At 57.4% G+C, this 69,671-nt stretch overlaps 1 protein-coding gene across 12 annotated transcripts; it reads right to left on the reverse strand.

Annotated features, from left to right (window-relative positions):
* Window positions 1–9,272: 9,272 nt before the first annotated feature.
* RAP1GAP2 (RAP1 GTPase activating protein 2) lies at window positions 9,273–53,592 on the reverse strand. Of its 12 annotated transcripts, none has more exons than XM_041425329.1 (25): window positions 52,157–52,260; window positions 49,514–49,549; window positions 29,787–29,871; window positions 26,315–26,350; window positions 26,066–26,110; window positions 25,604–25,636; window positions 25,073–25,282; window positions 24,568–24,671; window positions 24,006–24,084; window positions 23,593–23,646; window positions 23,270–23,353; window positions 22,358–22,458; window positions 21,592–21,721; window positions 21,261–21,416; window positions 20,769–20,840; window positions 20,294–20,380; window positions 19,782–19,916; window positions 17,089–17,226; window positions 16,599–16,717; window positions 16,369–16,482; window positions 15,803–15,920; window positions 15,218–15,338; window positions 14,054–14,133; window positions 13,844–13,879; window positions 9,273–13,180 (listed from the first exon to the last, which is right to left on the reverse strand). In XM_041425329.1, the coding sequence occupies exons 2-24, from the start codon at window positions 49,534–49,536 to the stop codon at window positions 13,871–13,873; spliced, it is 2,133 nt and encodes a 710-aa protein (XP_041281263.1). In that variant the 5' UTR covers window positions 49,537–49,549; window positions 52,157–52,260; the 3' UTR covers window positions 9,273–13,180; window positions 13,844–13,870. The 12 variants fall into 12 exon arrangements, with proteins under 12 accessions (XP_041281263.1, XP_041281262.1, XP_041281264.1 ...); XM_041425328.1 differs by having other exon boundaries at window positions 52,139–52,174; XM_041425330.1 differs by lacking the exon at window positions 52,157–52,260 and adding an exon at window positions 49,635–49,735.
* Between the last annotated feature and the right edge of the window lie 16,079 nt (window positions 53,593–69,671).

A 69,671-nucleotide genomic window follows, 5' to 3' on the forward strand; every position in this document is an offset into this window, starting at 1 on the left:
TGATTTTCCCTTCACGTCCCCTCGCAGCTGCAGGGTTTTCTCTGGTCCATCTCCCCCTCCACTCCAGGCACCACCTCGGGGGATCAGTGGAGCCGGGGGCTCATCTCCTGCCTGGGTTGCTGCAGCAGCAAAAAACAGCCTGGAAGTGCCCATTGCCCCCACCCAGGGACCTCAAGCCCCCCTGGTCCCAGGGCCCCCAGCCTCCTGTCCTCCCCAGCTCAGCCCTTCACCACCAGTCGCTCAGACTGCCGAAAGGAGGATGCTGGGCTTGCAGGGAGCCTCCTCTCAGCACATCCCAGGGCACGGGACAGCGCGAGGGCACTACCTGGCAAGGTGGTGCCATTCGGTGCTGGGCTGATCTGGGGGGATTTTCCCTCACCTCAGTGTTGCTGGGCTGCTGGCACACGGCAGCTCCGCCGCCGGCGTGCTCAGCAGATGAACTGTCGCTCCAGCTCCTTCCAGGGTGAAACACTGTCACTTTTCCCTGTTGCATATGCAGCACGCACTGGGGAGTTCAGGTCTGTGCACAACAGATTTATTCATCAGGAATCGTTTCATTTCTGCAAAGGAAATATGTTCCACTGCTCCCGCAGCTGACAGGCTCTGGCATCAGTTGGAGGCTGAGGCTCCAAAAGGAGGCAGAATATGTTTATGGGATGAACCACAGCTGTTTGCAGTATTCCCCTGCCCTAGCAATTATTTTAATAGGAAGAATTCCTGGAGGGTTATTTGGCTTCACACAGTGCACGTCGTGTTCACAGCCACTAGTTCAGGTATCAGGCGAGAGAACCTCTGAAGACAGCTCTGCTCCTGTAAAGCATTTTTGAAAAAAGGCAGCAGGTTGAATGCTGCAGCCTGCTCACACACCAGAAAATACTTTCTCCCATGGGTAGCACAAGAATGATAGGAAAACTGGTGCATTTACATAATCTGCATTATCATGAAGTTGTTTATCAGCATACTGAGCTGCCCAGCACTCCCGGGGTGTGAGAAGGGATGCTGCCCAGTGCAGCCAAGGCTGCCTAATAGAGACACAGAGAAGGTGAGCAAGACACATTCCTGCAGAAAACGTGAATCACCTGGCTCCACACATTTTTCCCCGAGGGAATAGAGGCAGGACCTCCCCAGCTTGTTCCTGGTGCGCTGGTTTCCGTGGGTGCCTTTTCTGCCCCCGTGGAGCAGTTCCTGCAGGAAGGGTCTCTGGCCAGGCTGGCTGCAGGAGTGCAAAAGGGAGTACTTGCTCCAGTGCTGTATTCCCACAATAAACTGGAGTCCATTTAAAATTCTGTGTTGCTGCTTTGCCTCAGAAATAATCAGTCAAGACAGTCCTCAGACACTGCTGCTCATTAAATAAAACACCCGGAGTCCTCCCTGAAGGGGAAGGTTCCTCAGGGACTGGCAATATTTTAGCCTGCTTGCCATCTGAGGGCTTTAAAATACTTGAGAAGCATTAATTAAGTCTCAGGACATGCCTGTGAGATGGAAGATGAGCAGCACTGGGGCTGCAGGCGGGGGATGCTCCGGGGCTCTGGAAGTTTGGATCCAGGGCTGTGAATAGAGGAGAGGGGAGGAGAGGAGAGGAGAGGAGAGGAGAGGAGAGGAGAGTTCCCAAGCTGCAGCTCCTGCCCTGACCCCCCCGTGGGGCCAGGCTGGTGGCCTTGGAGGGGAGGGGAGCTCCCAGCTGGGGCTGTGCTGCTCCAGCCCCGTGCCAGCTGGGCTGGCTGGCACTGCCAAGCCTGCAGGGTTTTGATGAGCTCTGCCAAGCATCCCTGCCCTTCACTGGGAGCACCTCACACAGACACTGGAGTTTGGTTCAGGTGGCTTAATGAGAAAATCAGTAAATCCCTTCCTGGGCTTTTATGTTCAAACCAGCTGTCCAAAACATGAGATATCTGAATTCCTTATAGCTTTAGGATGTTAGACTCTGCTTTCTCTGCAGAAATGCCCATTTTTCAGTGCACAGGAGAGTTCTAGCTGTTCATCCCACCAAGAGGACTTTAGTCACACACTTCTGAATGTATAAATGGAAGATAAATGCTTTAATACTTCTGTGAACAGAGATATAAGACAGGAAAGCATGAGTAAATAGAATCTGCCAAGTGATGCTTCAGAAAGTTGTCCAGGAAAAAAAAAAAAAAAAAAGAAAAGAAAAACTGAACAAATATCCTGCAACTCAAAGGGGAAACAGGTAAGGGTTTAAGGGTTTGTGTCACCAAACAGTGCTGCTCACATACAGAAATGCCATTTCTTACCTGGAGATTTAGATGAGAATCTCAGTGATTTTTATCACTGCCTTTAGTTTCTCTGCAGACAATATGGGCACGCTGCTACTGACAGAGCATCAATAACGGGGGAGGTAAACACTTCCAAAGCTTTAATTCTCCAGCATTGTGAGATCCAACATGTGCATCATCACTGTACGTCAGCGAGGGATAATGTGAGCAGGCACCACAGCCTAAAACACAGCAGTGCAATCTGCCTGAGATTTCCACGTGGGAACAGACAACGTTTCAGCAGTTTCCCATAACAACACCAGGCCCAGCACATTCCTGGCTGCTGGAATCTGCCTGGCCACAAACAGCTTTGCAGAGATGCACAGGCTGTGGGAGAGCACAGCCCTGTGGGTCAGCGCTCAGTAGCCACGGGAAGGGAAAAGGCAAAGGGGAAAATCAGTCACTGAACTGTCACAAACCATGCAAAGCCACCCTGAGCAGCGCTGGAGGCAGCTGTGCCTGACTTCCCAGGGCAGGCTTGCTTTGACCTGAACTCTGGATGCCCCAGTCATTCAGGCCTCATGAATGCTTAATTCCCCACTTCATTGCTTCAGTGCCAAGTAGCTTTCCCTCAGTGCACTTCCTCCACCCCAGAAGGAGATTAAAGAAGGCAAAATGATCTCCTGGACCATCCTTTGGACACAGAACACAGGCTCCTGTTTGGGATCATACCGTGACCTCTGACTCTCTAACAAGAGCTGGGGAAGAGACTGAGCAATCTCTGTCTCTATCTGCCTTCCATATGCTTGTCCAGGACACTACTACATCTGGGCAAATGATTATGCACAAATATTCCTTAGATTATTTTTTTTTTTTACTCGACCATTTTCTCACTCCTTTTACACGGGGTTTTCACTCCTGTGACTTTATTCTACCAGCTCTGTTTAGTATCAAAGTATTCACTGAAGCAGCAAATTATACATGATTATTGGAGATTACTCACTGAGAGTGAAGTGATAAATGAATAATTAATTCTCATTATTAGCACTGCCTCCCTGTTGCCTGAGGCCTCTGTGGAATCAGCCCCCGTTGTTTTAGGAGCTGTGCTGGCCAGCAGGGCCAGGAGTCCCAAAGGGCTCAGCCTGGGGAGGTGACACAGCTCAGGGGAGGGCACAGGGGAGCTGGGCTGGGGCAGCATTGCAAACCCCACCAGTTCTGCGCTGAAAAAACACCCAGAGGTTCCCTCGTTTCTGTGTGTGCTGGGCTGGGAGGATGCTGCCCTGCCCTGCTGGGCTCACACACACCAAGGACAGCTCCTGGTGTCCTCCCCCTCGCCAGCTCCTCTCACAACACCTCTGCCTCTTGTGTGGCCCTGTTATTTCTTTGGCCTGTTTTGCTCTTTGGCTTAGAGGGTTTTTGAGCCTCAGCTCCACCTTCTAGGTGGGGAAGGTGAAACACAGAGGTGCAGAAGCTGCGAGGGAGAAGGCAGCAGGGAGCAAAAACCCCACGGGGGAAGAGGTTCCTCCCTGCTGCCAGGGCTGCCGTTTGCAGGTGATCATTGTGAGGTACAGCTGTGGAACTCCCCCAAAGCACACACAAACCAAACAGGGAGCAGGCTGTAAAATATGGTGGAGCTGGAAAATGAATGATCTCTGTCAACTATTTAAAAGCAATCCAGTAATGTGAACAATCAGAAGTGAAGAAAAATCAATACACTTTTCATGGCACTGAAATGGAAAATAAGTGGGATTTTACTCTGGTAAAATCCATGCAAACAAAACCCGACAAATTAATTCTGCTTGTCAATGAATGTGGTCATGTCTTCAGCAGCAGCAGCCCCTCCCAGAGTGCTCTCTTCAGCCCCAGCACCGTGCTGGTGATGTAGCAGAAATCCCCACTGGACCCAGTGGTACACGGCAGAGAATTATGAACCATTGTGTGGTATTCCCAACACATTCAATTTGTTTAACAAATAATTCCTCTAGGAAGGCTTCAAGGAAAGCAGACAGACACCAGAGCACGGCAGACACAGCCCAGCCCCTGCTTCTGCACGCCAAATTCAGACAGAGCACCAGATGAAGCAAAGCATCACAGTCCCTGTCAGACAGCTGGAGGCACGGTTAAAGTGGCCTTTTCTGCACCCCAAATTGCAGCCAGCTTCTGACTTGGGTGACAGAGGGCAATGGCCTGGAGGGTGCAGGAAGGAGCTGCTGCAGCAGCCAGGAGCAGTGGGAGCTCCCAGAAGGAGCTTGCTGGAGATTGGGAGGGGGAAGGTGTACCCCGGGGAGGGTCCAAGGGAGAGGGCTCAGAGGGTGGAGTGCAGCCCTGCAGAGCTCCACAGAGCCACACAATTTCTCTGGCAGGTCCCAGTGCCAGGCAAGCACAGAGACAGCTCTATCAGTTTTCCTTTCCTGGCTTTCCTCTCCTCCTGGACACAAAAATAGAGCCAGAAACAGCATGGAGATTAAAGGCCGTGGCGCTGGCTGTAAGAGAGCTGCCAGATGTGCAGCCAGCTCCCGAGCCTCGGCCAGACCCGTGTTTGGCCCCGTTGGAGCTCTCGGCTCTTCACTTCCAGCAAGCCCGGCTCGTTTCTTCTCACTGCGACAAAGTTTCTTTAAACTCGCTGCATTTGGCAAAGTTGTAAAGGAAACATCAGCAGCGCTGTGAACACAAACACGCCTGTTGCAGCTGAGCTTCCCCCGGCAGCAGCTGCTGCATCCCTCAGCCGCGAGTGCAGCGCTCCCGCAGCGCCTCCGCCGCTGCAAAGGAGGAAAGGATTTCCCCATTTAGGCAGGAGTCCAAGCCCCACAGGTACAGGTGTTTATTCCGCTTTTCCCCATTTAGTCAGCAGTGCAGGCTCCAACCCTGCAGGTACAGGTGTTTATTCCGGTTTTCCTCATTTATTTAGTCAAGGGTGCAGGCTCCAAACCCTGCAGGTACAGGTGTTTATTCCGGTTTTCCCCATTTAGTCAGCAGTGCAGGCTGCAAGCCCCACAGGTACAGGTGTTTATTCCGGTTTTCCCCATTTAGGCAGGAGTCCAAGCCCCACAGGTACAGGTGTTTATTCCAGTTTTCCCCATTTAGTCAGGAGTGAGGCTCCAAGCCCCACAGGTACAGGTGTTTATTCCGGTTTTCCCCATTTAGTCAGGAGTCCAAGCCCCACAGGTACGGGTATTTATTCAAGTTTTCCCCATTTAGCCAGGAGTGAGGCTCCAAGCCCCACAGGTACAGGTGTTTATTCCGGTTTTCCCCATTTAGTCAGCAGTGCAGGCTCCAAGCCCCACAGGTACAGGTGTTTATTCCGGTTTTCCCCATTTAGTCAGCAGTGCAGGCTCCAAGCCCCACAGGTACAGGTGTTTATTCCGGTATTCCCCATTTAGTCAGGAGTGCAGGCTCCAAGCCCCACAGGTACAGGTGTTTATTCCGGTTTTCCCCATTTATTTAGTCAGCAGTGCAGGCTCCAAGCCCGACAGGTGCAGGTGTTTATTCCAGTTTTCCCCATTTAGTCAGGAGGGAGGCTCCAAGCCCCACAGGCACAGGTGTTTATTCCGGTTTTCCCGATTTAGCCAGCAGGGCAGGCTCCAAGCCCCACAGGTACAGGTGTTTATTCCGGGTTTCCCGATTTAGTCAGCAGTGCAGGCTCCAAGCCCGACAGGGGCAGGTGTTTATTCCAGTTTTCCCCATTTAGTCAGGAGGGAGGCTCCAAGCCCCACAGGCACAGGTGTTTATTCCGGTTTTCCCGATTTAGCCAGCAGGGCAGGCTCCAAGCCCCACAGGTACAGGTGTTTATTCCGGGTTTCCCGATTTAGTCAGCAGTGCAGGCTCCAAGCCCCACAGGTACAGGTGTTTATTCCGGTTTTCCCCATTTAGTCAGCCCGCGTGTGAAGGCAAGCAGGTGGCGACAATTCATTCCTGTACTTCCAGTGCCACCTTCTGTCCGGAAGGGGAAACCTCCGAGTTCGGCAGCTCCGAGGAATGAAACTGGAAAATTCTTCCCCCACCCACGTGGAAAAATTCAGTCACTACTGAAATTAAATACTGAAGGATTTACATTTTCAGTAGCTCAACAGCAGACTGAGTTGTGTGCTACAGACACCCACAGGTGCCAAAACCTTCTAAATTTACAAAGAAAGTACATCAGCCTCACTTTGTGTTTGTCACAGATTTGTGCAGTTTCTGGGATGGGATGTAATGGGTGAGAGAAATAAACATCCACTATTATATAAAAAAGTAAAGCACAAGTCTGGCTATAAATACCAAAACCTCATGTCACATAAACTCACGGGGCCATGATTAAAGTACGTGATCAGGAATAGTTGTTTTTTCTTCTCTTTGCCATCCGGAGCCTTCCCAGAGGTTTTCAGCCTGGGATTGCTGTGGGCTGCAGTGTCCTGGCTGTGCCAGGGAACACACAGCTCATCCTTGGAGGCTGCATCCAGCCACACAGACAAGGGACCGCGGGAAACATCCAGCTTTTTTATATTGTATCAAGAGTTTGCAGGCATTAAATAAAAAAAAGACCCAAAACCAAATGTTATTTTCTTGTCCCCAGTTTCAATTAAGAACAAACCTGATTTTTGTCGGTTGGTGCCTCGCTTGGCTGAGCTGCACGGGGCCATTGTCCAAGCTGGATCCAGAGCAGCAGCTTTGCAGAGCCACATCCCTGGAAGAGCTCAAGGCCACACTGGATGAGGCTTTGAGCACCTGAGCCTAGTGGATGTCCCTGCCCTTATCAGGGACTCAGTAGGTGATCTTTAAACTTCCCTCCTAACTAAGCATTCTGTGATTTCATTCGTCCTTCTACTTGCCTACAGTGCCTAGAAAATTACTTGATTACGTGATTAATTGCATTCAGGAGGTTTTCCACTAAGCACTGTTCAGCATGATTAGCTCCACACTTTCATTAAAGAGACAGACAAGGTCTTATCATCTTTCCTAACAGCTGCCCCATGCTGCCCTGCCAGATCTGATAAGCTCTCAAGATGATTTGGAACAGCCTTAGAACATCCAACCACTTTTAGTTGGGGTCTTCACGTCTGCTCCTGTCACTGAGTGATCAAATCACCCTCTGTGGCCAGGCCGGGCACAGTGAGCATCCCTGGGAGACAGAGAAGGTGCTCAGGCAGTGAAGTCATCCTCCTGTGGCTGTGCACCTCTGCACACCACCGTGGGCAGCACCACGGAGCTCTGGCTCTGCTCACACCTGCAGCTTGTCACACCTGCAGTTTGCCACACCTGATGCGTGTCACAGCTGCAGTTTGTCACACCTGATGCTTGTCACACCTGCAGTTTGTCACATCTGCAGTTTGCCACAGCTGCAGTTTGTCACACTTGTAGCTTGTCACACCTGCAGCTTGTCACACCTGCGGTTTGTACACCTGCAGTTTGTCACAGCTGCAGTTTGCCACAGCTGCAGTTTGTCACACCTGATGCTTGTCACATCTGCAGTTTGTCACAGCTGCAGTTTGCCACAGCTGCAGTTTGTCACACTTGTAGCTTGTCACACGTGCAGTTTGCCACACCTGATGCGTGTCACAGCTGCAGTTTGTCACACCTGCAGTTTGCCACTCCTGATGCTTGTCACAGCTGCAGTTTGTCACAGCTGCAGTTTGCCACAGCTGCAGTTTGTCACACTTGTAGCTTGTCACAGCTGCAGTTTGCCACATCTGATGCTTGTCACAGCTGCAGTTTGTCACAGCTGCAGTTTGTCACACCTGCAGTTTGTCACACCTGCAGTTTGTCACATCTGCACACATCTGCAGTTTGTACACCTGCAGTTTGTCACAGCTGCAGTTTGTCACACCTGCAGTTTGCTGGCAGAATCACTCCCCTGAAGGCTCTGGAAAGCTGGAGCCCAGTGAATGAAAGACTCTAAGCAAACTCCTCTGAAACCTGGATTTAGGGTCTTGTTTCCACAGCACTCACAGTTTGTTAAACTATAAAAGTGAGTGAAGCAATTCTGGCTGAGCAGCCTGTTTTGAGTGTGTTTTCCAGCTGTCTGCAGTATTTGAGTCTCCCTCCCACCAAACTTAGGAGTTCTGATTCTGTGGGAAACTTTCCACTGGCAGCCCTGAAGGCTCTGGAAAGCTGGAGCCCAGTGAATGAAAGACTCTAAGCAAACTCCTCTGAAACCTGGATTTAGGGTCTTGTTTCCACAGCACTCACAGTTTGTTAAACTATAAAAGTGAGTGAAGCAATTCTGGCTGAGCAGCCTGTTTTGAGTGTGTTTTCCAGCTGTCTGCAGTATTTGAGTCTCCCTCCCACCAAACTTAGGAGTTCTGATTCTGTGGGAAACTTTCCAAATTCTGGCTGGAATACTCAGCCATTATTTCCCAACTTGCCCATCTGCCAGGTCTAGAAAACATTTTTTTAATCCTCTAAAACATATGTCTGAACTGTTTGTTTATCTGTCAACACTGTCTCGCACTATTTAATCTTAAAGCTGAACTTTTTAAACCTCTCAGGGCTGGCCCTGCTCTGGAGGGGAGGAGCTGTCAGTGGGTTTGCACCGTGGAGCCACTGCCTGTGGCACCAGGCAGGCACACACCAAGCTCTCAGACTCTCCCACAGCAGCCTTTTCCCCAACCCTGCTAAAGTATTAAAAGAAAAAAATAAAATAAAATGGGTTTGAAGAGAGGCTGAGGAGCTGGAGAGTGAAAATGCGATTTCCTTGTTAGCTCACCGGGCTGCCCAGAGGGCTGGTGCCCCGAGGGGAGCTGGGCTGGCACAGCTTTGCTGCCACACCGGGTATTTGGAGATTTATGGGACAGCAGCTCCAGCTCAGACAGCTCTCCTGGTCAAATGGCTGAGTGTCTGCAGGAGGGTGGCTGGCTGCTCCTGCGCTGCTCCAGCCCCAGCTGGGAGCACCAGCAGAGATTTCCCCACTCACAGGTCACTGTGCTCCAGGATTCCTCTAATCCCGTGTTTGATGTCACCGGAGCTCCCCCAGCTCCCACTGCCACGGCTCTGCCAGCTCCGTGCCCTCACCTGGTTTGCAAAGGAAAGTTCCCAAAAAGCTCCTCTGAAGCTGTCGCTGCATTGCCACACACACAGAGCACGTATATGGACACAAAATATGTTATTTATTGTGAATTTTGCAAAGACACATTTAAGCAACAAAATATACATTTGTGAACCTTTCGTTTTATACATAACAATCTGCTACCATAGCAATAAATTAAATATACATTATTTACAACAGACATAGGTCACCAGGAACTACAAAGCACTGCCTCTCTACATCAAAAATAAACTTTGTCAGAGACATTTCTTCAAGAATTCTTTTCACCCTATAAACCCTCTTCACATTCTCGGCTGCCGATCCGGCATTCCCTGTGCAGGACAGCCGCAGTGCTACATTCACGGAAGGCATGGGAGCATGCTGGGGCCGGGGTGAGCTGAGCAGGGGAGCAGGGGGGCTCTGCCCGGCCTCGGGGGGCTCTGCCCGGCCTCGGGGGGCACCGAGCGCAGCCGAGAGATGCCGGCCCCAGGCACAGCCCCTCGGCGGCGCAAACACCCCCGGGCCCCTGGCCTGCCCTTCCCGAAAACCCTCCAAACTCTGGGAAGAAAAGGAGTTTGTGCTTAGGATGCCCTGCTTCCCTCAGAAAAAGCAGTTCCGCGCTGTGCTTTGGCTCTGCGGGGCTCCGAGAAGGGGTGCGTGCCAAGAGCTCTCCTGGAGGGAAGCGCAGCCGGGACAGGGGCACGGAGCCCGGGACAGGGCTCTGCCAGCCCGGGACAGGGGCACAGAGCCCAGGACAGGGGCACACAGCCCGGGACAGGGGCACAGAGCCCGGACAGGGGCACACAGAGCCCGGGACAGCGCTCTGCCAGCCCGGGACTGGGCTCTGCCAACCCGGACAGGGGCACCGAGCCCGGGACAGCGCTCTGACAGCCCGGGACAGGGGCACAGAGCCCGGACAGGGGCACACAGAGCCCGGGACAGCGCTCTGCCAGCCCGGGACTGGGCTCTGCCAACCCGGACAGGGGCACCGCGCCCGGGACAGCGCTCTGACAGCCCGGGACAGGGGCACGGAGCCCGGGACAGGGCTCTGCCAGCCCCTGGTGGAGGTGACGCTGCTGGGGAAGGTCCCGCACAAGGACGCGGAGCCAGCGGCACCAGGTGTGCAGCTGCACCTGAGCCGGCTGAGCCAAACCAGGACCCAAATCCCGGCACACGGGAGCACCCCCAGCCACGGAGACCCCTCCACACAGAGGGGGCTTCCCCACCGCCCCCCTAAGGCGTTTCCGAGCCCCTCTGCTCCCTCTGCCATGTCACTTCTGAGGAGGGCAGAAGTTGTGTGCATGGAAACAGAGGAATCAGAAAGGAAAATGCACTGCCCAGTAATTCTAGTGTCAGTTAAGGATCCTTTCCTTTATATATATAAATATATATATTTTATACATATATATATATATATATCCCTTTTATATATGTATAGATGTGTACGTGTCACTAGTAAGCACAAAACATTTTGCAAAATATCTACAGGAACACCTCCACCCGCTGCTGGAAGTGCAGAAGTCCCGGGCTGTAAGAGCAGCCCTGCCGAGCCCGGGCTGCCGGGGCCGAGCACAGCAGCCAGACCCAGCTGCCGGGAGGATGCACAGCGGGTTTTGGCCTCTGGCGAGGGTTTCCTGCTGGAAATGCCCCGCAGGAGCCGCTGGCACAGCTCAGCCAGACCCCGGCCCCGCCGCCGCTCCGGGCTGGCAGGAGGGACCAGCCCAGAGCGCTGCAACCTCCCTGAGGATTCACACTGCCCTGCCTGTTAGTCCCACCCGAATAATTCCCAAATCAATCTAGGTCAAAAAGGAAAGACACAGTTTCAAGTGAAAAAAAAAAAAAAAAAGGCAACAAAACAAGCAAAAATGGCAAACCAGCTGACAGTAGCCACTGCATCATCTGCTGAAAGATCTCACGGAGATCAACACCCACAGGAATGACGACACCTACAGAACCGAGTGACTTCTGAGGAAAAAGCAAACCCAGAGCAGACCCTGGGAGCAAGTGATTGCACCAGTCAGTGTTTCACTGTGCAGCCTCAGGAAATCAGACCAAAGCTTCTAAGAGGAGACTTGGGGGTGGGTTTGAAAGTGCTACTGAAGCATCATCAGACAAGTGCTGAACAGCAAAGTGTGTGATCCTGAGACACCTACAGCTACAGGCTGGACTGAGCACACTGCATGCTCCCCTCCCACAGGAACCTCAAGGCTTAAACTCCATTGGAATGCAACTGCTGGGAGCAGGAGAGAGCATCCCCATGGGAGTTATTGGTATTTACTGGTCCTACGCAGCACCTGGGGCCGGTGAAACTGTTCCCTGCCTTTTCACAACTGTTCTTTAGCCTGGTTCCCCTCCCATCCCAGCTACAGCCTTCCCTCGTGGATGGATTCCAGCAGGAGCAGAGCACCTGGGTAAGGCTCTCGGGGAGCTCTCGGGGAGCACGTGCTGCTGGCCTGGGCTCGTCCCTGGCCGGGGACGTGACACGGAGGAGGGCAGGTGATGGTGAATCCTAGAGCACCTGCCCCAGAGAGAGGGCAGCAGGAGCAGGAGCAGCCACAGCTGCTGCCCAGGGCTGCTCCAGGAGCACAGCTCTGCCCCTGCCTCCTGAAACAGGCGCTCAGGTACCTCGTGCCTCCAGGAGCACCCCCGGGGGCTTTGGCACCCAAAGTCCTGTGCTCAGTAGGAATCACAAACTTGAAGAACTGTGTTCACTTCAGACTGAGAACCTGATTTCATGAGGGGGCACAAGGGTGGCAGGCTGGGGGCACAGGGGGGAATATCTCTGCAGCATCATGGCCTGTCTTCCAGAAAATGGGTAAGGGAAATCTGTGAGCAATGTGAAATTTACGGACAGGCTTCTGGAAACTTCACATGAAGTTCCATAAAAGAGCAAAAGGATTTCTTGGCATGTTGAGAGAGGTATTTTCTGGGAAAGGGCATTATGGGAAGTTACCTTGCAGAATCTATAATCCTTTCAGAATAACAAGAGCTGGCTCAAAAGCAGCAGGAGAGACTCTGTAAGGGCTGGAGCAGCCTAATGCCTCACAAATCACCAGAGTTTTATGCATTTGCCTGCGTGGTGATCCAAGCCATAGGGCAAAGCAGAGCCCACCAGGTAAATCCCCTCTGGTTCCAGTTCTAGTACTTAGAAAAGTTAAGCTGTAATACAGCACAGCTTTAGCTTTGGGTCACCTTTCCCAGGCCTGTGCTCAGTGTCAGGCAGGGACAAAGCAGGGAGGGTGAACCTGCCAAGGAGGATGAGCTGGCTGCTGTCCCCAGCTCCACTCCCTGGGCTGTCACTCACCTGCCTCTTGTGCAAGAAACTGAGCAAGTTTGCAGCGAGGGGCTGCCTCTGCCCCGAGGTTTTGGGGTGTAGGCAGGAGCTGGGGGACAGCTGGAGAGACACTGCAGACCCCACTCCAGGGAGAGCTGCCCAGGACCCCCCCAGGGAGGTTTTGTCCCATTGTCCCCCGAGAAGAACAACAGCAAACAATGGTGGAGGGCAAACTGCCCCAGAGCCACTAACACCCAACTTTGGCCTGACCCCCCCCTTCAAAAAACAAACATAAACCCCACTGATAACTGCAAATAAAGCACGGAGGGACCTAAACTCTGTGGAGGTCTCTCCTGCTGCCCCTCTGCCCAAAAGGAGCTGCCAGGCAACGCAGGGACGGGGGGAATGGGCGGTGCCCACCAGCTGCAGCACATCTGGGCAAGCACAGGTGACCCAGGAGGGGACACGGCCCTGCCAGGCGTGCAGCACAGCCAGGGACACGTCCCCTGCTGCACGCAGGGGTGTGCTGGACGGGGGGACACCGGGTGACAAGGCGGCTGGTCCCTGTCAGGACAGGACTGTGGCAAGGTGAGAGCTCTTTTCTGGTGCAGCAGCGAGGGCACCTGGCCGCCCACGGCCGGGGCGTGCGTGCTCCCGGGGGGTGTTGAAGATTTTTCCCTTTGTTGAAACATTCTGTGCAAAGAAGAAAAGGATAAAAGTCAGGAGCGTGGAAGGAGAATATTCCCAGCCCTGAGGTGCTGGCTATGAAGCACCTGTCCCAGGGAGGGAGCTGAAGCCACGGCTGTGCCCTTCCCCAAAATGCCAGGCCAGCCATCACTCACAGGTTGTGGGAGAGAGAAACCCAGTGATCAGGTGAAAATCCCAGCTTTTTGAGACCCACGCTTTCAGAAATGTAACTTTCTCTCATTTCAAGTTCTGTGGGCTCTTCTGCTCAGTTTGGATCTTCCTAATGACACCCTTAATTTCACAGAACAGAAGGAACCCAGGAAATCCATCTCGTGTATCTTCCATTTCCCCTCGGATTTTTGGAATGGGTAAGGGCCTGCACTGCCTTTCCACCCCAGTGCCCAGAGCACAGCACAGCAAACCTGGAGATGGGCACCAGTGTGTGACAGAGGTTAGCTGGGAAGGTGCAAGCTGCTGGGCTGGGAGCAGGAGCTGCAGAAAGGAGCAGCAGCACTGGAGGGTGCAGAGCTCCATGGATCCCTGCCCTCTCCCTCCCTCACCTACAGCAGCATTTCAGGTGTTCTAAGGCACAGGATGGATCCCATAAGCAATAACACAGCTGGCTCCCAAACAGCCTTTTTGCACAAGACAAAGCACACCAACGCTCACCTGTGACAAGTTCCTGACTCCCTCCTGCTAGTGGCTCTGTGTGAAAGAACAGCACACGGCATGAGTGGCAAACAAAGGGGCAAGAAGTGGCAAAATCCCTTCCCTTTTCCCCCTCACAGGCCCCAGAGCCACCCCCCAGAGCCCAGACCCCCGTGCCAGGCAGGGAGGAGCAGGGCACAGCATCCCCCCAGGGAGAGCCCTGGCACCCACCATGCTGGAGCTGCCATGGCTGAGCTTGTCAAAGCGAAACTTCAGGTTGGACCTCGGAGAATTTCTGTTCTTTAGATCTGCTGGAGGGAGAGGACAAACAAAGAACAAAAATAATAAACTGTGAACAAAAATATTTGCTGTAGTACCGGCTGCACTCGCCCAGCTAGGCACTTTAATAGGCTGTCAGGAGTGCTACCAATATTTAGTCTGCCTTGGCTGAATGTTTGGCAAAAGCTGTACATTAAGTGTTTGCAATGGAACAAATTGAGGCTTAATTACATTTCACAGTCTTTCTCCTGGAAATGCCACTGAAAAGGCTACACGGAATGACTGATCCATATAATGTATGGGTGGATTTTCATGTTCTTGGCAGGAAAAATACAAAATAAACACTTCAAGCATTAAAAGGGGCTGGTTTAAGGGTTCAGAAAACCACTAGTGAAGTAAGGAGGAGGACCTGTGGGGTGCTGAGACACAAAAATCCTGCCTGCCCTCCACGGTCCCATTTTGCCAGTTACAGAGCTGTTTGGGTGTATTTGTGCTTCCCGGCTGTTTCAAAAGCAGCTCCTCAGCTGACAGTGTGGCTCCAGGACCCAGAGCCACGGGGATTTGTGGGCGAGGGGTGAGTGTGGCCATGCCCCCTCTCACTGAGGATGGGGCAGCAAAGAGCTTGGCCCTCTTGAGCTGCACCTCGCTGTGCAAACCGCCCGACCGAAAGGGATGGAGCGGGAGAGCGGGCTGGCAGGGCAGGATGCAGCCAAGACCACGGGAAGCTGAGTGTTGATTAAGTGATTGTGAGTCACGGCTCAGCCTCTGGAGACAGTTTCCACGACTACTGCACATGTCAGGGGAGACAGAGGGAGCAAAGCCGCAGCACGAACAGCACGAGCCACCTGATTGAGAAAGGAAACACGTTCCCCACGGAAGCACAGACCCACAGCCCGTGGGGCCATCTCTGCAGGCCAGCCCTGTGAGGATGGGGCTGCCCCGCAGCCCTGGGTGCCTGTCCTGCCGGGGTGAGCACAGCCGCTGCTCCCGGCACCCGGCAGGGCTGGCAGGGGGCCCCCCATCCCAGCCCACCACCACGGCACCCGGGGCTGTGGCTTTGGGCAGCCCCGGGAGCGAAGGCAGAGCCGGTGTCCCTGCCAGGTGCCTGTCACCCACCTGTGGGGCTCCTGCTCATGATGACCGGGGTGGCCGCGCCGCCGGGGCTCTCGCTGCCGGGCGAAGCGCTGTACACGAACACGTCCTGCTTGAACGGGGAGGCGGTGGAGGGCTGGCTTCCCTGCTCACAGACAGGACAAGGCTTTTCCTGCAGCCGGGTCTTCCCCCACACCCTGCCAATGCCCCACCGCAGCCCCTGGCCTGGGCACTGCAGGGCTCACTGGGGTGCCACGGAATCACAGAGGGGTTTGGGTTCCTGGTTTGGAAGGGACCTTAAAGACCCCCTAATCAGACCCTCCCTGCCGTGGGCAGCAACACCTTCCACTAGACCAGGCTGCTCCCAGCCCTGTCCAGCCCGGCCCTGGACACCTCCAGGGATGGGGCAGCCACAGCCCCCGGTGTCCCAGGCACACCAGCCCTCCTCCTCCTCCTCCTCCCCACACCCCGGGACGGGTTCAGCCTCTCCCCCTCCTCAGCGAGGAGTCCCCCGGGGGCTGGCAGGCACATCCCCCCGAGCCGGGGGTCTGCAGGCAGCAGGGAGCCCAGGGGAGCTCAGGGGTGCCCTCGGGGAGCCTTGGTACCCACCACGCTGTCGTACTCCTCCAGGGTCTCGCTCTCCCCCGCCGTGCTGCTGAAGCTGCTGGTGCTGGAGGAGGAACGGGAGATGTTCGAGCGCCCGTTCTCTTTCAGCTTGATAAAAGGCCTGGAGAGAGGCGGAACGGAAGGAAGGGCGCGTGGCTGTCACCAGGGCAGCGTGTCCCTTGGACTGTGACGGGGGACAGGCCTCCTGCACACCCCCGCAGCAAAGTGCTGCCGTAGGAGTGAACCTTTTGGGGTGCTGCAGCACATAACCACTTCCAAAGGCGTGGGACAGGGCACGGGCTGGGTGCCCAGCAGGAAGCCCCAGGCAGAGCTGACTTCGCCTTGGCAGGGAGGAGCAGGCACAGCAGCCTCCTGTGTCCTGAGGCCAAACGCTGCTCTCTGCTCTTCTTCGTAAGGACCAAAAAGGAGCTGTGCCCAAGAATCACCAGAGCCTTTTCTCCCTTAATATCAAACTTATTTACAGTAAAATTTAGATATGGTTTTGTTTGACAGATTCCTTGGCGTCTGCTGAGCTGTGGTGGAAGGAGGATGGGCTCCTCCGGGCTCACCTGTCTTTGTTGGGGCATATTTCAGGGGAGCTGGGGTTGGATGAGGTTTCAGATTTCATCTCTTGGGAAGAATGTCCCAAATCTGGTGTCTTCTGGGCTCCAGAAACACTGTCGCTGCGGGCACAAAGAGACAGGTTGCACGAGTTATACAAGAGACTTTAAAAGGATGGTCACATTGCACTACCTGACACCAGCTATAAACTGTGAGAGTGGCACCAGCACAAACTTACCACCTCGTCCTGCTCTCCGCCTGGCTCTCCGAAGTCGTGTGCAGGCGAGGGAACAGCCCTGAGCGGCGCTTGATGGGGCTCCTGGACTGGTTCTTGGCAGCAACAGCTGGGACAGGGGGCTGAGAGCACAGAACAAGCTGGGTTTGAGAGCACAGCTCTCTCCTGGGACATCAGAGGCTAAACATCCTGCCAGGAACTGCGCTGCCTGCGCATCTAAAAACCCCACAACGCCAGAACTTCTATCTCCTTTTACTCTGGGGCCAAAACCCCAGGAAGCTTATCTTTGGTTCTTCCACAAAACGAGCCCAACTTGAACAAGGCATCCAAAGGCACAGCCTGCTCAAGCCTCCCCCTCACCCTGACCCTCGCTGCCCTTGCAGGGACTGCCAAGCTGCATCGGCGGCACGCAGCGACCCGTTGGGCTGGGGAGGGGTGGGAAGAGCAAGGCACAGTGGGACAGAGGGACAGAGGGACACGTGGACGTGCTCACCGAGAAGGTGGTCTTGGTCACCTCGCCGCTGTTGTGTGCAATGCCCCCGCTGAGGCTGCCTGGGATGCCACTGCCATGGTGCTTCTTCTGGCTGCCCACCATCGTCTCCATGGAGTGGCTGCGCACCCGGATGGCTCTCTGTGGCACAGGGGACAGCAGGTCATCACCACCCAGAGGGTGCTGGCCCCACAGCTCCTCCCCAGCTGCAGGTCGTCCCCAGGCACAAGGCAGAGCAACCTGTCTGTGCCTCCACGAGAGCAAGCACGCCCCAGCAGCAGCACGACTCCTGACAGCAGCCCTCAGGTGCAGCTCAGCATGGGCTGCCCCGGGAGCCCCACAGCCACCACGGGATCAGATTTTCCCCCCATTGCTCTGTGATACCAAGGACTCCATCTCTGGGACCAGGAGACACAGACAGCAGCCCCGAGCCCTGCCTCCTGCCTGGCCAACCTCCCAGACCCCACGGCAGGAATGGGGACCACAGCCAAGCCATAAGCCATGTCTGTGTGCACGCCCTCCACAATTCTGCCTGGACTCAGGGAGGATAGATCCTCTCCTGCCTTTCTTGCACCTCTCCTGCACCTCTCCAGCCTGTTCCCAAAACAGCCCCTGAGCTGGAGGCTTCACAGCCACATGAAAGTGCTTCTGTTCTTCAACAAGCTACTGCTTGAGAATACATCTAGCCTGAATCGCTGCTGTGGCTCCTGGTTTGGTCTATCCACCTCTGGAAGGGACTGGAGCTGAGTGTGCAGCACTGGCCCCACGGCAGCCAAGGGCTCTCCCTGCTCCTGTGGGCCTTCATTCCCCCACATCCCTTCCCTCACTCTTCACATCAGCAACCCGTTCTCCCCTCAGCTATTCCCACAGCCATGGCTGAATCCCAGCCCAGGCTGAAGAGTAAATGAGCCACGGCAAGCCAGATTCCAGAGGGTGCCAGCACTGCCTCTGCAGCTCGCAGGCTGCTTGCTGCTGGCTCCGGGGTCACGGAGCCACCGGTGGAGCTGTACAGGGTGAGAGGAGCTGCAGCCCCGAGCTCTCACTGAGCCTGCAGTGCTGAACCCATAGCCCCAACAGCCCCTCCTGCCCATCCAATAACGAACATCAAGCAAGAGTCCACCAGACTGAATTTATTGGGGTCAGCAGCATTCATATACAATTTGATGTTGTTCTTAGGTAAAAGTGATCAGTCGCTTTGCTGCAAAGCAGCAGCCACAGGCACTCACTCTGCAGGCTCCTGTGGAACTCTGTGGGGGTCCCCAACACCCCAGCCCTGAGGAGTGACTCCTTTCCCCACACAAGAGGCAAAGGCCTTGTGACCTCTCACTCACTCAGAGCCCAGCAGAACTGAGCTCTGCTCACCTCTGAGGAGTGGTCCCCTGCTCGCCTGGCCAAGGGGGTGGGTCTGCAGGCTGGGTCGTAGGGGCACGGCAGTGGACAAAAAGGATATAGGATAGGGGAGCAGGTGTGAGCCCCTGCAGCCCTCCTTGGTGATGAGGTCTGAGCCCCTGCAGCCCTCCTTGGTGTGTGTGCTCCCCGTCACTCCGAGAGCGCGCGGTGCAGGACGTAAGCCAGCAGGCAGCCCAGCAGCGCGGGCCCGAGGCGCCCAGCACGGAGCAGGGGGCTCACCTCCCACCCCAGCACTCCCTGCAATGCCAAGAGAGCACGGTCTGCCTGCTGGCACGCACCAGGTGTGCCAGAACATCACTGCTTAACCCCACGCTGAGACCCGGAGGTGAACGCTGCGCGGCAGAGCCCTTCCTACACGTGTGACATGGGAACAGGACACAGCTGAGCCTCTGCAGCGGGGTCTGGGGAGCTGTGCACCCCTCCTCCCCAGCCCCATCCTCCTGGTACAGGATGAGGTGGCTCATTCACCAGTCTCACTCCTCTGTGCTACAGAAATAACCGTGCCTGAGCTGTCCCAGCAGTCACAGCCAGGACAGTCAGTGACAGCCACGCAGTGCCAGCCCGCTCCGTGCTGCAGGGAGCTGCACCACAGACACCTGGCAATGGCTCGTGCCCTCAGACTCAGGTGCTGCCCCTCCATCTCAAGGGTGTCCCTGCTGCCCAGCCAGTCACTGTCCCTACTGCCAGTGGCTGCTCAGAGTTCCCTCCACAGCACTTCACCCATTCCTTCTCCTCCAGCCCACATCACCTGCTTTCCCTCCCACTCACCCAGTCTCCCTGGCACACTCAGCACCACTTCCCCACTCCACACCCAGCACATTCTTTCCAACTTCAGTTTTAAGCACAGCGACCACCACCCCAGCTGCTGCTGTGGCAGCTGCCCCAGGCACCCCTCCTGATCCCTGTCCCACAGCAGAGCAGAACATGAGCAGGACATGTCCTGCCACAGCAGAGCCCAGCTGCAGGCACACTCTGTGACACACTCTGGCCTGAACTGAGACCCCTCTGGGGACACAAAAAATGCTGCACACACTGGTAGAGAGGTGCTCAGGAACTCTGGAGAAGTCACTCCAATGGGGACACTCACCAACAATGCAACAGTGCCAGCTTTTGCAGCTCCCACTGGGACCAGCGTGGGCACTTGGCAGGCTGAGCAGGCAGTGGTGGCAGCAGCCCCCAGCTCCGCTTGCCACCCAACCCTCGGGGGGCATCTCTTGTCCCCCCACATGCACTCTGCCAAGCCCAGGTGCATTTTAGCTGTGCTGCTGGCAAGGGCAGGGCTTTACCTTGAAAGACTCTAGAAAGCCTCCATGTCCCCCATTCTCCAGCTTGTCCTCCTCGGGCCCCAGCCCCAGCATGGCCTGCGTGTGCCCGTGCAGCTCGTCGTGAAGGTTGTCCAACAGGGCAGCCCGTGTCCGGTCCTGCGGGAGACACCGGGGCTCAGCCAGGCTCCAAGGGAGCAGCAGTGGCACGGAGCCATGGCAGCAGCCTGAGCCTGGCCCTGCAGAGACACCAGGGCTCAGCCAGGCTCCAAGGGAGCAGCAGTGGCACGGATCCATGGCAGCAGCCCATGCCTGGCCCTACAGGGGACACCAGGGCTCAGCCAGGCTCCAAGGGAGCAGCAGTGGCACGGATCCACGGCAGCAGCCCGTGCCTCCCCGAGGGCAGAGCCGCCCCACGGTCACCACGCTCCCGTCCCTGCGAGCACTGACCCGGTTCAGCAGGGAAAGGCGCCTTTGAGGAGCAGTGGGACAACTCCCCAGAGCTGCTCCAGGCAGGGACACGTGGGCAGCGTTACCTCCAGCTTTGCAAACTTGTCGGACTTGCAGCAGGCGTTCTCGGCGTTGATGAGCTTGGTCAGCAGGAACTCCCGGAACTCGGGGCTCTGCGGGGACAGAAGCGACGTGGAAGACACCCACCATTTTAGGACTCTGGCACTCTGGCACCACAGCTGTACCAACCCAAAACCCAAGCTCGCAGCGCCTGGCAGTCCCTCCAGATGTGGATGCACTGGTGGAAAGCCCCAGGAGGGTTGAGGTGCCCGCCTGCACCAACACAGTCCCTCAGCACCAGAGCTGCTGCTGCCACCTTGCTCCAGTAATGCCATGCAGTGCCGCAGGGCCACTCACCCTACCATAAACCAGGAGCCTCAATGGAACCAAAATTAATGCAGGTCAGCTCCACAAGTCCCGTTTTCCCCAACTTGCAAACACCTTGGAAATGCACATCTACTTTTTTTACAGCTTGGAGCATGCTTCCCTCTCAGCCCCTACCTTCTGGAACACCGGTGGGCTCGGCAGGGGTGGGCCAAAGGAGGGAACGTCTTCCCGGGCTGTGACTGACACCTGAGGAGTCAAGAGACAGGTTATTCCCACGGGGGCAGCAGGATAACAGGGTTTATGCCACCTACACCCAGGTGACATGTCAGACTGTTCCATTCAAATGCTGAGGACCATCAAAACTCTTTAACAAATGAGCTGTTTTACAAACACGTGTTTTATGCACTGATGCCTGCATACACACACATTGTGTCACAGCACACACATAGCACACCTGTGTGCACATGTGTGTGTGCTCAGCACACAGGCACAAGTCCCCACACTGACTGCATCACTGAGCACAGGGTTAACCTGTGCCAGGGCCTCACCACCTTCACAGGGAAGAATTTCCTCCTAATCTCTAATTCCCCCTTGTCCTGTCACTCCATGCCCTTGTCACAAGATGCTGAAGCAAAACTGGGTGGGTGACACAGGGACTGCCCTCACCTTGTATGCTGTATTGTCTGCCCCGGGGTTCTCCACCTGCACCACGATGTAGGCGTGCAGGAAGTTGGAGGCGATCATGTCTGGCACGAATGGCGTGTTCTCCTCTTGGAAGATAATTGCCACAATGTCATTGCCAATGTGCCTCTTCCTCTGGAGCTAAACCAAAAGGGAGAATGCTGGGTCAGTAAAACCAGGCAGCTCTGCTCCTGCAGCAGCAAGTGCCAGCCCCGTGCTGGGGAGCCCAGCAGCCACTTGCCATGGTGCCAGTGTGTGGCACCGGGCAGGGCACCCCACTCACGCCCCTCTGTGCAAGCAGCCCCATCTCTCTTACTTGTTGCGTGTCTCCTTCGGTAAAAGGCAGCTTTGTAGAGACATGAAACATTATCTCCCTGTCCCTGAACACCGTGTACACAGACTCCACTCCCGTCTGCCCGTGGCTGACATCCAGGCCTCCTCGAAAACTGGAGATCAAGGGAAAGGCGGAGAGAAACCAAGAGATGTTAATTGAAAGCTTCACAGAGAGCACCAGCGGCTGTCAGGGGACAGGCTGATGGAGCAGCCCAGCTCATTTATCTTTATCTAGCAGCCAGCAAATGGGAAAGAACAAGCCGTGCGTCATGTGCTGTAACCAGCCATCGCTGCCACCAGCCTGCAACACAGGGTGCACACAAAGCAGGGCTGGTCAGCCAGGGCTGCCCACAGCCCCGGGCACGAGCCGTGGCCTCGCCATCCCTCACCAGCAGTGGGGGTCTCTGCCTGCACCGTGGCTGCTGCAGGGACTGCCCTGCAGGCACCCGTGGCTGAGCCACGACACAAGGCACAGCACGTTGCCACAGACTGCCTTCCATCTATGGCTGAATATAGCCAGATTTTATCACAACCTCAAAATGCAGGAAAAGAAATTTTTCTCTCTTGGCAGCTCCATTTTTTTTTTTAACTCCCCCAGCTTTGAAAAACAAGCCAAAACTATATTTGCTTCTGCTCCGCACATCCCGCTCATGAGCGAGATGACTTCTGTTCTCACACGGAGATATTTTTACATATGACATGGTCTCTTGTTAATGTATTTGTAAAATCATCCTTTTTATTTAACTTACCCTTTGAAGTCCTGGAGAGTTATGGTGTCTCCCAGAAAACTTAAGAAGTTCTTGAAGGCAGTGCTTTCTTCATTATTGCCAAACAGCTCCTCCTCTTGGGTCTACAAAACACAGGGTGCATCTGCTGACAGCCCAATTTCCCTGCCTGCCCACTCCCCTGCCACCTCCAGCTCCATCCACGGGTCCCTGGGCTCTGACCAGCACCTTGTCCCACGGTGTCCTGCACAGCCACAGGCTGCTCCCCAGCACCACATTCACCCATGGGCTGCCACAGCCTGCCCAGCATCCAGGACAGCCCAGGGCCAGGCTGCTGAGAGCCTGCCCTGAGCCCCAGCAAGGACCTTAGGGTAACATCCAGGAAACACCAAACCAGAAGAGAATCCTCTGTTGAAAAATCCCTAATCATCTCCTGCTTGCTGCATTTCAAAACAACGAGACTCTAATTATGGCCTTGCGTGAGTCACTCAATCCAGCCCAAAATGCAATATGCAGAGTGCCTGTCAGAGTAATTCTCAGTGAGTTCTGAGGCTGAGTTCTGCACTCCCCATCCAGAGTCCCCTGCTAACGACAGCATTTTCAGCAAGCTCTCTTCAGAGCCCACAGTCCCTCCAGACAAACGGAGCTGTTATAGCTGTCTAAACATATATCTGATTAAAATACCACGCCTGCTAAAATCCATTTTCACATCCGCTTTCCCCTGCAGCAGCTTGTGGGCTGATTTCCATACCGAGACTTTTCAGTCATATAATTTTTTAATGAGTGGGGAAAACATCCGAGCAATGAGAACCACAGTCAGTGAGGGCATGCAGTGACACCAGGTGCTGCACATGGCAGAACTGAGGTCAGAGCTGAGCCTGTGCTCGTGAAACGTGGCTCTCTGTGCTCCATGAAAGCAGCGTGGGGACAACTCACCTGCCTGAACTTCTGATAGATCACACCAAACTTGAATGTGTTGTTGACCTCATGCTCATCATAAGACACTATCATCTGGGATGCCTGCAGGAAAGCAAAACGCCAATTGTTTCATCTGGTGGTTCAAAATGTGACGGCCAAAAGATCCACGGTGAGGGGTGAGGAGGGCCCAGCAGAGCTGCAGCTGGGCAGCATCAGGGGAGTGGAAGGGGGAAAAAAGCCAAATTCCCACATAATTAGGCCAACAGTTTTCCACAGTGGCCCTGGGTGTGGTTCTCAGAGTCCCTGCAGAACACACGAGCAGCCTGGGCAAGTCACCTCACCTTGGGGTAGAGAACTGGGTTAAACTTCAGCCCCGAGGCATCGTCACAGAAGGCCTGTGGGCAAGGGGAAAGAGCAGTCAGTGCCAGTCCCTGGCCACCACTTCAGCCACGAATGTCTGACAAAGAAGCCAAATAAACCTCCAATGGCAGGAGGTCCCCACTGCACATCCACCACTGGGATGCCCCTGGGCCTGGCTGGCCCCAGTGAGGAGGCAGCAAGCCAAGCCCCAGGTCCCTCCATGTCAAACGAGTGCCATGTGCTCTCCTTGCCTGGCACCAGCAGGAAAACAAGCACACAGCAGCACCCAAGCACCCCTGAGAGCCCAGCACTGCTGCCCAGCACTCCCCAGCAGTGCCTGCTGTGCCCTGGCCCAGGCTGTGCTGCAGAGCTCCAGCCAAGCCAGGCCATTCACCTTTGCAATCTGGGGGATGCTCGGGAGCTTGCTGAATCCTGCCAGAGGAATCCTTTCATGCAATGTCTTCACTTTGGACCTAGCAAAGAAACAACGAGCAGACAGATGTCAGGGAGTGGCTAGAGCAAAGCAACACCCACTGCTGGGAAACACAGCTGTGCTGCATTTGCTGGCCTGGTTAGGGAGCAAAGGCTCGATTTGTCTTCTCATCTCTTAAAATATTCATAGTTCGAGGGAAATGACACAATGGTTCAGACATGCTGGGTCCTGTCAGCTTACAGAGGGATGGTGAGGGAAGTGACTGGTGTTATCCCAGGGAGGATTAAAGCCACAGAGGTTTATGTTCAGTTCCAGCAGGTTTAGTGACAGATCAAAGCCTCACATTCATTGTCAGGTTTAGGCAGTCCCAGCACAGAAACACAGGGTGCTGCCACTGCCTCCCATCCCACCCAGACCCCCTCCACGTGCTGCCAGCCCAGCTCAAGCACTTGCTGTAGAAACAGAACCAGGGACTCCCAAACAGAGAATATTTTGTTAAACAAAGACTTTTTTTTTCCCATACCTGAGTATAACCCTTAAATATTCTGTGCCATCTGTCTCCTCACATTTAACAGAAAGGATCAGATTTCCAAGGCTGCTAGCTGTACAGTAGAAATTTAAATGATCCTAAAAATAGAAAACAGCACGTTAGCAGCCGGGAAGCAACTCACTGGTGGCAAGGACACTGCCTGGAGACTCACCTGCTAGCCCAACACCTCCCACCACCCACACCCCCTTGCCAGGAGCAGGGCTGTGAGCAGGGCAGGGCTGCCACTCAGTGTGTGGCTGAGCCCCAGGTGCCCAGGGCAGGAGGCTCAGAGCCAACGTCCCCCCTGGTGTCACAGGAGACCTGTGGGGCCAGGGACAAAGGCCACATGCGTGGCCACCAGTGCCATGCTGGGAACACACCAGCGTCTCCATTCCCTCCAAAGAGGGAAATTGTGAAACTTGCCCGTTTTGCTCCCAGCTGGAGAGTTTTCTCACGCAAAGGAGTGCAGCTCTGAGCCCCGCGGGGTGGAGGAACCCACCTTCCCCAGGAAATGCTTGCGGTAGGCTCTGGCCTCTCCCTTGCACTCCAGCTTGTAGCCATAGCTGCTGGGGCTGAGGTTTTCCTCCTCCTCCTCGCAGATGCTGCTGTCAGAGGAGGTGGGCGTGCCAAGGTTTTCTGGGTCTTCTATCCAGTATCCCCCAAACTGGGGCAGGATGATCAGCGGGTAGGGGCTGCCCTTCTCCAGGATCTGCAGAGACACGTGCCACGAGGGGTCAGGCAGGACAGGGCTGTGCATGTGGGATCAGAGCTCATTGCTCCACGGTTTGCCCCCCTACTGCAGCAGACCCCAGCACCAGCAGGGACAAGTGCAGCCCCTCTCTGAAACCTCCTCTCTGTCACAGAAGAGGGCACATGCTACTGAGGAAAAGCCAAAAGCCACAAAGGTGGGGAGGGGGAACAGGCTTCGTGTAGCTCCTCTCAGAAACAGAATCTCCACCAATTCCTCTGCCATCAGCAATTTTGGAAAGGCATTCCCCAGAAGGTGTTCAGGGGGTTCAGGTTCACCCACCTCATCGATGCTGGGGTATGGGATGTAGTCTTCCTGGAAAAAGGAACCAAAACATCATCTGTGACCATCTGCTCCCCGCCAGCAAAAAAACCCTGAAAACCCCAGCCCTGCCCACCCAAGCCAGGGAGTGCCTCCAGCACCGGCTGGTCCCTCTCAGAAGGCACCAATGCAGGCCCAGTCCTGCCTAAAGGGAGCTCCTCTACTGCTGCAACTTCCCAGGGCAGTGGCAAAGCCCAACCCTTTTGCACAGCTGGAAGCTGAGATGCTCTGGACATAAAGCTGGATTAGGGATTTACAGGCACCCTGCTCCCATCTCTGCAGTTCAATCAGTGCCTTGTTTTTAGATAACATCTAAATCCTTTCCAGCCCTTTGAGTGACTGTCTTTGACGATCACATTAAACCTCTGAGATGGGGAGTGGACACTTGAAGAGCTCCCCTCAAGAAACAAAAAATCAACCAACCTTGTGTTTTTGGCTTCCAGACCTCTGTTCTTCCAGTTTTGGTGCCTGTTAGGAAAAAAATGGATGTGTCAAACAATTTAGGTGCTTTTACCCACACAGGTCCACCAACACGAGGGTATTTTTGCTACATGGAGATCACTCCAACCCAAGTGGCTGGAAGGTGAGGTCTGCCCTGGGACAGGCCCTCTGCCCTCAGGGGCTCTGCTGGGGCCAACGTCCCGAGTTACTGGCATGCACACTGCTGCTCACCTGCATTTTTTCCAGCATTTCGAAGAACTCTGCCGACTGAAAAGAAAAGAAGGAAATCTACTGTTCCATAAGAGCAGACACAAGGCAAGCCAGCCCAAGCCACAGCACAGCAGGGACGCTGGACCCCCACCTGAGCACTTGTCCCGCTCCCTGAATGCCACCAGGCAGCTGTGACACCGGGATTCCCGTGCAGCCCCACCCGGAGCTCAGCATCACTGCTGCACTGCCCTTGCCAGCAGCCCTCGAGCCCCAAAACCGCCGAGCTTTGAGCACGTTCGGTCAGGGGACGTGAATCATTTGCTTTCTGCATCACAGCAGCATCGCTGAAGCTGCTGCCTGGCTGCCGGGCTGCCCAGCGCAGGGTTAACCCCCCTTGGCACAGGAATTAAAGAGATTACAGAGCTCCTGCAGCAAGCCCTGTTCCTGCTGCCCGGTCAGCACGGGACAGGAGCCGCAGGGCGAGTGTCCCCGCACCCGGGCCACGCGGACGGGGGGCTCGGCGACAAGGACCGAGGGCTTGCTGGGCAGTCCGACCGCTGTCCCCGCTCTTCTGCGGCCCGGTGCACACAAATGAACCACCCAGCCAAAAGGAACGCGGCCGTAACGCGGCTCTCCCGGTGAGCCCCTAAGCGGCTTTCCGGAGGCGCGCCGCCCCCGCCCGTCCCTTCTCCTTTTACCCTTTTTTTTTTTTTTTTTTTAGGTTTTTTTGTTTGTTTGGTTGGTTGGGTTTTTTTTTTTTTTTGTTGTTTTGGTTTTTTTTTTGTTGTTTGTTTGGGGTTTTTGGTGTTTTTTTCGGGTTTTTTGTTTGGTTGGTTGGTTGGTTTTTTGGTGTTTTTTTTGCTTTTGTTTTTGTTTGTTTGGGGTTTTTTTTCGGGTTTTTTGGTTGGTTGGTTGGTTGGTTTTTTGGTGGGTTTTTTTTTGTTTTGTTTTTGTTTGTTTGGGGGTTTTTGGGGTTTTTTTCCGGGTTTTTTGGTTGGTTGGTTGGTTGGGTTTTTTTGTTGTTTTGGGTTTTTTTTTTTTTGTTGTTGTTTGTTTGGGGTTTTTGGGGTTTTTTTCGGGTTTTTTGTTTGTTTGTTTGGGGTTTTTTTGTTATTTTGGGTTTTTTTGGTTTTTTTTTGCCCTGCTTTCGCCGGGCCCGGCCCTGCCCCCGGTGCGGAGCAGCAGCGGCGGGGCCACGGCAGCGCCGCCAGCCCGAGCGGGGAGCGAGGAGCGGGACCAGCAGCTGCCACCCTACCGGCTGCCAGAAACGGGAGAGACATGCGTGACCTGGGGCCAAAAAAAAGGGGTCAAGGCAAGGGGGATGATTTTTAGCGAGGGCTTAGAATAGACTGAATTTCTCAAAAGACAAAAAAAAAAATAAATAAAGGACAAAGAGGAGGGGATGAAGAAATGAAAATCAAAGGAAAAGTCTGAGAGAAATCTTTTCCTTTAATACTTGTGGTGAGCAAAGGTCGGATTTACAGCACGAGCAGTCTATGGCTGCCAGCACAGGTGGGGCAGCTGTGGCTCAGACACAACCCTGGCTGTTTCCAGCTTTAGACCATGTCCCTCCTTACCTAACACACCTGTGGGAGTCAAAAAGAAAAACCCCAGGCTCAGACAGCTCTGTACCCACAGCAGAATATTCTTTAAAAAGTCTTCCTTAGTTTGAGCTTGCTTTGGATTCTGTTTATTTCCGGGTAAAAATGTTCTTGGGTCGTTTCAGGTCCTGCTCTACCAGTATCCAGAGCCAAGACCTGACCCTGCAGTGGCACTGGACCCGGCTGCTACAGTGAGTCCCACAGAAAATGGCACACGTACTGAGCAAAGCATGCAGCCCTTCAGAGAGCCGGGCACACTGAGAGCCAGCTTTCCTGGGCCACACAGGAAAGGACGGGAAGAAACCCTGCACCAGGCAGGAGCAGAGCTGTGCACCCCTCCCCAGCACTGTCCCCGCCGCGCCGAGCCCTGCAAGGGATCTGTTACCTTCGTGGCATCGCTGCCCTGCATCAGCCCCGCAGCCAGAGCTCCTCTCGGGCACCCAGCAGCAGCCACAGCCCTTTGCTGGTGCTCCTCAAGCCAGAGGCACAGCAGGACAGCGGTCTTGTTTCAAAGGGTGGCTCCCCGGCAGGCAAAGCGCCCGGAACGGGCTGGGCAGGAGCAGGTGGGGTTTGCAGGGCACAGGCAGGTGCCTGCTGGGACGCACAGCTCGGGATGCCCGGGGAGGGAAACACACCGAGGGACCCGGGACACCGAGCCACCCGGCACGGGAATGGGTTAGGGTCGCTGGGAGGGAAGCACACTGGGAAGCACACAGAACCCCCCATCACGGGGCTGGGAGGGTCGCTGGACGGGGAGGGAAACACACCGAGGGACCCGGCACGGGAACGGGGAGGGTCGCTGGGAGGGAAGCACACTGGGAAGCACACAGAAGCCCCAACACGGGGCTGGGAGGGTCACTGGGACAGACGGACACAGAGTTACCCAGCACGGGGCTGGGAGGGTCGCTGGGACAGACGGACACAGAGTTACCCAGCACGGGGCTGGGAGGGTCGCTGGGACAGACGGACACAGAGTTACCCAGCACGGGGCTGGGAGGGTCGCTGGGACAGACGGACACAGAGTTACCCAGCACAGGGCTGGGAGGGTCGCTTGGAGGGTCGCTGGGACAGAAACACACAGAGGCACCTAGCACACAGAACCCCCCGTCACGGGGCTGGGAGGGTCGCTGGGAGGGTCGCTGGAACAGACGGACACAGAGTTACCCAGCACAGGGCTGGGAGGGTCGCTGGGACAGAAGGACACAGAGGCACCTAGCACACAGAAGTGCAGAACGGGGCTGGGAGGGTCGCTGGGAGGGTCACTGGGACAGACGGACACAGAGTTACCCAGCACAGGGCTGGGAGGGTCGCTGGGACAGACGGACACAGAGTTACCCAGCACAGGGCTGAGAGGGTCGCTGGGACAGAAGGACACAGAGTCACCCAGCACAGGGCTGGGAGGGTCACTGGGAGGGTCACTGGGACAGAAGCACACAGAGTCACCCATCACGGGGCTGGGAGGGTCGCTGGGACAGAAACACACAGAAGCACCTAGCACACAGAACCCCCCATCACGGGGCTGGGAGGGTCGCTGGGACAGAAGCACACAGAACCCCCCATCACGGGGCTGGGAGGGTCGCTGGGACAGAAGCACTCAGAGGCACCTAGCACACAGAACCCCCATCACGGGGCTGGGAGGGTCGCTGGGACAGAAGCAGCCCCGGACACAGCGCCCTGGCCGGCAGCGCCGGTCGCGGCTGTAACGGGAGCGTCGGTGCGGGATGGGGCGGCACACACCGCCGGGAGAGAGGGATGGCGCCGGCACGGGCTGCCGGCTGAGCTCCAGAAACCACCTACTGCTGCCCCTGGGGGAACAGCCCGAATCCGTGCAGCCGCTGCCTTGGAAGTGCTGCTCCCCACCAGCCCGGCTCTCCGGGCTCCAAACCTCTCACCTTCATGGTCGGGGGCGCCGTCAGCGGGGGGGACAGGGGCCGCTCCGGGACGGTCACATCCGTGCTGTTCAGCAGCTCCTGTTTCCTGGAAAACCAAAGACAGGCATGTCAGCTCCCCGCTGCCCGAGCCAGCCCACCGGGCAGGAGATAAGTGTTATCTCCCTTGGCAAAGCCGTGGTGTGCAGCTGCCTGTACGGTAATATCTGCAATCTGAGGAAAAACCCAGCAGACAGTGTGAGAAGGTGATAAAAGTCGTCAGAAGAGCCCGTGCCCAGGGTGGGCTGCGAGTCCCCGTGTGTGGTGCTGGTGGTGCAGCAGGGGACAGCAGGGCTGGGCTCCTGTGACAGGAACCAGCCATCCCCACGGCTTCCCTGCCTCTGGCACCCTCCCCACCTGGGCAGGACCTGCGGCTGAGCAGCCTTCTGGCAGCAAAGGAGGCTCAGTGACACCCAGGGACACCCAGCATGGCTTTGGAGGCACCAAACTGGGGGCCCCTTTGCCAACACGGCACCTGGCACCGGATTTGGAAGTACCAGGAGCCATCATGAAGATGCAAGACCCCAGGAAAGCAGAAAACAGCCCCTGTACCACGGAGCTGTCAAGACATCCCCCCCAGAAATCCCCTAAGCTTTGGAAAAGCAGGGCCTCAGCCCTCCCCTGAACAAAACTCCCATCCCTGCCGCCCGGCGCTTCCCGGGCAGGCAGCCACGCCACCACGCAGCGGCACTGCCAGATGCTCCTCCGGGAGTCAGAAAATCTGAGATTTAATTTAGTTTCCTCTTGTCCCTGCCAGGTTAGTCCTGCAGAAAGCGGGCCAAAACGTCCAACTGTTTATCTGGCGGTAACGAGGTTTGTTCCCATGGCAGCGCGCCCCGGGATGGCGCCGCGGGCGCCGGAGCCTGCCAGGCCTCTCCAACACACAGCCCCTGCCACAGGCTGCACCCACCCTCTGAGACACCTGCCCTCAGCAGCCCGGGCCCTGGCCTCCCAAGGTGACAGCAGGTGACAGCCTGCAGGGCCCTGCGCCACCGAGGTGCTGAGGGGCTGAGGTGGGCAGGCAGCAGGGATGCGGGGAAGGCAGAGTGGGACCAGCAGCATCATCCAGGGGAGCCACGGCACCACCTGGGCTGTGCCAGAGGCACTGGGGGAAATACCCAGTGCATTGTGCCCAAACCTGAATCCAGACCAAGGACTGGTGTTTCACATTACATTAAATCAAATAAATCTTCTTTCTCTCTTTTTCGTATCAGAGCAGGTTAAGTTTACATTGTTACACCTCATTTGAGCTCCTGGCTTGAAAATCTTCCAGTTTTTCAATGCAAGAAATTAATTGGAGCAATGTGGGGCAATAGTGGAATTCCTGTCCTACCCACCCACACTGTTTACCAAGCTCCTTCCCTCTCTCTCTCCACAGCCTCACCATGTCTCTAATGCTGAAAAATGCCAAGGACGACAGATTTTCCTTGTTTGCTCTTTGACTTTCTAGGACACTGAAGCACAGCCTGATCTGGAGCAAGCCACTCATCCTCTGCTCTCCTTGCTTTGAACCCTGAGCTCTGCCTGACTGCACTCAGCTGCACAGTGGCCTCAAAGGCATAAAACAGATACCACTTTGAAAAGATTAAAGTTACAGAGATGCGCACAAACAATTTGATTTGATCTGGGATTTGTAGTGGGTTGCCATAGCATCATATTCTAAGTATTATAAAATCACCCAACTTAACAACATGTTCCTCTGTCACATGCTGGCTGCTTCTTTGGGGCCAAACTGCTGGAACTGCTCCTGCAGTTCCGGGAGAGCAAAACAAGCCCATCCCCAAGGACTGCTTGTAACGGGCCTCTGCGCTGAGGATCTGTTCTGGCAAAGTCCAACCACAGCCCCCACCAGCGCTGGGGTCAAGGGCCAGCACCCTTTTCCCAAAGTGGTTGCCCTCGGGGGATGATAAACGAGTGAGGGGGGACTCGGGGGGCTCTCAGCAGCCCTGCTCGGTGACCCAGTGACACTGAGGGTGCAGTCTGTGCACAGCCTGAAGCACAGCAGAGGTGGCAGGTGCCCACGCTGGCCAGGACGGGGACACCGGGCAGCTCCCCTCTCGCCTCTCCCTGGCACCACAGGAGATGCTCAGCTCCAGCATGGACAACCAAAGGCCCTAAGGGGGCAGCTGGCAGCGGGCAGGGGGCTCTGCCTGCCCCTGATGCCCACATCCACCCCAGCCACGGCCACAGCCAGGCACGGACGGGCCAGAGCATCCTCCGCCGGCACCAGCCTCTCCAGAAGGAAACGCGGGCATCGCCTCTGTAATTTCATTTCTTTGTTTTTCTCATTAGGCAAATTAAGAGAGAAGGAAAAAGAGAGAATTAGAATCCTGCATACTTAGTAAATCTAATTAAGGAAATACCTTAATGCGGTTACGGCAGGGCGGGCTGCAGGGTTTCCGAAAGCAGGCTGAGATCACCCCAGCCCCCCCAGCCCCCCAGGACTGAGCTGGGGGGACCTGTTCCCAGCTCTTAGGCAGGCAAAGCCCACCTGCCAAGGGATGCTCTCCTGGCTCCTTCCAGAGAGGGAGAAAATGGGAATTTTTCCCCAATTTTGGGGGGAACAATGGACATCAGTGAGCTCCCAACACCTCAAGGGCAGGTGAGGTCTCTCTCTTTAAAGCATCCCTAGGATCACAGTCCTAAAGCACCTTCAAATTAATACCCCGTGTTTGGTAAGCCCCACGGACATACTGAAATTCTGATTAAAAAGCCCTGTTCAGCACAGAGCCAAGGCTGCCTGGACCCCTGAGTGCTCCCATCCAGACCCTGACCCCGAGTGCACACTCCTCTCATGCTCTCTCAAGCCACAGCCTAATGAAAAACCCCTAAAGCATCCCACCTCCTCATTGTGTCCATCTGATTTATTTCCCAGACAGGCTCTAAATCAAGGCAGGACATTTAGATAAATCACAGGTGGGGAGGGGAGATGCCAGCATGTTACCTGACACGGTGAAATGCTCCAGTGTGGCTGGCTCTACCTCTGTCAAGATGTGCAAATGGGGTGGGAGCACCCCAGGTTACCCCTCTGCCTGTTCTTAATTCTACAGGTCAAACCCAGCCTAAGGAGGTACCAAACTCCTGCAGCAACAAGTTCTGCCTGTCAGATGCCTCATCCTTGAGAAGGTCAGCAATGACTCTCCTGTAAATTAACAGCCTCTATTTTTGGACTCCTCATTTTTTATCCTTGATGGGCATCACCTTGCCAGCTGCTTCCTTTTTAGTTTGTTTAATATTCCATGCCTGGTCTCCTAAGTTTCCAGAGGGGACTGTGCTTCCATATCCCTTTGCATCCTGCCCCTGCCCGGGTTCAGCCCTGCCCACAGCAGGCAGTGGGAGTGGGGCACAGGCTGCTCGTCCTCCCTCTGGGGGGGCTCCTCTCCATCCCCCACACAACTGGGACCAGCCCCTGGCTCCCGGGACACAAGCACCTGCTGACACACCAGGCAGAGCAGCATGGCCAGGGGCCCTTGCCAGCTGCTCACAAATTACAAAAAAAAACCCAAAAACCTCAACTAAAACCGTGGGTTTTTGCACTGCAGACAAGGGCACCTTGCTGTGAGTTTACACCTGGAAATCTGCAGTGAGTGCCTGAATGAAGAACCTTGCCCTGACTTTGAGCAGCTCTCCACCCAATCCCAGGATGCCAGGCAGGCAAGATCTCGCTGCATCATCACTCATCCCACGGAGGACATCAGCAGAGGACATGCACTGCTGCAGGCTCCCACTGATGTCAGGCAGTTGTGGGGCTCCAGAATCCCCCCAGACATGGGGTGCAGCCCAAGCACTCAGTGCTGCAGAGCTGCCAGACCCTCGGGCAGAACCCCTGCTATGGAACATCTTCCCTAGAAACTGATTTACCTCGTTATGTCCTGGCTCAGCTTAGCCCTATTCAGCAGTGTTGCCTTCTCACACTGAAGCCTGAGAGTCAGCAAAAAAAAAGTGCAGCATTTTCTCATCTACATTTCTTGCAATAAATTACATATTTGCAAACTGCCAGCCTGCACCTGCACACACGCAGCATCCCCAGGCTCTATCCTCAGAGCAGGACCACAGCCCTGCTCAGGGAAAGGTGACATTTACCTGCCAGTGGGGTGGCTTTAATTGCCCCTCCAAACAGCAAATGCACGTTGTTGAACAGCTCAGAGCGTCCCACACTTGAGCAGGCAGGATCCAGCTGCCTGCACTGGCCCTGGGGTCCCTGCTGCACCACCCTGTGCCCGTCCTGCTGGGGAGGGGGCCAGCAAGGAGCTGACTCCTGCTGTGCCTGCACCTCTGCAGACACTGGAATCTTTCCAGCTGGCCAAGGGCTTCCCACTGGGCTCAGCCAGGACAGGACAGCGAGGCTCGATATGCAAGTAACGGTGAAAAGAAGTTTTTATCTTTTACAAGATGTGCTGCCTACTCTGCAGGAACAGAGAAAGTGGCAATTTCCTGCAGATCTGGGTAAATCAGCCAAGGCACTTGCAGACATTTTCAGACCAGAAGGCTCGTCTGATCCTATTCCTGCCAAACCCGAGCCAGGAGCCTCGGGCAGCCGTTTCTGAGCTGATTCAATAATTTGCAAATTGCAGAGAACAGCTCCCAGAAACCTGCGTCTCCAAGCGCCACGGCGCCGATGCCAAAGGGCAAGGAGCCCGTGGGAGGAGATGTGCCCCCCACCAGGGCACCCACCCACCAGCTCTCCCAGTGAGAGGACAGCCACCAGAGCGTCACCTCCCTTGCATGTGGGACACTTGGGAAAATCCGTTTACACATAGATACAGTTCCAAATCCCAGGCTTTCAGAGCAAAACAGGAGCAAGGAGCAGCAGCAGCCACCCCCCAGACCTGCAGCCCAGGTGTGCAGGGGAGGCACAGGTGAGAAGAGTGCAGGTGGAGGGGCAGGTGAGCATCACCCGGCTCTGCCAGGGGAGCCTGCACTCTGCTGGGTTGCTAACAAGGAAGGGACATGGGCCACCACACTCTGCAGCTGCCACTGATCCTGCCAGGCTTGCATATGGCTCATGGAAAGCAAAATTCAATTGCAAATGCAGAACAAAGACTGAATGTAGGAGGGAAAATAGCAAATAGGAGCAGGTGGAGGAACAGAGTCCCTTTTGACGAAGCTGCTAGCAGTCCCTTCCTTTTCCTGCAGATTATGTCACTTTGATGGCCCTGGCAGCTTGCATAAGATGAAACAACCACCGTAAAGCACTGCTTGAATTCTTGAAATCGCTCCCATGGAGGCTCCTCAGTCCATGGCAGACAGGAAAACCTCCTCGGGGTCTTGTTCTCCCCTTGAGAAATCTGTGTGACTCTCGTTGTACTCAGTAAACCCTGCAGCAAGAGGCCCACTGAGACGCTTTGTGCACAACATGATGCTGGGGAAAAAAATAAACCAGGCTCAGACACCACGGGGCAGATTCCAGTGCAAGTTCAGAGCCAGGTTTTTTCTAAGCACTCCAGTGTCATGTTGAGCTCATTCATAAAAACCTGGTACCTGGGGGAAAGACAACTCTTTGGCAAAGTCTTCCTTGGTGTGACTAGTAAAGCACTGCCTGCCCCTGAGGCAAATGCAGGATTGGCCAATGAGTTTCACTGGTACAACATCCAGAGGATCATTTGGGTCCCCACACAGGTGAAAGCAGGAGGAGAGAGTTCAGGTCAGCCCAGCCAGCCCCGAGCTATGGCTGGAACGGGCCTGGGCTAAACAGGACAAAACCCAAGGAGCAGCAGCAGGGCAGGAACAGCCAAGCCCAGCTCGGGAGGGAGCCCCAGCACAGTCCCCAAGCAGGGTTCCAGCCCGGAGCGTGGTGCAGGGACCCAGCCACGGCTCAGCTCAGGTGAGCAGACACTCCTGCTGCTCACCCACGACCTGCAGTTGGCTTTTTCCAACTGTTCTGCTGTGATGATCTACCTAATACCCCAGCACGGGAGACAGAAATATCTCAAACCATCAAGTGACACAGGAACTCCCCAGGAATGCCAGTGCTCAGTCTTTAGTGCATCACTGACATCCTGCTCTCCACGGCACCACTGTCCAAGGCAAAGTCCCAATGCCAGAGCACTGAAAAATGGGGTACGAGCCCTGCAATCCACAGCTGATGGCAGACAAAAAGCTTCATCCTCAGTCACCTCACTCTGATTTTTCATGCTTATAGATTACGGAGTGGGGGAATATTTTACAACAACGATTCCAAATAAACATTTCTTCATTCATTTTAGTTTGGTACAAAATCTCAAACTGAACCAAGAAAAAGAAACAAAAAACCCCTCAGCCTGCAGCAGTGCCCATGTTGCTTCCACCCTGAAACAGAGGCGCACACACTGTGAGGTTCGGGCGCATATTTCTGACTATTTTTAACACCAAAGTTGCCAGAGCAGCAGAGTCCTGGAGGAGAAAGCTGCCCGCCCGGGGCAGCCGCACGGATCAGCGCGGGGTCAGCTCCGCGCGGAGCAGATGCCAGCTCGCCGGGCCCCGCAAACAGGCCATTTCCTACGGCACGAAGTTGGACGCCGAGTACAGCCGGCCCGTGGCCTCGGCAGTGAAAGATGAAACCACCCGTCAGCTGTCCCCGCCGCGGACAAAGCTGCGGAGCGGAGCCACAGCAGCTCTGCCCGAGGGGCCCCGGGGACCGCGCTGCTCCTCCGTGCGGCTCACCTGGCCCGGCCCCGCACACTCCCGCACCGAGCGTCCCGAGCGCTCACGGCTGCTCGGTGCGCGGCTCCCGGCACCGGGAGCGGGTCACGGTTACCGGTGCCGGCTGCCCGGTCCCCGGCACCGCTCCGGCACACAGCGCGCACCGCCAGCGGCTCGCCGTTATCCCGTTTCCCAGCTCCCGGTACCGCCGCCAGTAATTCCACCCGCCGGCCCCGCGCCCCCCGCAGCCCCCGGCTGTGCCCGGCCGCCGGCACCGAGCGCTCCCCGGCTCCCCGCGGCGTCACCTTCTCTCGCTGCTCTGCCGGGAGCGGTGCAGCAGCCCGATCAGCACCACGGCCGCCCGCACCCCCGCGCGCCGGGACCGCGTCCTGCCGCCCGCCCGGGACATCGCCGCCGCCGCCCGAGCGACCGAGCGACCGAGCGACCGCGGGCCAGGAAGAAATATGCGCCGCCGGTAACGAGCGCGGGGCCGGTAACGGAGCCCCGCGGGAGCGGCTGCGGAATGGCGGCGGCTCTGCCCCGTTCCCCGCAGGCCGGGGGCCGGGGTGTGTCCGCAGACCCCCGGAGCACCCCCGGGCCGGCTCGGCGGGCGGGCGGGGCTCTGAGCGCGTCACGGGCACGGGGAGCGGCACGGCCCCCGGGTCACCCCGGTACCGAGGCTTTCCCGGCTTTCCCGGCAGCCGCAGCCCGGGCTCCTTGCGGGGCGGAGTGCCAGCGCAGCCCCGCAGAGGGAGGACTCGCTCCTGCCCCACCGGGTTCCCGGCTGGTGCCAGCCGGGCGCTGCCATCCCCCTGCCAGGGCCGAGCATCCCTCCCCTGAGCCCAGGACAGCACGGGGCCTCGAGCCTGCCCCTCACACCGGGAGCTGACACACAGCTCCCTCCAGGAAACGAAGTCTTTTTTTTTTATTAAGTAAGCTGTAAATTATCTACTTCTCACTTCAGCACCTTTCCCTGGAAGTCCTTGTTGTCATGGTGATAAAACACCCAGGTCCCTCTGCCCCCCTTACCTCACCTCTCTCCTCTGCCAGTTTAATTTTCACAGGAATTAGGACAAGCTACAGCCCTTCGAGCTACTTCCTAGTCTAAGGGATGGAAGCACCATCCCTGCTGCCAGCAGGTGTGGGATCATTCATGGGAACACCCACCCAGCACAGGCCAGGACACCCTGGGCACCTGCCCGGAGCCTGCTGGCTCTCTGCACCCCTGCAGCCGTCAGGAACAGCCCACACAATCCTCCTGCCTCTGGTCCTGGCTGCCCTGGTGGGTTTAACCTCTCTGGCAGTGGCACACAGGTGCAGGGCCCCTGGGGCAGCTGCTCCAGGTGTCACAGCCAGGTCAGGGTTTTGGGGGGACCCTGCCACAAGCAGGAATCTGTTGGGGGGCACACACAGGCTGCAGGCAAGCACATCCACCATCCATTCAAGCAGGACCTGAGCAGCTCCCCGGGGAAAGATGGGCAGAAAGGCCCCTGCTCCCCACCCACAGGGCAAGAGCCCAGCACAGAGCAGGAGCTGCCTGGAAACCCCCAGCTGGGGCAGTCAATCATTAACAATGCGTGGGGCTCCCCTGGCAAAGCCTGTAATAAATGTGTTTGCTCAGGAGAAACAGCTTGCAGAGGCCACAGACCACATCAGGCAGGGAACAGCCGCTCCTGCTGCCCGGCCTGCCTGTCACACTCCTGCTTCACCCACCTCCCCTGCCTGCCACCTCTAAGGACACCAACATCACCTCAGTTCTGGCCTTCTCTATCTAAATGTTTCAGCAGAATCTCTAATCAGATGGATTCCTTAAGCACAACAGGAACAAAACCCTGATCATGGCCACAATCTCTGTATCCTACTGTAAGTCATGATGTTATTTTTGTGAACACACCACGTTAATTCACCCCAGATGAACCAGACAGCGTTTCAGTGTCCCCACAGCACCCATCCCAACCTACACTGTGCACATGGAGCGCTCCAGAGAGCCAAGACCCAAACCAAAACCCAAGATCAGTATTTTTGTGCTTCACCAGATCTCGAGGTCCCTGGGGAGACTGGGGCAGCAGCAATTCCAGCAGACAAGTGTTGAGGTACCCGCTTCCCCACAGGAAAAAGTCCAGCTCATTCTCCAAAAATTCCAAAATGCATTTCTGTCTTCCCAGAACAACATCAGATGATGCCAAACTCTGAGTGGTGGTGAGAGAACACAAGTGGCTAAGAGGAGTGAATCTTGCTAAACCTGGGTGCTACCTGCACTGCCAAGCCTTTCAATGAAGTTTTTGATGGATCAACAGATCTCTTCCTGCAGAAAATACCCGTCTGCTTTCCTTCAAGCTGAAGCTATCAGTCTGACAAATTCCTCAGGCACAGGAAAAAAAAAAAAAAAAGATCCTATTTCTGTGCCAAATTACACCAATTCTCAAATTCATTTCCAATTAATGGAGGGGGAGGGGGTTAATTTTAAATCTTTTAGCTCTCACATTAAACAGGCAGATTCAAATTTCATTGAGTCTCCCTCTCTGGAGACATTTTCCACATCTCCCCTTTTCCAGACAAGGTAAGTATTAATCTCCTCTTGGTTTATGCTGAAGTGGCTTTGTATTGATTTTTAAAGATGTTCAAGTGTCTCCTATTTGGAAACAGACAAGCAGGAACTCAGGTTCCCTCCCCACCCAAACATGTCTCAGCCCACAATGGACCCACTGCAGCTGATTTGTAATTTACAGGCTGAAGGCAAGACAGGAGATGGTGAGGGGCTGGGGTGGGCTGGGGGCTCCTAGCAGGGCTGGAGGATGCACAGGCAAAGGAACCAGGACCTCCTGCCCCACAGGACACCCCTGGCTGTGGCAGCCCCTGCAGGACCTGCCCTGCACTGCTCATCCTCTGCCATGGGGCAGCTGCTCCAGGGTGGAGCAGGGCAGGTGGCAGGGACGCCTAGGAGGGCACACAGGTGGCAGGGCTGGTGCATCTCAGAGCTCCTGCCCTGCCTGTCCCCCTCCAGCTCCACCCAGCTCCTGTTCCCGCAGTGATGCCACCAGAGCATCCACCACCCCTGGCTGTTTGCAAAAGCAATGCCCTGGCAGGGCCAGCACCCAGGAGCTCTCCATGTGTCCCAGAGGACATCTCCTAAGACAGAACGCTGCAGTTCAAGGCATTCCAATCCTCCATCCTTCCTTTAAAACATCAGTATCACCCTGTCAGTGACTAAATTACCTCCAGGGTAGGAAGTTGCCCCTGTTTTATGAAGAAATATATATTCCTTGAAAAATGCCCTGACATTTTTGCTCCAGACAAAGCAGCTTGGCAGTGAACTAGGAAGCCTGAGGGGCTGGAGGGAGCACAGGACAGGGCAGGACAATTACACACTGTGATTAACACATCACCTGGCAGCCATCTGCACACTCTGCTGAGAAAGAAGGATCTGAAAACGCCAGACTAGGACAAGATTGAGCCTTTATCCCTAGGAGTACTGAATCTGCCATGAATAAATGACACTCTTAATATTATTATGAAGCCATTAATTTATGTAATAACTTTGGCTTTTGTATAGATGCTGCTGAGACGAAACCCCCCTCAGGTGAGCAGCCCATCATTCTGCCTCAGCCACCTGCAGAGGAGCAGCCCATGCTCACAGCTGAGCTGCTGACTCAGGGCTCCTCTGGCCAGAGCAGCTGCCTCGTCAGGCAGTGCAGGACATGTCCCTGTCACCCTCCGTGCCTCCCTGGGCAGCAGATATTTCTGGTTCCCTCGCTGACGAGGGACAGTGCCAGAAATACACGAGCTATGCCGGGCATTTGCCAGCCTGCTGGAGGCACGGCCAGCCCAGCCCGGAGCTCAGGGGCTGAGGGCAGCCCAGAGCCCTGCCCGGGCCCCTTCCCCACCGCCCTGGGACCCTTCACTGCCCCAGGCACTGCCCAGAGCCCCTCTGGGCACTGCCTCCCCCCCGAGCACGGGCACCTGCCCTGCCCAGGTGGGAGAGCTGAGGTGGGGCAGCTGCGCCAGCACCGAGGACTGGGAGCCAAGAGGAACAAAGAGACAATGCAACACGGCCCAAAAGCCAGAAATAGTAACTGTCTCCCTGCAAAGGAGCAGTCCCATCCCGATTTCCCTGGCATGGCAGAAACGGATTTGGGAGCTTGCAAACGAGGGAGAAGGCGATTAAAGTGTCTGAATTGGTGCTGCAGGAGGAGGATAAGAGGGCATCCACTTTTACAGAAGTATCACAAGAAACAGAGCTTTAGATTACACTACATCCAGCCCCAAGTAATCTGATTAGAAATTTATTTTATGGCTTCTGTTAGAAAGACATGAAGGAAATCCCAGGGAAGCACAGAGGCAGCTCTTCCATGCAGGCAGTGAGACAGAGCACAGCCAGCTCATCTCCCAGAAACGGTGTGAGACGGCTGTGACACCCCACCAGGCACCCCGACACCACGTCGGTGCTGAGAGACTGATGGATGTGTGCCAAGGCGTGGGGCAGCCCCAGCTCCCACCCCAAGGCTGGCAAGGCCCCCCAGCACTGGGCTCCTGCACAGAGGAGCAGAGCTGAAGTGCAGGAAAGGAGGAATTTACCTGCTGAGCTCAAGGAGGAGCACACAGGGATGGGCTGGCCCCATCCAGAGCCCATCCCTGTGATGAGAGCAGTCCAGCACTGACCTGCTGCCTGGGCTGTGCCAAGCAGGGAGTGTCCATCTCCCCAGTGCAATTCCCAGCCCTCCCAAGCAACAGGCAGAACGAGGGGTCAAAGCCACAACAAAAGAACAAAAGTAAAAGGACTCTCAGTGCAGAAAGCAGCAGAGGTCAGGTGGGTTTTGCCCTCCCCTGGAGGCAGGGGATGCTGAGGAGCACAGCTGAGGAAGGTGCTGGCAGCAGCCCCTCCCTGTGCCCCAGGCTGCCCCTGCTGAGGGCACAGAGTCTCCAGAGCATCCCCTGAAGGGGCTCCTGGCTGCAGCCTGTGCAGGTGACACCGAGCACCACGTGTGACAGACACACTGAACCAGACCAGCTCCGGAGGGGTAACACCTGAGCCACAGCCAGGCCAAGAGCTTCCAGAAAGCCACCAAAGAGCAGCGACCCAAGAGCAGTCAGTGACAGGAGCCTGCAACCCTGACCATGCCATCAACACACCAGTGCTTGAGGGGGTGGTTTTCCAGGACTCATTTATCAAGGAACAAAGCGAGCTGTGGGTACAAGGAGTCTCTTGTACACCTCTCCCATGCATTGTGTGCCACTGGCCAGGAGCCAAACACTATTCTGTAACTGAGACAGCCCAAGCAAGCTACCCTTGGGCTCTTCCTGCCCAGCAGCCTGGCTGTGGGGTGGCAGCTGGGGGCAGCAGCAGCCACAGCACAGCTGACACAGAACCAGGCAGTCACGGCCACGACAGCAGCACAATTACATGGAAATTGTATTCCTGATAATTTGGGGTATTTCTCCCTGTGAACACAGGCCTCCTGAAGAGATGAGCTCCAAGATTTCAGCATCCAATTAAATTAGATCAAATCAGCAGAGGAAATTAGTCTTTACAGCATGAGCAGATCCTCTGAATTTTACTCGCAAACCAGTGAGCTAAATGTCACCGTTCATCGTTAACATCACTAATAAGGCCAGATTTGGGAGGCACAGCCACCACCGTGTGCCACTCGCCCGCCGCCCCCAGCGCCCTGCTGAGAGCAAAAACCATCCCTGGAGCCACTGTGCCAACCATCACCACTGGAATCCTGCTGGGAAGCCCAGGGTGAGGCCCAAACTTCAGCCCCAGTGGAGCAATGCCCTGCCTGAGGATGCTGCAGGGGACGTGGGAGGAGGAGGGCAGCGAGGGGGTCAGGGGCAGGTCCCAGTGCCACAGGGGGGGCAGCAGCAGCAGCACCCGGGCCCAGGACTCTTCTGGAGATGACACCATCTCCATTACCCTCCTCCCCCACACACCTTGTTTGATGTGAAAGCATTAAAAGACATATAATTTGCGGAGTAAAACAGAGGTATTATCTCTGACACATCCGTACTACAGGGAACGCTCTGAAGTCAATCACATCCAGGGCTTTCTGCTGTTCTACACATTTTTCCTTGCCAAATAAGAAAAGATGGAAAATGAAGCAGTTTTTAGCTGCAGACCCACCATCTTCCTCTTCAAATCACCTCACACTTTGCAACCTCATCAATGATTGGGAGCAAGAGACCCAGATCAGCTCCTCAGGGCTTTAGAAAGTGGACTCTGCATTCCAAACGGGAAGGGATTAACACCACATTGTGCAGGAGAAAGGAGCCGCCATGGCCCCTGCTGTGACACCAGTAACATTTGAGAGGAATGAGACAGGACAGTGCCTGAAAGAACTGACCTTTGAGACTTCACAGAGACTCAGAATATAGCTCTGACCTATTCAAGTACCTGCCAAGCCTCTGCTGGGCGGGAGCCTGAGATGAGACATGTTTTCACAACAGGCTTTGGAAGATGTGAGTCCCTGGGATATGGTATGGGTCACCGAGAGCATCCCAAGCCCCACTGGAAATAAATCAGCAGAGATGGAGAGGGGCATTCCCAGGGCCATTCCCAGGGCAGGAGCATGGCACAGGAATGCCACTGGGTGCCAGTGGCCGCCCGTCCCTGCCGGGCTGTGGGGCTCGAGCCAGGCCCTGCCAACTGCCAGGGAAAGCGACAGCCGGCAGGAGAGGCACGGTAATTAACAAAATTATCATCAGGAACAAACCACAGGCTCTGGCAGAATGCCCGCACTGCCACGCCGGCACTGCCTGCCCTGCTCTGGGCTCCTGGGCTCGGCAGGCGTGGGGCTGCTCAGGGTCCCCAAATCACACCCACCATGGCACGAGCGGGCACACGGCCAGGGTGACGGGACACCACTGGGGACATGGCCAGGGTGAGGGGACACCAGTGGGGACATGGCCAGGGCCGAGGGGGCACCAGTGGGAACATGGCCAGGGTGACGGGACACCACTGGGGACATGGCCAGGGTGAGGGGACACCAGTGGGGACATGGCCAGGGCAAGGGGACACCAGTAGGGACATGGCCAGGGCGAGGGGACACCACTGGGGACATGGCCAGGGCAAGGGGACAACACTGGGGACATGGCCAGGGTGAGGGGACAACACTGGGGACATGGCCAGGGCGAGGAGACACAAGTGGGGACACGGCCAGGGCGAGGGGACACCACTGGGAACATGGCCAGGGCCAAGGGGAGGTCAGTGCCCTGCCAACCCTGCCTGGGTGACCTCTGTGACTCCTGCAGGCAGGGAGTGAGCCCGCGGGCAGATGGGGCCTCGTCGGCGCAGCCATGGTGGCTCCCTCCACCCGTCAGGACAATATTTGCTCTCGGAAGGTGCCTGCTCCCCGAGCAGCCGCCCTCGGGCTGCAAACAGCTCCCAGCCTGGCAGGCTGCAAATATGGCAGGAGGAAAAACCAGCACGGTTTATTAGTTCTGAGACAGAGCTAAAAATAGACCCATGTGGGGCTGCTCAGTCCTCTGGGCAGATGTAATTGAGGATAATCTAGCTTTAAATATGGGAAGGCTGTCTGACAGCAGCAGCAGCATTTCGGCACTCGCGCCGCTGCGCCACCTCCAACGTCACCAGAGCAACATGGCCAGGGCAAGGGGACACCAGTGGGGACACAGCCAGGGCCAGGGGGCACCAGTGGGGACATGGCCAGGGTGAAGGGACACCAGTGGGGACACAGCCAGGGCCAGGGGGCACCAGTGGGGACATGGCCAGGGTGAAGGGACACCAGTGGGGACATGGCCAGGGCGAGGAGACACAAGTGGGGACACGGCCAGGGCGAGGGGACACCACTGGGAACATGGCCAGGGCCAAGGGGAGGTCAGTGCCCTGCCAACCCTGCCTGGGTGACCTCTGTGACTCCTGCAGGCAGGGAGTGAGCCCGCGGGCAGATGGGGCCTCGTCGGCGCAGCCATGGTGGCTCCCTCCACCCGTCAGGACAATATTTGCTCTCGGAAGGTGCCTGCTCCCCGAGCAGCCGCCCTCGGGCTGCAAACAGCTCCCAGCCTGGCAGGCTGCAAATATGGCAGGAGGAAAAACCAGCACGGTTTATTAGTTCTGAGACAGAGCTAAAAATAGACCCATGTGGGGCTGCTCAGTCCTCTGGGCAGATGTAATTGAGGATAATCTAGCTTTAAATATGGGAAGGCTGTCTGACAGCAGCAGCAGCATTTCGGCACTCGCGCCGCTGCGCCACCTCCAACGTCACCAGAGCAGCGCCAGATCCCAGCCCTGCTGCTCCGTGCCTGGGCTGTCTGCAGGAGCAGACCCGCACACTAACCCAAATACCTCAGCAGGCCACCAGGAGGGAAGCACGGAGTCAAACACCAAGGGGGAGCCTCGGTGGAGCTGTGCCAGCACCCATTCCCCCGGCCTGAAATTTTATATAGCTAAGGCTTACCAGGTTAAATGGCTGAAACACCCCGAGTCCTCAGAGCTGACAGCACCTTCCTCCTCCTGTGAAAGCTTCCTGTGTCCCAGGCAGGCTGTGAGACGTGCTGGGAGGATGCTGTGTGGGTGAGGGTTGGGTGTGGGCAGGCAGCCAGGGCGATAACTGCCCTTCCACGAAGAGGGAAGCGCTCCCGCCTGCCCGCCAGAGATAGCAGGGAGACGTTGGGACTGGCTGGATTTTGTAAATCTCCCACCAGTCCTTGGGCTGGCGGGGAAGGACAGACCATGGCCCTGCCACCATCCTGGCAGGCAGCTCAGGCAGCTGACGGCGAGCAGGGCCGGTGGCAGCCACCAGCTGTGGCAGCAGCAGAGACCCGTCACCATCTGGGCACACACACCTGCAGGTCCCTGGCACTGCAAGGGGCTTCATCCCAGCAGGAACCCAGGCACAGACCTGCTGCCCACACAAGGACTCGTTGTGCCTGGCATGCCACGGCTGTCCGAGCTGGCCCTGCACTCTGCTGGCCGCACCACGAGCACCCACCCAGCTCTGACCCATGGGGACACACAGCCCAGCCTCATCCTGCCCTCCAGCTCAACTGCTTCTGACTGAGTTTAAAGTTTCCCGCAAGTCCAGAGCGCTCCTCGCAGCCCGGCCCTGCACGCTGAGTCCTTCCCAGGCACACTGGCAGGAGGGGTCAGTGCCAGGCTCCAGGGCTGGGAGAGCATCCAGGGCGTGGGGCTGGTGGGGGCATTGCTGGGGCTGGCTCCACGCCCCTCAGCAATGGAGAGGAGCAGCTCCAAAGACACGGAGAGGGGAAGCCTCCCTGCGCTGCAGCTGGCTGCTTTGCAGTCGTTTGGACAGCATTCCCTTTGCATGTGCTTCTCCGGCTAAATATAATTGCAAAACATACATTTACATGCAATTATCCATTTATGAAGTGCTAATAAGTCAAAGGAATTCACTTAGATGCAATCTGCTCGCCAGCCCTTGTCCTCACAGGACCCAAGCACAAACCTCCAAGATCAGTGCAACAGTCAGTGCAGCCAGCTCCAAGATGCTAAATCATTCCCACATCTTCCCATTAACTCAGCTCCAGCCCATCAAATATTAAAGAGCCTCAGGCCTGGACACAGCTCTTTTTACGAAGGTCGAGTGAGTCTTTCATCTCTTCCCACCTCCATCCTCCTGCTCCCATCAGCAGAGGAGCATCACATGCTCTTTCATGTGAGTTCTGACTGCTCACACACTGACTCCCGGTAATTGCTGTGCATGGCTCCTCCATTCCACAGAGACATGATTATTTTGTTGCTATTTTTGCTTTATGAGGCTAAAAGAAGAGGTGACTCTGCCTGAAGTGGGGGGTGGGGGGATTGGGGGATTTACTGATTTTTTTTCTTTAACACCCTGTGGTTTCCCAGCACACCCCATCAACACCAGTGAGCAAATAACCAGAGCACAAGGGCTGAGGAGCTGTCAGCAGGTAAAGGGCTGCTGAAGCCCCCATGGGACATTACCCTGCCACTTTGTCCCACAGAGGAGGAGGAAGGGCCCCACAATCCCCATCCCACTTTTCCACCTCCAGCACCCCCACTACAAGGCTGAGGGGGCTCGAGGGTCTCTGCCTGCTTTCTTGGGAACTCCTGCACTTGCTGGGCTGCTGTGAGAGGCAAACCCATCCGGCTGGCTCACCTGGCCAGAACTGCTCTTTGACATGCAAAGATCCTTTGCAGGCTGCTGTTTTCCTCCAGGGTGACCTTCCCACCAGGGAAGCAGCTTAGCTGCCATCTGGCTCAGGTCTTCCCTTCCTGGCAGCACAAGCTGACCTCAAACACCCCATGTTTGACTAGGACTGCGTGGAGCTGTGCCCCCAGGAGAACCAAGGGGACCCCAGAGCCTGGAGACACTTCCAGCTCCCTACAGAGGCTTCATGTGACACAAGAAAACACCAACACCAAGCCAAGGCTGGGGAGCTGCTTCTGGACACGATTCCACTTTTGCCAGCCCAGGGGACTCAGCAGCTCCAAGTGCTTTCCCTGAAGTGGGTAAGGAATAAAAAAATGGAACAGAAAAGTAGGGATCACAATGGAATTGGTCCAAACAGAACCCAGGGTCTGCAAATGCCAAATTCCATTTACTGCCCAAGTGTCTCAGTCTCCATCAGCTCCCTGGGGCCAGCCCCAGCCCCAGCAGCTCTCAACAGCCCCAGCACTGAGCACAGCAGCACCAGTGCCTGCTGCCACCCCTGGGGATGTGCACCCCCAAAAACAGCCAGCAGAGTATCCCCAAGCCTCTCCCAGACTCCCCCAGACAGAGGCTCAGCTTGCTCCTGCCCAGGACAGGGGGCTGCAGAGCCAGGGCAGGCCCGTGGCCAGGACAGTCAAACCCGGGGGCTGGGACAGGGCACAGCAGCTCCTGGCTGGGCACTGGCACTCTCAGGGCCCGGCAGCACGGGCACGGCACAGCTCCCTGGGGCAGAGGCAGAGCCAAGCTCCAGAGCTCCCTGTACAACACCTTCCCTGCCCTCCTGGCACCTTTGCTGCCACCAGAGGGGTCGGCTGAGCCCTGCCTGTGCTGCCAGGGCTCCCCAGCATCGCCCCTCCGAGCTCCCCCTCTGCAGCTCCAGTGCTCCGACACATCCACGGTTACCATAGGAACAGATGAAACCCGAACTAAGGAGGAAAACGAGCGGCAGGCAAGGAGAACTGCTTGGATGCCCAGTGCCACTGCGTGGGTGAGTTTATCCTGACTGTGCGGGCGGGTTTGTCCCTGGACAGGGCAGGACAGGGCAGGGCAGGACAGGCAGGGCTTGCCCTGCATCGCCCACCCTGGCACTGCCCGCGGGGCCGCCCCTGCCTCTGCGGTCACTGCTGATGTCTGCAGCAGCACCAGGCTCCCTGAGGGGCTCCAGGGCATGCGGGAAGACTTTCGGTAATAACTTATCCAGGGAAAGAAAACTTCCCGTGCCTGGTGCCTCTGTGCAGCGGGTTAGACCAGGACACTCCGGCAGAGGCTGCAGCAATAACAAGAGGGCGCTAAGAACCCAAAAGTTTGGGTTTATAATATTTTCGTAATTTTAAAAGCTTTTACAAATACGAAACGTGGCTCTGGCTGAGCCCCAATTACAGAACCGCTTAATGAAGCAGCCTACCCACAGACCAGGAGCACGGGGGCTGCAAACAGCAGTGGATGTTCATCAAAGGCTCCAAGGAAACTCCCTCCTCTGGCCGGGGCAGGAAAGGCAGAGACAAGGAGAGAAACGTGGCCCCAGATCCTCTCCCTGCCCAGGCAGGAGCCTGGCAGCGTGCCCACAGCACTGGCACAGCATTCCAAGCAGGCATTCCAAGCCTGGCACGGTGGAGAGAGGAGGGTACAGGGGGGTTCTGCTGCACAACTGCTGCAAAAACCCCCGGAAAAACCCAGGGCACCGCGACCAGCAGAGTGCAAAGAGCAGCTCAGGCCTTCTCAGTTCACGGAAAAAGGAAAATCTGCAGAGAAATCCCCGCACTCCCAAAGTGGAAAGCATTGATTTAAACTCCTCATTAGCTCAGCACAACCTGAGCAGCGAGCGGAGCGCGGCGGTTCTGCCGTGCCATGTACAACGGGCACTTGGCTCGCCCAGGCAGCAGCTCCCCCAGGCTTTCCGGATACTTTTCCATTAATGAATAATTTGCACAATGATTATAGAGGGAAACCGCATGAGCCACCGCCCTGTGCATTGCCTGGAGCCCAGGGGAGGCTGGGCCAGAGCATTTCTGCATCAGCACAGGGTGCAGCTGACGGCACTGGAGCTGCACTTGTGCTCACAAGGGGAACCCCCACCCGGAGCTCCAGGAACCCAGAATCCAGGAGAGGGGAGGATGCACTGCAGTGGGAGGGAAGGGATCAGCACCCAGGATGTGCAGCCAGGAGGACAAAGCTGGTGGGAACGGGAGGCAGGCCGAGTGCTGGGGGAGCAGAGAGCATCGTGCCACCACTCCCAGACCTTCACCACCTTCTCTTCCCCACCAGCCCAGGACAAGCCCCAGCAGGGATGGTGACCTCACACAACTCACTCCATCACAGCACAGGACCTGGCCCAGCGGCCACCTTGCCAGAGCTGCACAACCCACACCACCCAGCAGTGTCAAGCAGTGTCCAGCAAGTGGCAAATCCCCGAGGGACCCACCAAGCAACACTGCCAGGTCACAGACTCTCCTGGACCCCAGTAACATCTCCACCCCCTCCGGAGCAGTGCCCAGAGCCCCTCAGCAGCACAGGAGAGGAGCTGGGTCACAGGCACTCACTGTTCCACCGACGCTCACCACCTCTCCAGACGAAAAAACAAAACACAAAACCTCCAGACTTCACAGGATTTGCACACAGGAGCTCAGTGCCAGCCTGACCGGCTGGCTCCCACCCCCACTGCCCCCGAGGCGGAGCTGGTGCCCTGCGGGCTGCCCCACGCCTCAGCCCGCTGCTCCCACAGCGATGTGTCACCGTGCTCGCTGAACTCTGGTCCACAGACTGTGGGACAGGAGCGAGAGTGCAGCCCGGCGTGGCGGACACAGCTGGATTCCACGGCAGCAGCTGGAGCCCAGCTCCCGGGAAAGCATCCCCCACACACGGAGCCAGCCCCACGCGCCCGCGGGAGACCGCTGCTCCGGAGAGGAGCCGGCTACTCACTTGATCTTCAGGCTGGCCAGCATGGTCTTGTCGATCCTGAGGAGAGAGCAGAGGAGGGTGTTACTGCGGGCAGATGTAGCTGGCAGGGGGTTGGGCACCAGGGGCTGCTGCCAAACACGACCTCAGCACGTCCTTTGGAGGTGCCAGCGCTCCGGCTGACACGGGAAGACACAGAAAGATTTCATCGGAAAACAAAACCAGCCAAGGTTTAACCCAAAGTGAAGCCTGGCAGCGAGCAAGAAAAGATGCCCCTAGTTCCCTGCTGGTGCAGAACGGCTGCCTCCCAGTCTGGAATGGCAGAGGTGAGCTGGGAAGCAGAGCAGGGCATTCCTGTGTCCCAGCCCTCCCCAAAGCACAAAGCAGGTATTTACAGATGATGGGGCTGTGGCAGCCCTGACGTGCTGGGAAGATCCCCCCAAACCCCCACATTGAACTGCCCCAGGCAGACAAACACAGAGCAGCCCCATCACTCCCAGCCCTGGCTGGCTCATGTGGCACCAGGAGCCCCAGTTGCTTCACTCATTTCCCTGGCACTGGTACTGAGTGCTCATCTCCTCAGAATCGTTGTGGTTACGGTCATATTAATATTAATTAATGCAAATCATAGTAATGTCATAAAATGCAAAATAATGTCTTTTGGCAGTCACTGAAAATGCTCTGTTATCTGCCACATGGAATCAATTCCACATCTCAAAAAAAGACCAAACAGCAAAATAACACCCCCAACACCCTCTTGTTTTGCACTGTGATCGCAGAGAACACGGCGTGGCCACAGAAATGCAGCTTCCCCCCTCCTTGCAGCTTCGCTGTGTCCCCCCCAGGCTGGGCTGGGCTGTCAGGAGGGGGCTGCACTCGCGGGTGGCACAGGGGGCAGGTCCTTGGCACTCTGGGGCACAGCTGAGCCTGGCACAGGCACCACGACCTTTCCCAGGGTCCCTCCCTTGCAGCAGCCTCACCCTCCCAAAACCCCCTGGCCACGGGAGCTCTGTTCCAGGCATCTCCCCAAGCGTCAGCTTCCATGCTCTGCACTGGAGAGCCAGCACGCTGCTGCTCCTAAAAATAGATCTGGGGCACCTGCTATTGTGACTTAATACCTTACAGGCCTGCCCAGACCTCATTGATCATTAAATCACACCGAACATCAGAGCACGCTGGGGAGCAGAGCTGTCTCCAAACCCGGTGGCAGAGGCAAAGCAGGTCAGGGACAGTGGGTGGCTGGGGCAGCTCCCATGGGACCTGTCCCTGAGCGAGGGCTGCACCAGAGGCTCCCTCCGGAGCCACGGGGAGAAAAAACACTTGTTGTTATTTGGCCTCTTACAGTGAGAAGGGGAGGAAAAGAAACAACAACAACCCAAAAAAAAAAAAAAAAAAAAAAAAAAACAAAAAAAAAAAACCAAAAAAACAAACCCACAGGAAATGAACTCCCATGTTTGGGAAACCGCAGCTGCAGCGTGACTGTGGGAGCCGTTTGTCCGCCCTGCCCTGCCCTGCCCAAAGGTGGCAAAATGAAAGTGGGCACACCCCGCAGCCCTGGGCAGCACCGGCCTGGGAGCGCTCCCAAGGGCTCTGCACCCCCAGCGCATCCCCACAGCCGCACCGGGGGCACCGCATCTGCCCCCCGGCCGAGCACACCGCCCCGGGACCTCGCGGCAGCAGATGCCCTTGGTGGAGAGTTTAAAAACCAGCAATTTGCAGCCCAGCGGAGGCTGGAAACAGCGAGTGCAGGCACAGCAGGCGGCAGCTGGGTGTGCCCAGGCACCTCGCACGCAGCCCCGCAGGAAGGGTGGGTCGGCCGGGACCGTGAGAAGAGGCAGGTGCAGCTACGGGGCTGTGGCAGGTCCCTCCTGTGCCGGTGCCCGCCCCGGGAACGCTCTCCGGCAGCCGCAGGGCTTTCCAGGGGGGCCTGGCCCGGGGAGAAGGGCAGCGACCCTTGGAGCAGCCCCCACCCCACAGCCCCGGGAGGATGGAGCACCCCGCCGCTCTCACCCTGCAGATACCGGCGTGGTGTCTAAAGGAAAGCCCTGTCCTGTTCCCCCAGCCCCAACTGCACCGGCGGCACAGCCCCCCAGGGCCAGTGCAGGCCCCCAAGAGCTGCCTTAGCCCCCCAAGAGCCAGCGCAGCCCCCCAAGAGCCAGCGCAGCCCCCCAAAAACCAGCGCAGCCCCCCAAGAGCTGCCTTAGCCCCCAAGAGCCAGCGCAGCCCCCCAAGAGCCAGCGCAGCCCCCCAAAAACCAGCGCAGCCCCCCTCCAGCTGGCTGAGCCCGTTTTCCTCAGTGACTCTCCAACTCGTGATTTTCTTTCCCCCGCAAATGCCAAAGCACAGCAAGAAAAAGAAGCCAGAGCAGAGCCCGGCCAGAGCAGAGCCCCGCCGGCCCCGAACGCCCTGCCAAGGAGGGTCACGGCTCTGCTCCAGGGCAGGAGCCCCCGGGATGCCCCCGGGCAGCCAGGGCAGCCAGAGCAGGGCCCAGCCTTGGCCCCGAACGCCCTGCCAAGGAGGGTCACGGCTCTGCTCCAGGGCAGGAGCCCCCGGGATGCCCCCGGGCAGCCAGGGCCGCAGAGCCGCTGCTCCCAGCAGCGACCGTGGGGCAGAGCTGCGATCTGGCCGCCACAAGATGAGCCCGCATACCACAAAACTTATTTGTACAGAAGTCTGTCCAAGTGCTCCCTTGGCCTCTGTAAGCAAAGAAAGCCCAGCCGGGCCAAGGCAGCTCTGGGCTTCAGCGAGGCGTGTGCTCCACCCCAGGGGACCCTGCCGCAAGCCGTGGCGCTCCCGCTGCCCTCGCAGTTACTCAGCATTTCCCCCAGCCGCTGGCAGGCAGCTCCAAGCCCAGGGCACCGCATTCCCTGAAAACCCCGGGCTGCCCCTGCCAACGGGGAGGGAGCAGAGCAGCCTTCTGCCCCAAACACCAGCACAAGCAACACGGAACAGGCATGAAACACCTCGGAGAGGAGACCTGGAGAGAGGCCAGAGGGTGAACCGTGCCGTTTCATTAAGCTCTTTCCCTAGAGATGAGCACTCTCAGAGGGAAGACACGGGAGCGCACATCCCGCTGAGCTCGGGCTGCAGGCTCTGCTGAGGACACACAAGGAACGGATGACTCCTGCAGGTGCCAGCGGTGCTGGGGACCTGCCCCGGACCAGGAGGGAGCTTGCTGCACACCCCAAGGCGGCTGCAAGCATCGCTGAGTGCAGGAGGAGCAGGCAGCAGGGAAAGCAGCGAGGGGAAGATGCGGGGCAGCCAGCCCGCAGGTGAGGGGCAGCCAGCCCGCAGGTGAGGGGCAGATATCCCGCAGGTGAGGAGCAGCCAGCCAGCAGGTGAAGGGCAGCCAGCCCGCAGGTGCGGGGCAGCCAGCCCGCAGGTGCGGGGCAGCCAGCCCGCAGGTGCGGGGCAGCCAGCCCGCAGGTGCGGGGCAGCCAGCCCGCAGGTGCGGGGCAGCCAGCCCGCAGGTGCGGGGCAGCCAGCCCGCAGGTGCGGGGCAGCCAGCCCGCAGGTGCGGGGCAGCCAGCCCGCAGGTGCGGGGCAGCCAGCCCGCAGGTGCGGGGCAGCCAGCCCGCAGGTGCGGGGCAGCCAGCCCGCAGGTGCGGGGCAGCCAGCCCGCAGGTGCGGGGCAGCCAGCCCGCAGGTGCGGGGCAGCCAGCCCGCAGGTGCGGGGCAGCCAGCCCGCAGGTGCGGGGCAGCCAGCCCGCAGGTGCGGGGCAGCCAGCCCGCAGGTGCGGGGCAGCCAGCCCGCAGGTGAGGGGCAGCCAGCCCGCAGGTGACGTGCCCGCGGGAGCCCCGGGGGTGCCCGCAGCGCCCATCCCGGAGCTAACGGGCCGAAGCTGAGCCGGGCTAGGACCGTCCTTCCCCCGCACGCTCGGGCTGGCACGGGCCGGGGGAAGGGCTCTCTCTGCCCGAGGGCACCGCGGCCGGGATTCCTGCTCCGAAGGGAGGGGAGGAAGCTCCTCACCCGGCTCCCGGCGGAGCGAGGAGAAGGGGAAGCACCCACCAGCCGTAGCCGCCGAAGGAGACGCTGCGCTTCCTCTGGAACATGCTGGTGGCTCGGGGCTGCCAGGGCGCGGGGACAGCGGTGGCGGGACAGGACAGCGGCGGCGGGACAGGACAGCGGTGGCCGTGCGGGGACAGCCGGAGCGGCGCTTTCTGCCCGACCCCGGCTCGTCCCGGCCGGCCGCCCCCGGCGCAGCAGCGCATGCACAGGCGCACACACAAACACCACCAAAAAAAAAGTCATTTCCTTTTCTTTTCGCTGCCACAGGCTTTTCGCAACCTCACGCTGCAAATATCGTATTTCTCCGAATGGCGGGACCACCAGCAGCGCCGCACGGGCAGGGGGCTGAGCGGCGGACACCGTGGCACCCACACACATCGTGCCCTGCGGCTGCCCCAGCCACCAAGGCCCGAGCCAGAGGGTCGCTGGGGGCAGCGTGGTGGTCTGCCTCTTCCTCTCTGTCCCCCCATGGTAGTGCTGCAGGCACAGCACCAGGCTGGCCCCCTGGTAGGGGAACCTCCACCCACCCCTCCAGTGCCCCTCAGGGGACATCCCACCAAAGGCATCAAACCTCAGCAGGCAGAACCCCATCACCTCAACCCTCACGACAAACAGATCCCACCACCCCAGAGCCCGGCAGGGCATCTCCCACTAGTTCCCATGCAGCTGCCTGTGGCACACAGGTTTTCCATCCCCTGGTTCCCTGGCAGCTCTGCAAGGCTGAAGTGGCATCTGCAGCCTCACCACCACCCACACTCCCCTGTCCTTTAGCAGCCAGGCTTCAGAAATCCCACAGAAATGGAAATGCTGACATCTAGCTGGGTATGGGCTCCCATCCATCACAAATCCCCAGCAAACAGATGCTGTTCCCCGCACCACGCTTTGGGCACTGCAGGGCACAGCAGAGCCGGGGGGAAGCGAGCCCTGTTGCAGGGGTGGGCACGGTGCCCAGAGGCTGGGTGTGGTGCCCAGGTGTCCTCACACCTTCCACCTCCCCAGACCAACCGCCAGCTCCCACCTGCAGCCACTCAGAGCTGGGCTGCACAGGGGATCACCCTCAGTCCAGGTGAGCAGGAGGGGTGGGAGTGCCGAGCCCCCCTGGGCAGGGCAGAGGCAGGGGGAGCTGGGCTGTGCTGGGCCAGAGCCCAACACCACAGCCAGGATGGGATGAGCTGCTCAGCCACACGTGCCCTGCCATGCCCACGGGATCCAGGAGCCAGTCCCAGAGCCACTGCAGCCCAAAGGCCAGAAAGAGCCCCTGAGTGCCACGGTCCACCCAGACCACTCACCTCCTACCCCAGTGATCCGGCACCTGGCGTGGACTCACAGCATCCCCTTGCCCTGGCACTCCATGCAGTGCTGGCCCCTGGCTCAGAGGCAGCTCTAGCCCAGCGTTCTCATACAAGCACCCAAAAGCTTTAAATTGAGAGGCACTTGAATTCTATCTGATGTGTGAAAAAAAGGGGTGGGGGGAGAGAGAGTATAGGGAGCTGGAGAGAGAAATCACTCATCTCTGGGGAAAAAACTTGGACTGAAATCCAGCCATTTCAACTCCTACTTTTCTGCCCACAGCCTTAAAGGGATGAAACGATGGAAATTCTTTTAATTTTAGAGCTCTTAAGAACGTTATTTAAAAACAAGATGCTGCAGGCTTTGAAGCCATAATTCAGGTGCTACAAAATATCTGGAGCAGTCATTTGCTCGGAACACGTTTGCTCCTGGCCTGCATGATCTGTGTCAGAGCTCTGCACCAACAGCAGTGTGACGTTATCCTCTCGCTTCATCTTCCCCCAGGTCATGTCTTCCTTACACTCCTCCCAGTTCATTTCTGCCCAGCTCTACCGAGCTGCTCACAATTAAAATGTCTGAAAACAAAAGCTGTGGGTGTAGCCAGGCTCCAGTGTGGCTGCTCCAGCCCTGCATGCAGAGGTGTGGGACACGGGGTGACAGGGGCTGTGGCAAGAACTGACCTTTGCTGTACCACAGCAGGAAGGACTTGGGGAGCTCCAGAGGCACGGCCAGCTTTAGACCTTCCCCTTGCAGCACCAGGTAGTGCCCAGCTTCACACCTTCCCCTTGCAGCACCAGGTACTGCCCAGCTTCACACCTTCTCCTAGCAGCACCAGGTACTGCCCAGCTTCACACCTTTCCACTCGCAGCATCATCTACTGCATCTTCTTCTGCTGCTTGGGCCCTGCAGGAACTCATGGCTGCTGGGGGTGACACAGAAGCAGGAAGGGTGACAGGGACAGGCACAGCAGGGCAGGACCTGACTCCCTTTGCCAGGAGCTCACCTCGGTCAGTAGGTCACAATCACTCCTGCAGCTCCTCCTCACACCATGCTAAAGCACAGGGTGACCCCCATGCCTGCCCCCGGATTTCAGAGGAGGGCAGGACCCTGGGATGGCCATGGGGAAGCATCTCCATTTCCTGCTGCCCAGGAGGGTGGGGGGCAGCCCCTGCACAAGCCCACCTCACCCCCTCCAGCACCGGGGGATATCCATGGCTGGCAGTGGTGGCAGTGGAGCTCCTCCTGCTCCCCATCCCCACACACCTGGCAGCCCCCCCGGGCCACATCAGCTACCACAGATCCAGGTGACAAGCTGCATTTGAACCAGGTAAAGGTTAAAAATGCACCAGGGCCCAACCCCAGCCCCCCCAGGCCAGCAGCCTGCCTGGCTCTGGGTACCACACCACTGCCTGCCCAGCAGTGTCTCACCCGCAGGGGCGTGCCTCCAGAAATAGTCTCTGCAATGACATTTTCTCACTTCCCCTCTTCCCCCCGAGGTATTTCACACAGGCTCATAAACAACAAGGAGAAAACCTTCCTACTTTCAGAGCAGGCACAGGCAAATCATACCCGAGCAGCCAAAATTAGGGAACAAAACCCTGGGGGAGGACAACTCCTCAGTACCATCTGCACCAGTCTAAATTAACATCTCCCAGGGGCCTCTGCCAGAACCAGGATCCCATTGCTTCAAGCCAACCTGGTGAGCAGCCCCTGCCTGCTGGGAACAGTGCCACACTGCTGGTGACACCTCAGAGCAGGACTGTGCCCAGCAAGGGCAGCATAATTCTTCCCTTTCTTACTGGGATTGCATCATTAGTGCTTTAATATTGCCTGCGGCTCTCTGAGGGCATTCAGTTTCCTATTATGATTCTAAAGAAGGTTGTGGGCACCAAGAAATATTAGATTTTGTCCTGACGGGAAGAACATGCCGTGCGCATCATCAGCTTGACCTACAGAGCAAAGGAAAACAGTGTCCAGATTACCTCTGACTCAGTTCATGGAATATTTTAAACACGATTTTCTCCCCTTTATGGTACTGCTGAAGTGAAGAGAGAAACTGGATGTCTTAAATGCAGCTTCCCACAAACCCCAGCTTGCTCTCAGGGGTGGCTGTTCACTGTTGAACAGCCTCAGACCAGAAGGGCTGAGAGGCTCCTTCAGCAGCACGCTGGGCAGGGAGGCTGTGTGTCACCCAAGAGGAGAGCAGACAAAGGATGGCAAAGACAGAGCCCTTCCTGAGCCCAAGGCCATGCACAGCTCCAGCTGCAAGCCATGCTCCAGCTCCTCTTCCACATTCCTGAGAAACCACTGGTGGCTCCTGGACTCATCCCCATGTCCGAAGAGATCTGCCCACCCTGCTCATTTCCACGGAAACGGCTGAAAAACAGATCCTGGAGGAAGCCACCATGTGACCTGCAAAGTGTCACCCCTCGGGCAGCTGGCACAGAGGGACACTTACACCCAGCCATGGCAGCAGCAGCTTTCCCAGCAGCCCAGGAAGCGCCCAGCACAGAGGAGAGAAACCCAGGAGACCTGCAGGTGCTGGCTGACAGCCTGGCCCCCGTGCTGGCCGCGTGCCTGTGACCCCCAAGGCCTCTCCCAGCACCACAGGAACCAGCTCTGCTGCACAGGGACACAGATCATGGCTCACCACAGCCCTGCATGCACAAACTCATCACAGGCTCCCAGGCTCATTGAATTCTTCTCAGCCCACCGAATTTAATGTACAGCGTTGTTTGTTTTCTCAAGGCCACCCATTTTAGAGTCCTGCCTTGCTAGCAATGAAATTCCTCTCTCACAAAAAGGCATGAAAAGACCCTCTCTAGGAAAAGCCTCTTCAAGCACACACATTTTCTGTGCCTGTTTTCTCCACCTCTTCCAACCACCCCCTTGCCATGCCAGTGGAGCCTGAGGGAGGATGCTCCAGGGAAGCAGCAGAGGCTCGCATCCTGCTGCAGGGAGGTTGCTCTGTGCATCCACACGACGTGCCTTACACAGGATGCTCCAGAGACAGGGCAGGCACCACTGGCCCCTCTGTGCCAGTGGCATCCCCGTGCAGCCAGACCAGCGGCTGCCACGCCAGCAGCAGGTCCCTGTGCTGTCACCATGGCTACCTGCACATCCTGCACATCAGTCCCCAGTGCCTGCAGGAGCAGGAGCCCAGCGCTCACTGCCCAGGCAGCACAGCAAGGGGCTGCTGGAAAATGCACTGGGGCAAACCTCCACAAAAACCTGCTCCCAGCGGCTGGCTGGCACTGCCAGCTGCGCCAGGAACTGGAGAGTGCTTGGCCCAATTCACACAAGAAACATGGAGCAGGGGGGTGGCTGCAGCCGGGGAAGAAATTGTGGAGAGACAGAAAAAGAACAGCTTAAACTGAAAACCAGGGCTGGGAAAATGTGGGGGCGGGATGAAAGCATGGGAATGAGAGAGACCTGAACATGCTTTGGCTGGAAATTAGGAGGCTTCTAATTTTCAATACAATCAGTCTCTGGAACAGTTTCCTAATTATGGAAATGAAGGAATCAAAAATACCCCAACCCCCCTCACTGAGGCTCAGAACATTTAAGATTTACACAAGATGGTAAAGTCTAGTGGAAGGTGTCCCTGTCCATCGGAGGGGGTTTGGAACTGGGTGACCTTTGCAGTCCCTTCAGCCCAAACCATTCTGTGATTCTATGACCCTGTGATGCCCACAGCTGCAGGGAAGGGGCTCACTGACCCAGCACCTGTCCTGGCCCCTTCCCCTTCCCCAGGGCTGCTCCTCTCAGACAGCCCTGCCCTGCACCCCAGCCTCAGCAGCAGACAGGAGATTGGGGCTGCCCAAGGCTGAGCTGCGCAGGCACCAGGTCAGACCTCAGCAGCCAGGACTGAGGTTCACCCCAAGGCTGAGCTGCACAGGCACCAGGTCAGACCTCAGCAGCCAGGACTGAGGTTTGAGGTCAAACCCCTGCCTCAACACTCTGAACATTGCAAACAAGCCACATGGGGCTTGGACTTGAGCTTTTCTAAATCCTGCTACCTCTGCCAACATCACCTGTATTTTTCAACCATTTTGGGTGGGCTTTTCAAGAGGCAGGCTGAAACCAAATCACAGTCAAGGAACAGTGTGCCTCAACACTCTGAACGTTGCAAACAAGCCACATGGGGCTTGAACTTGAGCTTTTCCAAATCCTGCTACCTCTTGCCAACATCACCTGTATTTTTCAACCATTTTGGGTGGGCTTTTCAAGAGGCAGGCTGAAACCAAATCACAGTCAAGGAACAGTCCTTCTGGCATCCAGCTCGGAGGCAGATGTTCACTCCAAGCAAGGATTCATCTACCCCCACAAAACTGCAAAACTGTCTGTGGAGAATGAGCTGTTTTTAGCTCCTGGAAAAAAAATGTGTCTCCTCCTGTTGCTGCTGAAGTCCTGTTCCTGTTTCCACAGCAGCAGCAGCCGCCGACCAGCAGTGTCTGAGCAGGTACACGCAGCAGCAGCAGCAGCAGCAGAGGGCCTCTCTGAGCAGCCTCAGGACCCCGCTGCCAGACAGACATGCTCAGGGATGAAGGGAAGGAGGGATGATAAAACAAACAAGCAAAGAAAAAGGCATTTTTGCTGCTATGGTTATCGTCCCTAGTGGGAGGAAAGGCAGCAGAGGGAGAATGCAGTATCTGTGAAACGTGGCGTGTGCAAGTGCGAGCCGGCTGCCTGCAATCACACCGCGAGCTGGAGCTGAATTTCAGCTCTTTGGCACGCTTCCAACCTTCAATAAATCCTGCCTTGTGGACAGATATTACGTCCCTTCTGCTACTAAAACAGCAAGCAGTCTTAAACAAAACAGCAGAGCCCAGAGCGAGCAGAAGACGGCACAACCTGGCAGGATCCATCCCACAGCCTGCATCCGCCAGGGATGCAAGCAACACCTCACACAGCCCTCACAGGCTCTGGCAGCCCCACGCCAGGCACATCGGCGCTCTGCCTGTGGGAATGAGCAGCAAGAAGGGAAACGCTCAGCCTGCTGAGCAGACATTGCACCGCTTTGCCGTCAGGGATGAGCTGCAGCCTCGCACAGGGGCAGCGTGTGGAGGATGGCCCAGCAGGCTGGCGTGGGGCGCGCAGGGAGGCTCAGACGTCCCTTTTCTGTGCAAACACCTGGGGCTCCCCAGCCAAGGAGGTGCCCGGGGGAGGCAGGACAAAGCCCCCCGCATGCCACCGGACCCCACCACCCCGACCCCCGGGGACAGCAGGCGGAGCCCCGACACGGACTGCTGGAAATCGCCTCCTCGAATGGTCAATATTCTAAGAGCGGTGCTGGCAGCCACTTCACCGTCCCCCCACCCTTGGGTCCCGGCCCACCGGCCCCAGCCCTGAGCCTCGGTGCATCCCCCGGCCCCAAGCCCCTGCCCTGCACCGCGGGGCTGCCCGGCCAGGAGCGCGTACGTACCGCCGGGGATGCAGCCCGCAGCCGGCGATGGAGCCCGCAGCCCGCGCCGTGCCCGCCGCTCGCCGCCTGCGGATCCCGCCGGGTGGCGGAGCCGGCCCCGCGCGGGGCGGAGCGGGGCGGAGCGGAACGGCGCGGAGCGGGGCAGAACAGCGCGGTGGAGAACGGGTCGGGGCGGAGCGGGGCAGACCGGCGCGGCGCGGCGCGGGGCGGAACGGGGCGGAGCAGGGCAGAACCCGCAGGCTTGCGGGGCAGAGCCGAGTCCTGCCGCCTGCCCCGCCCGAGGGCAGGGGCACATCACCTCCGAGGGCAGGGGCACATCACCTCCGAGGGCAGGGGCACGGCACCTCCGAGGGCAGGAGCACATCACCTCCAAGGGCAGGGGCACGGCCCCTCCGAGGGCAGGGGCACGGCACCTCCCGGGCCGTCTCCCCTTTCCCCTCCCACCCGCAGCCGCTGCAGCAGGCGGCCCGGCCCGCAGCATCCCTGCGCCCCAGCCGTGCTGCGGGAGCTCCTGCCAGGGTTACACTTGGGCTGCCTTGGGAGACAAATGCTCCACTCCAATGAGAGATACGGACACCACTCATAATTGGTCGCTGGTGTCCCACAGACTCTCCAGACGGCTCCAGGTAACTTCTCAGGGGAAAGTTCCAGGTAACTTTTCCTCTGGGAAATCAAACGATCCAGGGAAATTAGCCCCCTCGGGAAATCAAATGAATCTAGTGAAATTAACCCCAACAGCACTTAGCATTAATTATAAATGATGTTACACGCATTTCACGTGCCAAATGAAACACGCACATCAGGCATTAGGCTAAGACAACCTCTGAAAGCAATTTGCAAAAATTAGTTAAAATCAATAAACAGCACAGTCATTGCAGCTTCTGGAAAGCCTCTCCAGCGGCAGGCAGAGGAATTCCCATCGCGGGAAGCAGATGGCAGCAGCAAGCATGTATGCCTTGGCTCCTGCCGGGAGCAGCTGGCACCTCCCTCATGTCCCTAGAAGTCTCTCCCAGGTGTGAATGTCACCTCCTTCCACCCCCACCCTGCTTGCCCTGCATGAAGAGTACCCACAGCCCTTCCTGTCCTTGGATTTCCCAATCCAAGTCTTTTGGGCACCTCCTTGCTCTGCAGCCACCCTCCCACTGCTGTTCTCCTCCATGCAGTTCCAGGCAGATAAATACTTCGGGGCTTTAAGGGCTCTTGGAGCAGAACTGCTGCTGAAACAGAGAGGGAAGAGCTTTTAGTGCCACAGCCACTCAGGGACTCGGCATGTTCCAGAGCTCTTCGCAGGCCAGAGAGCAGATGCTGCTCTGTGTGTGTCTGGAGGCCCATGAGGCTTTTATGTTAATGGTGTTTTATCATCACACACGGGATGGGAACTGACAGCAATGCATATGCATCAGCAGGGAGAGCCACAGCACGTGCCTGGGATGTGGCTCCCAAGGGGAGAGTTTAAAACCGACCAAAACCAGGGGATCAGAACAGATATTTTCCAATGATCACTGATGGCTGGGGGAAACACAGCCCCTGGCTACCATCTGTTTTTAAGTAAACCTCAAGTGCTGCAACATATTGCAGATCCTCAACCGAAACCATGGGGGCGATTACAAGAGAAGTTTGGGCAGGCAGGTGATAATTTGTCCTTTCCACTCTTTTAAACCAAACAGCTCTCATGTGGTGCTTGCAGCTCCTGGTGCAACTGCCCAGGACTTGATTTAACAGCAAATTCCAAGAGGTTCATGTGTCCCAGGGCTCCCAGACAGGCTGGGCTCAGTGTCAAAACCACAGGGGCTAGTGAAAGAGCAAGCAGCAGGGCAGGGCCAGTGTTGTGATACAGCACAAAATGATGACACAGACACTGCTGCTCTCGAGGGGAACAAAAAGGAAGAAGAAGAAGAACTTTATTTTCTGCCTCCAACATTTATAGTTTTCCAAAGGTGACAGTGGATTGGAGGGCGACAGTGCCACCTCTCCAATGCCACTGAACAGACCAAGGGTCCATCAATTCTCTCCGCCTCCATGAAAGAATGCAAAACATAGGTTATTTACAGAACTGTGTGTGAGAAAGTTTGTTAAAAGAATGCAAACATCAGAAGGCTTAACAAAGTCTTACAAAATCAGGGCGACAGGCCAGTGCTGCCCGCGTCCCCTTACCTGCTGGGGGAGCCCAGGTCTGCCCGGCTGACGATGCGGTGCTGCTGGGGCGAGTGCAGCCACTGGAACGCCGTCAGCGTCCTCTCCTCGATGCGAAAGCGGCCTTCTCGCACGTACCTAAAAATAACAGGGCGAGACTGAAATATTCATCAGCGCTGGCTGCGGAGGGAGCGGCAGCAGGAGCTCTCCGAGGCGGCAGAAAATCGCGTTACGGCCCGGCTGCCCGCAGCCCTGTGCCACCCCACGCGCCCACGGCCACCTCTGGGACAGGGCATGCCTGGGACCGACCCCAGGGAGGGTCCCTCACCCTCCTTGGGTTCTGTGGGGTCGCTGCCCCTTACAGCCCCCAGCCCCTCAGGCCTCTGGACAGACCCACAGGCCCCCATGACCGCCCTGTGCAGGAACACAAAGAGCAAACATCTCCAAAGCAGCACAGGAGGTTCCCCTGCAAAGCCCCAGGGGTACAGCACCCCCTGCTCAGCACCATCCCCTTGGGGTACAGCCTGTCCCCAGCACACACCCCCCCAGGCTGTCACTGGCTCCAAGGCATTTCCAGCATCCCTTCAAATGCCAGGCCAGAGGTTGGGGCTCATCCAGTAATAGTTGAGTGAATTGATGGTTATGAATTTGATTAGAAGAGTATGGCTTCCCTGTTAAGTGAGCAAAATTCTGACAACTGCAGTTGTTTCCACCTTTTGGAACAAAATCCTGCTGCCTGCTTCCATCCCAGCAGCCAGCTGCACTTCATACACACTCCTCTGAATGTGAAATTTCATCAGCAAGTAATTAATAAGCTAAAGCCCCTGTAGAACTGATTGTTCAGTTCTACACACAGCTGCAGCACCCATGAACCTCAGCCAGAGCTGAAGAGTGCTCCTGTCCTTTCCTCTGCATTGGATGCTCCAGGAGGTTCATTCCCAGCACTAACCCCAGGGATGTGCCTGCATGGGGCTGAGGGGAGGTTCTCTGTGCCACGAGCTCCCCACGTGCTGCTGCTGTGACCTGCCTGAGCCCAGCAGCCCTGCAGGTCCTGTGAGCTGGGGGCAGTGACAGCGCAGGATCTGAGCTCACACTGCAGCTAAAGGAAACCCAAAAGGCTCCCTGAGCATCCCCAGCACAGAGTGACCTGCCAATTTTCTGGTTAAAAGCATCTGAGCACGGTGCAGTGGCAGTGCTCCCTGCAGCTCTGCTCTGATTACCGTGCACGGAGCACAAGGGAAGCCAGGCTGTCCCTTGGGAAGTGGGGCTGAGGCAGTGGGGACACAGAACAGCCCGGCCACGCAGCTGCTGCAGCAGCTTGTTCAAGTGTGAGAGGGGAAAAGTGTCCTTGGCTGCAAGGAGCGGGGAAGGGAGGGAGAGAGGAAAAGAAAAAGCTTCAGTGACTCCCACTCTTGCCCCGGTTTGAGGGGCTCCCACCCTCAGCAGAGGAGCCGGCTCTGGCTCTGCTCCTGCCAGGGAGAGCCGGGCCCGTCCCGGCGCTTCCATCAGCATCCCCGCGGAGCCACCCTGCCCTCCTGGCATCGCCGCAGCGCCCTGCTCAAAAGTCACAAGCTTCGGACGTCACAAACTGCACAATTCAACATAAAAGAACACAGACAAAGCTTGTTCTCAATGTCAGCCCGTCCCGGCTGCTCCGGGCACAGACAGTGCCCTGTTCCAAGCCCGTCCCCGCGCTCCAGAGACCGCAGGAGCCTCAGCACGCCCCGCGAGTCTCGGGGACTCCCCCGGAACGAGCAGAGCTCGGCATCCCGGCACGCTGCCGCTCCCACGCTTCCTCCCCAGCGGGCAGGACCCTTTCCCGAGTGCAAAAAGTCTTCGGGGTGCGACTCTCCTGCCTCTGCCAGCGATCCCCCTCCCAGCACGGGCCCGCACCCTCGTGTGTCCCCCCTGCTGGAACAGGCACCCCGCTCCCGCCGGGACCCCCGCTCCAGCCGGGACCCCGCGACGCCCCTCGGAGCGCCCCGCAGCACCCCAGATCCAGGGCGAGGTCCCGTGTCCCCTCAACCCTACCCGGGGTCCCCCTGCCCGGGTTTCCTCCTCTCCCGGGCTGGGAGCATCCCCGCGCCGAAGCCCAGACCCCTCGCAAGCCGAGCCCCTGCCGGTGTCCAGCTCGGGTCCCCCTTGCCGAGAACGCCGGGACCCCCGGGCCCGCCGCACTCACCAGCGCACCAGCTCCCAGCGCCGCTCCCCCGCCGCCTTGCCCGAGGCCATCCCGGGGGTCCCGCCGGGCGGGGGGGGCCCGCAGACCCCGCTCGGAGCCGCCGGCGGCTCCTCAGCACCGGCCCCGGGCTGGGGCGGCTGCGCGGGTCCCTGCGCCGGTCCCTGCGCCGGTCCCTGCGCCGGTCCCTGCGCCGGTCCCTGCGCTCCCGCCCCCTCCGGCGCCCGGGGGACCCGGGGAGGCCCGGCCCGGGCAGGTGCGGGGGGGCCGCACGGCTGTGCCCGCTTATGTAAAGCGTTATGCAACGCCCCCGCCGGGGCAGCCCCGAGGGGCGCACAGCCCCCCCGCACCTCCGGGCGGACCCCGGCGTCCCGCACCGAGCAGCTGGAGCCCATCCAGGGAAACGAGCGCTTCCCAGCCCGCGAGCACTCCGAGCAAGTGGCGCCGAGCATCCCAAAGTGCCGCGGGAGCTGCCGCCGGGGAAAGAACCCCCGGGACGGGCCCTGGCCGCCTGCTCCTCCCCGCGCCCCCCACTCACCAGCGCCTCGGGCGAGGCCGCAGCCCGCCCCTGCCCTGTCACGGTCCTTGCTCGCTGTGAGAGCAGCCACCCAACCCGCCCGGCACAACCGGCAGAGCTGCCCTCCCATAAATTCAGAGCAAAACCTGCCCGAGCCGGAGCTTCCCTCCCGGAGCCCCTGGCGAGCTCGGCAAACCACACGTGCAGTCAGGTGTTACTTCATGGAGCTTTAAACCACGCGGAAAGCTGTTTCCTAAAAGTGGTGTTCTGGCCCTAAATCCTCACTTTTCTGATCTTTGAGAACTTAACTTCACAGCTCAGCAAACCCAGGCGCTGCACCCACAAGCCGACAGCTTCATTTAAAGCAAATGGTGTTAATTACTCAAGTAAATTCCTGTTATTGGTGATTCTGAAGTCCCGCTGCTGAAGGGCATTGATGCTTCCTCACAGCTGGGGAGCAGAGGTGGCCTGGCCGTGCTGGCTGGAGGGGCTGTGCCTTGCCTGGGCCACAGGAAGGGAGCTCAGGCTCCCCCAAACCTGGGCAGTGGCCTGCCCTGCACAGGGGCTGTCGTCTCCCAGGGGCTGTGGCTGAAGGCTGAGAGAGCCACCTGCCAGAGAGAACATGTCCGTGTGCCGGGGGAGCAGAGGGGATCCCCGGGAGCCCTCGTGTGGGCCAGCTGTGGCCAGGAAATGGCTGGGACCCCACCTTTGGTGGCACCAGCGGGCTCGGGGGGAGCTCCACAGGGCCCCAGAGCTGTAAGGAAGCTGTAAATGGACAGAGAGCTCAGGGGAAGCTCTGCTCCCAGCACTCGCCTGCAGGGCTGACCCTGCTCTGGCTCCGAGCCCAGGCACAGCTCCCCCAGCCCCTGCCCGGCTGCAGGGGGGCATGGGCAGGGACCAGCCACAGAATGCACCGGAGGGAGCAGGGAAAAGCCAAAACTCACCTCTGGAGCCCCGGATCTGACCCACCCCTGCTTTACCATAACAATTTTTACGGACCTGGGAGATCTAAAAATAAAAGCGACCTTCATTTAAAAAAAAAAGTTTTTAAAAAATGAGAAAAATTAAAAACTGGACTGTTCACATATCACATATGCACTAACACAGAGGAACAAGCTGCATTGCTTAGCTCAAGCAAATATCCTTACAAGTAGATATTTTCCAATCCCTGTGGAAGTGTTAAGCTAATGTTAAATTTATTAAAATCCTCCAGTTTTTAGCCTTTAGACTTTAAGGAGCTTCTTATTAGGTTCTTCAAAGCAATTAGAAGGCACACACACACTACATTTCAATTAGGTTGAAAAATAATATCTGAGGCAAAGTTAAACTCATTTATAAATTAAATGAAAAAAATCCCCCGACAATTAACTCGGGGGTGGCGGGGGAAAGCTCTGGTCTCAAAGCACTCCCGTAGCCACCCTGGAAGGGCACAGGATTCCAGTTAACTCCAGTGCACATGGGATGCAGCTCCCACTGGGAATCAGCTGTTTCTTCCAGGAATCAGCCACCACTGGAGGGACCTGGGCTTACCCAGCACAGGCCCTTGGCCACATCCAGACCTGCCGGCACAGGCTCCATCCCTCAGCCCCTCTGGCAGCCCCCAGAAGGAGGGATGGTGCCAGCAGCAGCCCCAGGTGCTGCCAGGGCCTGTCCCTGCCCGGTGACTGTGGCACGGTGGGGGATGGCTGCTGTCCCTAAGGATCAGCCAGACCTGCTCGTCAGAGCAACACTGGGGACTCTGAGGACAGGGCGAGGCCGTGGTGCCCAGCACACCTGGTCCCTGCAGGGCAGCACGGCCCTGGCCCTGCCCGCCTGCCCAGCCCTGGGAGGGGCCACAGCTGGAACACAGCAGGAACACAGCGGGAACACAGCTGGAACACAGCTGGAACATGGCTGGAACACAGCGGGAACACGGCTGGAACACAGAGGGAACACAGTGGGAACACGGCTGGAACACAGCTGGAACACAGCAGGAACACAGTGGGAACACAGCAGGAACAGAGCTGGAACACAGCAGGAACACAGCAGGAACACGGCTGGAACACAGGGGGAACACAGTGGGAACATAGCAGGAACAGAGCTGGAACACGGCAGGAACACGACGGGAACACAGCTGGAACACAGCAGGAACACAGCAGGAACACAGCAGGAACACAGCTGGTACACGGCTGGAACACAGTGGGAACACAGTCTGGCACAGCCCCGAGCCAGTGACACACAAAGACACTCACACACACGCACATACCTACACACATGTACACACACATGCACACACACTCAAACACTCACTCACACACACTCACACACGCGTACACACACACACACAGACTCACGGGTGCTGCCTGTACCGGGGCTGGTGCCGGTACCGCTTATCCTTACCGCAGCCGGTGCTGCTGTCCGCCGGTGCCGGTGCCGGTGCCGGTGCCCGTGCCCGTGCCCGTGCCGGTGCCCGTGCCAGTGCCGGTGCCGGTGCCGGTGCCGGTGCCGGTGCCCGTGCCGGTGCCGGTGCCACTAGAGGTCAGTGCCGGCACGGCGCAGCAGCAGCGGCGGCGCCGGAGCCCAGCCCCGCTCGGAGAGCTGCCGGCCGCAGCCCCATCCGCAGTGCCCGCATCCCGCACCTCTCATCCCGCGTCTCCGCATCCCGCAGACTTCATCCCTGCATCCGCACATCCCCACAGTCCCCATCCTGCATCCCCAGAGCCCCCACCAGCCCCGGACCAGGGGAAAGCCGGGCTGCTGCAGCAGAACCCGGAGCACCTGGTGGGTGTCCCCACGCTGCTGCCCCGCGGGTCCCCGGGGGCAGGGGCTCCAGCGCTCCCACCGAGGCACTGGCAGCGAGATGTCCCCAGCTGGGGTACAACAGGCAAGGAGCTGCGGCGAGGAGCTGACTGCCTCTGCCCAGCAGGCTCTGGAGCTCAGTCACGGGTCTGAGGCGGCAGCAGGGACCCCCCAGTTCCTCCTGAATTGGTATTCCTGCCATTTTTGCCTCCCTTCAGACTTGTTTGAGCAGGAACTCCTGTCTCTCAGAGCAAGCAGGGAGTGGGGAAGAGATGCAGCATAACTGCAGTGCAGGACATCACGGTGGCTGGAAGCATCGGCACAGGGACTGCCACGACGTGTCTGCTCAAGCGAGCTGCCAGTGAAACCAGTTAATTTTGGCACTGGTGATGGGAAACACGAGCAGCCTGTGCGCACCAGTGACCCCGGGCTGCCAGGCGGTGGCTGTGGATGCAGCCGGCATTCCTGCACCACGCTGGGTGCAGAGGCTGCACCGCTGCTGTCCCGCCCGGCGGGCTGCAGCCCGGAGCGATGACCTCATTTACACAGCAGCGCTCTGTCCCCGAGTGCCTGACCTTGGCTGCTTGCAGGCTTGTCTTTTATCCAGTGGAAAATCAATGAAAATGGTACAAACCTTGTGAAACACGATGCACTCAGACATTCCCCCTCTGTCCTCCCCCCACCTCCCGTCTGCGGCTCACTGCTGCTCAGGTTAGCACACAAGTTAGGGGAAGACACAAGGAGACATTAAAAACCCCAAAGGTGGCACACTGCCCTGAGAGGGACAGGGGACACCTTGGCAAGCACTGACCTAGGGTCACAAAAGGGTGAGAGGGGCTCCACGTGAGACTGCTGCTCTGGACAAGAACGGCTGCACTCTCCCCTTCACACAGGCATCTGTGACCCCTTAACAACTCCTTGTTTCAAGAAGAGCTCATTTTTTCCAATAACACAAGTGGAGAGGGGGCCCCCACAGCAGTTGGCATGACTGGGTGAGCATTGGGAGGCCCTGAAGCTCTCCATTGCATGGTCTGGGGCTGCAAGCAGAGCTGTGTGAACAACTCATTGCAAATGAGCTTCTTGTGTGCGCCTGTACAGACCTTCAGACCACACTGCTCATCTTTTCTCCTGATTAAATGATTTCTTTCTCTGTGTGAACTAAACTTAGTCTCCATAGATGAGCCCTAACACCAAGCCCAGCCTTTCTCAACTGCCAGAAACAACAGGCCAGGCTGGACCCCAGCACTGTGCATCAAGTGAGGGTCCAGTCCTTGGCCGTTACTGTGCAGAGATGTCACAAACCTTCTGTATCACACCTGAGCGTGTGCTTTGCTGCAGGCACAGGGCAGCAAACCTCGCTGGGTCTGTGGAGCACCAGCACTCAGCCAGAGCCTGGAAGCATTCAAGGGGAGGGAAGGATGTGGGATGGCAGAATGACACCACAGACCACACTCTGTGAGCTCCCGTACAACTGCTCTGTGCTGGTTGCACACCGGGATAAGCAGGACTGCAGCAGCTTTAACGGGGAGACGGCAGCACAATTCAGCATCAGAGCAGGAGCGCGGCGCTCTCCAGGCACATTTGGGCGAGGGAACGGGAATCAGCAGACTGTCAGCTGACGGGAGGACGCTACCATTTCCCTGTGCCGTCAGCGCCGTGCAGCGTGGAACAGGCCACCGCATCCCTGCATCCCCGCCGGAGCACAGGCGCAAAGGATTGAGTCATCCTTCAGAGTGAAGCCCCAGCTGCTCTGGGCACCACAAACAAAAGGCATGAAAAATCAGTAACCACTTGAGTAAACAAGTCTTTCTCACCAGCTCTCTGAGCACTGCTCCGCCGGTTTGACAGCGC

Source organism: Onychostruthus taczanowskii, unplaced genomic scaffold (assembly GCF_017590055.1).
Source record: "Onychostruthus taczanowskii isolate IOZ18803 unplaced genomic scaffold, ASM1759005v1 scaffold89, whole genome shotgun sequence".
Taxonomy (NCBI): Eukaryota; Metazoa; Chordata; class Aves; order Passeriformes; family Passeridae; genus Onychostruthus; species Onychostruthus taczanowskii.

Excerpts from the sequence above, each read along its gene's own strand:
- RAP1GAP2 (XM_041425320.1), bottom strand. The coding sequence starts at position 36,852 with ATGTCCCGGGCGGGCGGCAGGACGCGGTCCCGGCGCGCGGGGGTGCGG. Across the intron at positions 17,227-19,781 it reads GCTTTCTAGAGTCTTTCAAG|AGAGCCATCCGGGTGCGCAG; the intron begins GTAAAGCCCTGC and ends CCTGTGCCACAG. Across the intron at positions 14,134-15,217 it reads CATGAGCAGGAGCCCCACAG|CAGATCTAAAGAACAGAAAT; the intron begins GTGGGTGACAGG and ends CTCTCCCTCCAG.